General features: G+C 37.6%; 2 protein-coding genes and 1 long non-coding RNA gene across 5 annotated transcripts; all 3 read left to right on the top strand.

Moving 5' to 3' along the window:
• The first annotated feature begins 18,951 nt into the window (after positions 1 to 18,951).
• LOC109095961 (myelin basic protein-like) lies at positions 18,952 to 42,065 on the top strand. 3 transcript variants are annotated; one of them, XM_042740318.1, is made up of 9 exons: positions 18,952 to 19,149; positions 21,898 to 21,946; positions 23,209 to 23,382; positions 25,508 to 25,571; positions 34,377 to 34,873; positions 40,561 to 40,662; positions 40,775 to 40,801; positions 41,194 to 41,268; positions 41,352 to 42,065. In XM_042740318.1, the coding sequence occupies exons 3-5, from the start codon at positions 23,326 to 23,328 to the stop codon at positions 34,661 to 34,663; spliced, it is 408 nt and encodes a 135-aa protein (XP_042596252.1). In that variant the 5' UTR covers positions 18,952 to 19,149; positions 21,898 to 21,946; positions 23,209 to 23,325; the 3' UTR covers positions 34,664 to 34,873; positions 40,561 to 40,662; positions 40,775 to 40,801; positions 41,194 to 41,268; positions 41,352 to 42,065. The 3 variants fall into 3 exon arrangements, with proteins under 3 accessions (XP_042596252.1, XP_042596254.1, XP_042596255.1); XM_042740321.1 differs by lacking the exon at positions 23,209 to 23,382 and having other exon boundaries at positions 18,955 to 19,149; XM_042740320.1 differs by lacking the exons at positions 40,561 to 40,662; positions 40,775 to 40,801; positions 41,194 to 41,268; positions 41,352 to 42,065 and having other exon boundaries at positions 34,377 to 36,142.
• Positions 34,654 to 42,065, top strand: LOC109095958 (myelin basic protein-like). Its single transcript, XM_019109625.2, has 5 exons — positions 34,654 to 34,873; positions 40,561 to 40,662; positions 40,775 to 40,801; positions 41,194 to 41,268; positions 41,352 to 42,065. Exons 1-5 carry the CDS (start codon positions 34,757 to 34,759, stop codon positions 41,385 to 41,387), a joined length of 357 nt encoding a protein of 118 aa, XP_018965170.2. The 5' UTR covers positions 34,654 to 34,756; the 3' UTR covers positions 41,388 to 42,065.
• An 8,580-nt stretch (positions 42,066 to 50,645) lies between these two features.
• Positions 50,646 to 54,024, top strand: LOC122140079. Its single transcript, XR_006156800.1, has 2 exons — positions 50,646 to 50,704; positions 53,536 to 54,024. It is a non-coding gene; the product is annotated as an uncharacterized LOC122140079 (long non-coding RNA).
• The last annotated feature ends 18,065 nt before the right edge of the window (positions 54,025 to 72,089 follow it).

Below are 72,089 nucleotides of genomic sequence, written 5' to 3'. Positions count from 1 at the left end.
CTCAGGATGAAAAACAATAGAGTATATAGAAAAACCCAAAACAGTATAACAATAAAATAAACAGTAACTTACAAAAAGTGACATAATGCTCACATGAATCTAAATCCTAAAACCTGAGAACAAATAAATGACAGAAATATTGCTAAACCAACTTGTGGTTTTGCTACACTAATTTAGTTAATGTAATGAGCATCTAGTCCATCTGCCTCCTGAGGTGGATGTGTACTTTGCATCTGACTCCATCTGATCCCGGTCCTATTTCTCTGATCATTCACTGCTTTATTACGAGTTTAAAAGAGTACGAATGCCGCTGACATGCCCAAACGCGACGCTTTGAATTTGCACATACAGTGAATGACATTGTGCCGGAAGCTGACTAGCAAAATAGCTATAAAAGTAAAAACAAATAAATTTGTATTCAAGTTTGTATATGTCAGTGCAAGTTTCTTTCTCTAGACCAAGATGAACCAAGACCAAAAACCAAGATGGTGGCGCGATCGGATGCTCCGGGTCCCAAAAACTGTGTTTTTATGTCTGTTAGTCTCATTTCCTCGTCTTCGAACAGTCTCACCTTATCGCAAAATCATCAGAAAAACACATGGAAACACATCTATGATTGACAGAGTCTTTTGGAAATCGCCATTGTGTACAAACAACAGCTTTCGCTGGAGACTACTGAGAAGCTAAGGGGCCTCTGTCTGCTGCTGAAGCTGATCCCCGAGACTGCGCCCTCGCCTACTGACGCTACCCACGCAAAACGGCGACGCCGGCGGTGTGAGAGGGGACAGAAGCGCAGCAAGCATGGAGGCACACAAGCTAGGCTAAGGGCTAACCCCACTAGACCAGCGATTCCATCACTCATGCTCTCAAACTTTCGCTCTCTGGAAAATAAACTGAACTTAATTCAACTCAGTCATCTACACAGCATGATACAAGGGATTGTTGTGTGTTTGTTTTCACTGAAACATGGCTTTATGACAACTTTTCTGACTCCGCTATTCAGCTACATGGACTTGCCTGCTATCGATCGAACAGGGACAAAGAACTGTCTGGTAAGTCTCGCAGAGGTGGATTGTGTGTGTATGTCAACAAAGAGTGGTGTAGTGGTGAATGCTGTGGTAGTGACAAAACACTGGTCATTGCTGGTGAAGTTTATGTTTGTGAAGTGTCGACCGTTCTATCTGCTGCGGGAGTTCACGGCAATTGTTATTGTCGCAGTTTACATCCCCCGTGTGCTAATGCGAAGAACGCGCTTTGTGAGCTGTACAGCGCCATCAGGGAACAACAAACAAATAACCCCGGTGGCTTTTTTTTTTTTACCCCGCCCCCACCTCCGGTACTTGGATCACATCTCTGTTATGATAATTCCAGCATACAGAGCACTTCTGAAACTCACCAAACCGGTTCAAAAACTCATCATAGTTTGGACAGATGATGCTACCTCAAAACTACAGGACTGCTTTCAGTGCACAGACTGGAACATGTTTAAAGAGGCAGCCACCTACAAAAACCTCACAGACCTGCAGGAGTACACTGAAACTGTGAGTGCTTATATCAAAAAGTGCATTGATGATGTTACAATCACCAAGACCATCACCACACGTGCAAACCAAAAGCCGTGGATGACAGCAGAGGTTTGTGGGCTGCTAAAGACCAGAGATGAAGCATTCAGATCAGGAGATAAAGCAGCCCTAAAAACAGCAAGAGCCAATCTGTCCTGTGGCATAAAAATGCAAAACGGTCATATGCTCAAAAAAATCAACAATCACTTCACAGACAGCAGAGACACATGGAGCCTGTGGCAAGCCATTCAGACCATCACGGACTACAAACCCCCGCCACAGGCCTGTGATAATGACACATCACTCCCGGATGCACTCAACCACTTTTATTCATTTATGTTTGAAATGCAGAATGACACACCTGCACAAAAACTGCCTATACCTCCCAACGACCAGGTGATCTGTCTGTCTCCAGACGATGTAAGGAAGACCCGATCTAGGATTAACCCATGCAAGGCTGCAGGTCCAGATGACAAACCTGGCCGTGTACTGAAAGACTGTGCTGCACAGCTGACAGATGTCCTAACAGTTATCTTCAACACCTCGCTGAGCCAGGCAGTCATTCCCATATGTCTCAAATCCACAACCATCATACCGGTACCAAAGAAATCACCTGTGTCCTGTTTAAATGACTACCGTCCCATAGCACTGACTCCAGTCATGATGAAGTGCTTTGAGAGGTTAGTCATGCACAACATAAAAACCAGCCTCCCCAACACACTCGAGCCGCTGCAGTTTGCATATCGTCCAAACCGATCTACAGACGATGCAATTTCCTCCACCCTCATCCTGGCTCTTACCCACCTAGAAAATAAAGACTCCTATGTCAGAATGCTGTTCATCGACTTCAGCTCAGCATTCAACACAATAATCCCACAACAGCCTTAATAATTCCTTAATAATGGGCCTTAATAATTCCCTCTGTAATTAGATCCTGGACTTTCTAACTGGAAGACCTCAGTCAGCCCGTGTCGGCCACAACACATTGAGCACTACACTGAGCACAGGTGCTTCACAAGGCTGTGTGCTCAGCCCGCTGCTCTTCACGCTGCTGACCCACGACTGCACTGCCAAGTTCAACTCCAACCACATCATCAAGTTCGCAGATGACAAAACGGTGGTAGGTCTCATCAGCAACAGCTATAAAACACACTACAGAGAGGAAGTGGCACAGCTGGCTGAATGGTATGGCAATAACAATCTGTCCCTCAATGTGGAGAAGACAAAGGAGGTTGTGATGGACTTCAGGAGAAACTCTGTTGACCACCTCCTACTGACCATCGACAGCTCGACTGTGGAGAGAGTCAGCAGCGCTAAATTCCTGGGGGTGCACATCGCAGAGGATCTCACCTGGACCACCAACACCATGTCACTCTCCAAGAAGGCACAACAGCACCTACACTTTCTCCGCCGGCTGAAAAAAGCAAGTCTCCCTCCACCCATCCTCACCACATTCTACAGAGGAACCATAGAGAGTCTGCTGACCAGCTGCATCACCGTCTGGTATGGGAACTGTAGTGCAGCAGACCGCAAGACCGTCCAGCGGACAGTGAATACAGCTGCAAAGATCATTGGTGCCCATTTCCCTCCATCCTGGACATTTTCCTTACACGATGCTCCAGCAAAGCCAACAGTATCGTGAAGGACCCCACCCATCCCTCCCACAGGAAGATGGACCAGAGCATCAGAGCCCGCTCTGCCAGACTGCTCAACAGCTTTTTCCCCAAAGCTGTGAGAGCCCTGATCTCAAATCACCCAACCCTCCTCTGAAACCCCCACACAAACCCTCTACCTCCTGAAACACGGACCATCTCCCCTCCTTCACCGAAACAACCCCCCCAACCTTACCACATCACAGAAAAACTGTCTGAAACATTTTTTTTGTGCAATTCTCCTTTATGCGCACTAGACACTTTTCACACACACTGCTGTGTTTACATGCTCGTGCAATACAAATCATCTTGCACTATTCCCCAGCCAGCTGCTTGACTTACGATGTTTCTCTTTGCACATGTACAGTATTATGTGAAGCATTCGTATAGTCTATATATTTTTCCTTTTCAGTCTATGTATAGGTAAACATTTATATATAGTATATTCATATTCAAAATATGTCAGTAGGTTAGTTGTGTATAGGTACAGTGTTTATGTGTAGCATTTGTATAGTTTGTATTTTGTTTTTAGTTTATGTATAGGTAAACATTTATATATAGTATTTAAAGTCAAAATCTATCAGTAGGTTAATTGTGTATAGGTATACCCTTACCAAAAAGTAGTATACTTCAAGTTTATTTTAATTAAGTATACTTAAGTTAAGTTCAAGTATATTTTTAAGTATACTTTATGTAGCAAGTATACAAATATCAGTGTTCTAGTAGTATACTTGTAAGCGCGCTGTTTCAATACTCCTTGGGACTAAATTGGCCCACTTTCTAGTATATAAAAGTATACTTTTAAGTATACTTTAAATATAACAGTAGCAAACTTTGAGTACACTACTAGTTTACCTCTGTGTTTGTAGTTTGTACTGCAATTATACTAAATTGAACTTATAGGTATACTGACAGTTTACTAATTAAATACTTTGTACACGTTGAAGTATAGTCTTAGTAAACTACTAGTTTAGTAGTTTTATAGTGCAAGTATACTCATAAGTTTTCTTTGAGTGAACTTTACATCATATTTTAAGTCTACTACCATGTCCCTATTTAGGTTTTAATTTGTATATGTTTTGTTATATGAATCTGAACATACAAAACATCCAAAGAAAGAACAGGGTATCTGGTTGTTAACAAAAACATTTTATTCTAGCTTCATGCATTCTTTTTTTAAACACTTTAATGTTGGTAAGTTTCATAAAAAATAAATAAATAACATTTTGAACAACAAGCTGAAAAAAGACTATGAATTGGATTCAGAATGATAATCAAAACGTAGATGGAGTCGATCAACACCCCAAAGCTTGACTGTAATTATTACCTCTTCATCGGTCAACATTTTGTTCCATAAAGTTACAGTTTTGATGCTGTTTCATGTCAGATGATCATGTTAGATTACATGTGTTAGTATCTGTTGTTTCTTTTTCTTTTTCACTTGTGTTTTTTTGGAAATTCTGTACAGATGATGTGTACTAGCGCCCTCTACCATATAACAATGAAAACACGGATTATAGGAGCACAAGTATAGCTCAAATTTAGACTTTTGGTAAGTATTAGTCAAGTATACTTAAATGTCATTTTAAGTATATTTCTGAGGAGTACATAAAGCCCATTTCAGAGAAGTACATAAAAAGTTAACTAAAAGCATACTTATTTTTAGTTTAAAAGGAGTATACTAATAGCACACTTGAATAAACTTCTTTTTTGTAAGGGATAGTATTATGTGAAGCATTCGTATAGTCTGTATTTTTTAGCTTATGTATAAGTAAACTTTTATATATAGTATATTTATAGTCAAAATCTGTCAGTATAGGTTTATACTGTTTTACTTCAATATGTATGTCTGTATTTATGTAACACCGTGGTTCTATGAGGCACAATATTTAATTCCACTGTATGTCCACACATGTAGCGGAATGACAATAAAGCTCAAATGAACTTGAACTAGACATGCATTTTAGTCTGCCTTAAGCCTACTGGACGTAAATGTATAAATGTAGCTAGCATTTACACCACGGGAAACGCGCTGGGATTTGCAACAGACTAAGAAAAAGAGCACACAGTCCTCCTCGCCTGAGCATTCTGCTTGCCAGTGTCCAATCTCTGGAGAATAAGATGAACGAACTTAGAGCCAGGTTAAGTTTCCAACGGGACATTAGGGACTGTAACATCCATTGATTTTCTGAAACATGGCTCACGACCTCGGTCCCGGACACTGCTGTAATGCCGTCTCATAACTTCTCTGTTTTACGGATGGACAGGACAGTAGAGGCTGGTAAATCCAAAGGTGGTGGAGTGTGTTTCATGATCAACAAGAAATGGTGTGACCCCAGGAATATCTCCACTCTGTAGCGCTTCTGCTTGCCTCATCTGGAACATTTATCCATTATTTGCCGCCCATTCTATCTGTCCCGGGAGTTTTCATCGATCATCGTTTCTGCTGTCTACATTCCACCACAGGCAGACACAAGCTTGGCTTTGTCTAAGCTTCACGATGTGCTCAGCGGTTACATTAACAAACATCCTGACGCTGCTTCTATCATTGCGGGGGATTTTAACAAAGCCAACCTCAGGCAGGTTATGCGTAACTTTTATCAACATGTATCCTGTCCAACAAGAGGACTGAATACACTGGATCATTGCTACTCTCAGTTTAAGAATGCCTACAAAGCTCGCTCACTACCGGCTTTTGGCAAATTGGACCATGCCGTCATTTTCCTCAAACCGGAATATAAACAAAGGCTCGTTCAAGAACCCCCGGTGCAGAAGGTGGTGACGCACTGGTCCACCCATTCTGAAGCCATGCTACAGTCAGCTCTTGATGACGTAGACTGGGACATGTTCTGAACGAGTTCCTCTGACGTCAGCGAGTTCACGGATGTAGCATTAAGCTTTGTGAACATGCTAACCGAACAAGCCACGGATACAATTTATTTTAAGTCTGGCCCAGATCTAACACCTTGATCTGGCCCACATACTATGTAGAATGATGGCATTTGCGTGGTCCTCGCCTGTTTGCCAAATTTGGGCCACTAGCAAGCCATAGGAAGTCATGTCAACCATGACAATAAATAAATAAATTGGCCAAATATGGGCAACATTTATTTTAATTCTGACCCAGATCCAACACCCTGCTCCGACCCACATACCGTTTGGAATAATGGCATGTCAGCAGTCTGGTCCTGTTTGCCAGATTTGGACCTTAAGTAAACATTAACATTGCTGCATGTAAGCAAAACAAATAAACCAAAACAGGCCCTAATGTGGAAAACGATGATTTTTATTCTAACCCTGGTCTTCCCCACATTCTTCATGTGGCCCACATGCTGCATGGAATGGTGGCATTTTGGCAGTGGTCCACAAGCAGACCAGTACACCGCCACATTTTAGCTAATAATTACCCAAATAAACCATAAATATATATTATTTGGGACAAGCCTGTCACGAATCCTGTCCATGAACTTCAGACTGTTACACAACACCCTGGACTACATTTCCTATGCTCCATTGCACTAATCACAAGTGAATGAACTTCCCCTGTTTTCTGTTGGTACCACTGTAGAACTTCCAGAGGTAGTGACATCTGCTGCAGAACCTCCAGAGGTGTAAGTGGTATCAACCTGTGAGTTCTCGTCTTGTCCTGTCACGGCTATGGAGGCCATCTGTGAACCCTCTTCCTGTCCTGACACGGCTACGGAAGCCGCTTCTGAACTTTTGTCTGGCTCTGAACCAACTGAGGAGGCAATAACTGAACTCTCAGCCTTGTCTACCACCCCTAAGGATATGGCCTGTAAACTCCCTGACTATCCTGTTGCAGCAACAGGGGCCATTCAGGAACTTTCTGCCTGTTCTGTTCCGGTCAAGGAGGCCGTCTGTGAACTCTCTGCCTGTTCTGTCCCAGCCAAGGAGGCGGTCTGTGAACTCTCTGCCTGTCCTGTAACGGCTATGGAGGCCATCTGTGAACTCCTTGCCTGTTCTGTCAAGGCTACGGAGGCCACTTATGAACTTTTATCCTGCTCTGAACCGGCCAAGAAGGCCATCTCTGAACTCTTATCCTGTTCTTAACCAGCCATGGGGGTGGATGGTGAATTGTCTTGAATCTGCCTTTGAACCCTTAACCCTACCTGTCATGAGCCCAGAAACTATAAATGCACCTCATGTCTTTCCTGTTAACCCTGTCATTGCCATAGAGAACATTTATGAACTGTCTGCATGTTCCATTTTCCCAAATGTGTCTGTTGAACCATCTGCCTTGCCAGTCTGCCCATTTAGTGGTCTTCAGGGGGACTATTGACAAACTTTCTGTGTTCTCTACTTTGGTCCTTGAAACTGTATATGCTCTGTCTGTCTCTCTTATCTCAGTTTACCCTAGGCCCCAGTTCATGCCATTGGTTCCTGATCACTCCGGTTCACCGTGGTGGTCTGCCAACAAGCTATGGTGGGCCATAGCTCTGTCTGCTCTGTCGTGGTGGTCTTCGGCCACGTGCTGCTGGCCTTCTGCTCTAGCCTGGTGGGCTTCCGCTCTGCCTGCTCTGCCCTGGTGGGCTGTTGTCCTGTATGCTCTGTTGTGGAGGTCTTTTGCTCTGTCTGCTCCGGCCTGGTTGTCTTCTGCACCTCCGTGGTGGTCTTCTGCTCTGTCTGGTCTGGTGATCTTCTGCTCCTCCATGGTGGTATTCTGCTCAGTCTGCTCTGGCCTGGTGGTCTTATGTTCTGCTCTGGTGGTCTTCTGCTCCACCGTGGGGATCTTCGGACCTGTCTGCCCAGCTGTGGTGGTCTTCAGCTCCATCTGCTTTGCTGGCTCCACACTGGCTTCCTGTCCACCGGTTCTGCTTTGGTGCTCTGATCTGCCAACTCTGCCTCAGTCTCGGGTCTCTCCACTTCCATATGGACCTGGACCTCCATCCTTCCCCCGTTTCGCCTCCGCTCCACCACCCTCCTGTCTTAGGAGCATGTGGAAGCTGCTCCTTGGGGGTGGGGGGCTATGTCACGAATCCTGTCCATGAACTTCAGACTGTTACACATCATCCTGGACTACATTTCCCATGCTCCATTGCACTAATCACAAGTTCACCTGAAACCAATCACACACAGCTGCTACCAACAACACAGTATATAAATCAGTCTCACACCACCATTCACTGCCAAGTATTGTTTCCATATATCGCTTTTCTAGTGATAGCACCTTACAGAGCCAGTTTTCTGCCCTAGCTTCCAGTCCTTAGTTCTTAGTCATAGTCTTGCCTTGCCTGCTTTTCTGTGTTACCTGATTCTTACCTGTTTATATTGGATTAACCCTTTGCCTTTCTGTTTCAGACTTTGTTTGCACCTCGCCTGGACAATTGCTCATGTTACTGGATTTCCCCCCTTGTCAATCCCTCTGGATACTGTTAGCCGCCGATCAACCACGCCCGCTTTGGATTACCATTGTCTTGCCCTCGATATACCTGTGTGCCATTGTCTGACCCTTGCCTGTTTTGACCATGTTTAAGAATAAAGCTTTGCACATGGATCCTCATGTCTCATGTCTCATCAGCCCCGTTACAAAGCCTTAACTGAGTTATGCATCAAATGTGTCCTACTTGGTAAAATCATCCTGACCCAGGTTTTGCATGAGCAGAAATTCAAATGTCACAGATAAATATTCAAAGACATTCCAATACTTTAAAAACAGTTCTTCACAAGTTTGAACCTAAATGCTTCTCACTCAGACTTTACCTACACAGTAAGTCTGTAAGTGCCACTGCTACGCTGTGTTAAAGAGCACACAACGAAGATGAAAGATTACATATCATGGCCCAGATCCGGCCCACATCTGGCCTGCATGGATTTCTTAACTGGTTGCTGTCTGGGATGTCTTTAATCCAATAAGGGTAAATCCAAACACAACATAGCACAGCAACATTTAAGACCTGTAGACGTAAGACCAGACAAACTCAAAGTGAACATACAGGAACTTACAGGCACACTGAATAATATAATCAACACAACAAGGGAAACGATGCAAAAGGAAAACAAAGTCCAGATTAACAGAAACCATGACAGTAAAGCCTGTTTCACACATACTCCGTCTGCATTGCATATTTTTGTCCGCACATGTTAACGGATTAGAGCATTCACACTGCACGCGGTTGCGGTCCGTCAGTGCGTTCCAGGAGCAGTGCGTCTGCAGCATTGCAGCGATCGTTCACACAACGAGTTTATTTTTGCTGTGCTGCACACACTGAATTAAAGTGATAGCGCATTGTTCGTGGTAAAAATGAACATGGATTGACAGGGAAATGTAGTCATTTCAATTAAAGTCTACTGTGTTTCACAGTAAACACGTTTTTTTAGTTTGTTTGGTGTGTTCTACTCGTTGGCTCTCGTCAGGCTCACGTTGGTGGCAGTTTGCCTGATTCAACATGTTGAATCGCCGTCAGTACCGTCGGCGAGAATGAGAACTCCAATTGGATGTTCAGTTTAGCGAATGAGTCAGTGCCCGAGAATTAAAGCAAAAGTAAACACTTCATTTAAATCACCAAAAATAAATCAGCACATAAAAAAGACTAAATAAATCAAAAATGTAACGTGTCGTTTTTTACAAAGCTCATCGGTCTGAAAAGCGAGGTGTGCTCTGATTGGCCAGCTATCCAGTGCTTTGTGATTAGCCGAATGCCTCAAGCGTGTGACAGAAATGTTATGCCCCTTGTCATACTGTGTCAATAAGACAAAATCAATAAAACGCATTACAAACGAGCCATTTGTTAAATCCAGTGGGGGCATAATTACTGATTAAAATTACTTATACTGTATTTTTACGTTGCATCACGCCACATAAACATAAAACCATTTCTGCATTTGTGATCGGAGAAACGACAAACAACAAGCGCTACTCTACACTGCTCAAAACTTGCGTTTGAATCATCAGTGGCAAATCCTTTAAATATGTAAATGTGCTTACAGACTGTGAGTCAGAACAGCTGGCATTGTAGTCTTCTCTCCCAGGATCAGGAAACAGTCCTCCATAAAATGTGCTGCACACATCTGAATATTTGTTAATATTATATTACTGTTCTGGAACAGTGTTGAAAATACAACTTAACCACTTATTTCTAGTTGTGTCCTCTTTTGGAAGGCAAAACAAAGTATTTTCACTTTCACAACGATACAGCGTCTCCACAACATTGCACCGGCAGCAACAGCGAGAATCAAAGTTACGCCTTCTTTCATTGCGTTAACATTTGGGCAGCATTATGCAAATCTTCCCACATCGATTAGTGAAGTAGACATGTGGGGGCGTGTTTAAATGAGGTGTTTTAGGAGGGTGTGGACGAGTCTTTTATAAAGAATATCTCTTTTGCAACTTTAGAGACCTTATCTATTCACAAACAGCTTGTTACACTCCAAAGAGAAAGGAAAACTTGAAATTGCATTATATGACCTCTTTAAAATGTTTGTGATAGCTTCAACGTAAGAAAAGTAGGTTGTGTGCTGTTTAAATATGTTGCCACTTGCTTGAGCAATACAAACCTAGAAGTCAAATGCATGAATAATATGTTGTTTATATTTATTGAGTTTAAACTAATGTCTATGAAAGATTGTTACTGTACTGTGATAAAAGAGTATCACAAAGCTGAAAAAGTTAAACAGCCGTGGAAAATGGTGGAAGACATAACTTTGGGGAGAAGAATGATTGAGTAAATTATGTTATTTTTGTTTTCTTTGTGCAAAAAAAGTATTCTCGTAGCATCGCAAAACTGAAGTTGAGTCGCTGATGTCACATGGACTGTTTTACCGATGTATTTACATCCTTTCTGGAACTGGGAACATTTCAGTTGTGTTGCTGTCTATTGGAGGGTCAGATAGCTCTCCGATGTCATCAAAAATATCTTAATTTGCATTCCGAAGATGAAACAGTCAGCGGCCACACCGCACGCTAATGGTACAGCCCACAGCGCAAATTGTAAGATAAAAAAAGAAAAATTGTTTAGATTTTATTTATTCAAATGATCATTTCTGAATTTAGCAAAAGTCACAATTTAGCAAAAGTAAAATTTAAAAAAAGAAAGAAAAATGGCAATTGTTCATTTATGAAGCAGTTGAAAAAATGGAAAAATTAATGTTTGGCTAAATTTTTTTCATTTTTGCATTACTCCACATGGTCTGAAAATTGAACTGTGAAGCCTTATGATTGGCAGATTAATAAACTCACATCTGATTGGCTAAAGAGAATGCCCATAAAAATGTAATTGTAAATGGTAACAAGAAAGGAAGTCACAATGTGCAAATGCAGATTCATTAAAAAAAAAAAAAATGAAAAAAATTTGTGAATACTAATTTTTTGAGTTATCACATTATCTGAATTTAGTTGCACATTTGCAAGCTGTATTTTGTGGAAATATTTGTTGTCAATGTACATACATTTTTGATTCATATTTTGTAAATATATATATACTTACATTGAGACTATCCTGACTCCATAACTGTGGATACCGAGCTCAAGAATATGTTTTCATAGGTTTATATGCACAAGCTTTATGTCACAGCAGATCCAGGGCAGCAGTATTTGTGTCCGTATCCTGCTCTAGCAGCCCCCTCCTTATTGTCTTCGTTTCATGTCCCTATTTATTTGTCTTGTACTTGAGCACATGGCTTTGTCTTTATTTGTGTTGGCCATCTGCTCATCTTTTTGCACCTTATTTTCTCCCTTACCACGCCCTTGTGTTTAACATTCTGTCTATTCTCATTTTGTTAATTTTTTTTCCTGCTCTTTGTGTGCTTTCTTTCCTATTTATTTTGTACTCTTTCATCCTGTTCTTGACCTATTTTGTGCCAAATTTTGTTGTTCCAGAGTGTTCTGTGTTTCCAACTGTAATAGAGTTTATCCTGTATTTAGGTCTTGCTTTGGCAGTACTTACTTGCTTTGATTCTGCTCCAGCCATCAGACTTAGTGAATTTTCTGCTCCCCTGCCTGTTGCTGACCTTGGTCCTGATCTTCCCCTTTGATTGGTTGGTGGCCTGTGGTTTTTCCTATTAGCTGTCTTTTTAGCAAAGTTTTTGTTTGTTACTAGCTCTGCTTTTGGATTCTCCATGAACAGAACCTAACATCACAATCATCCACAAATTAGGACCAGCAGACCAACAACCCTGCGTCCCTTTGTACATACTATCCATCCTAAATAGTATACAAGATTTGAATAAGTGTCCCAAAGCATAGTATGTTAAAAAGAGTATGTCAAAAGTTCCCTGGATAATCTACTAACTCCGGTAAATTTTCGAAGTGTGGATCCATGCACACTTTAAAGGCTAATACTGCCCACAACCTATTGCGCTTTGTAGAAGGATCCAGTTCAGAACTACAAACACAACTAAAAATGTGTTAAAAAAACTACAAACATGATGACTTGGTTAAAGGAGTGTCTAATGCTATTTCATGCATGTTGAGTTATTTATACTGTTAAAGAGTTGGATTCTTATGCTAAACATGGCCAATGTTTCAAAAAACTATTTGGATGTAGAACAGAGTATTTTTGTGCCAAATGCACTCTGTATGGTTTTGTACAATTTCTGAAAAGTTTTTCTTCAGCATGGATCTTCATGACGTAATGAAGTGTGAAACTCCTTTTATGGGCATTTCTCCTGGAAGAGCACATACGTGCATACATCGACCAGGGTTGCGTTTCCCAAAAGCATTATTGGTTACTATGGTTATTATTTCCATTAAACTCTATTGGTAACGACAGAACTTGCAACCATAGTTGTTTTTGGGAAACACACTCCAGAGCGAGAGCAAAAGCGCACCCATCAACACACTTCATTTGGCAGCACTGCGCGGGACTTGCTTGAGAAGAATGTCTCCAAAGAAGTTTGTTTTTGGATGTAAGGGAAAGATAACCTTGTTCAGCTTCCCAAAAGAACCCAGCGTTACGTAAACAGTGGATGCAGTTTTTTTTTCTGGGGCAGCAACAGAGTTTTTGACAAACGTTTTATAAACAAGGCCCAGTTCGATGCTGGATTTGCACATCGTTTGATACTGAAAGATGTAATAGATGGAGTGGTCCCATCGATAAAAGATCATGGTCATGATTCAGAACTGCAAACGGTAAGTGAAACAGCATCACATGTCTGTTTTTTGTTTTTAATTGGCGCTTAAGTGCTTGTCACACTTTAGACCCGCCGGTGTGCATCCAGGAGCTAGGCTGTTTTTGGAGAGAATCGTAAATGCTATATCTTTCTTTTATAAATATGATAAAACTAAAGACTATTAGGAGATATGAAGAATGCAATACTACTTTATAGGTACTCAGGATAAACATGAGATTGGGTGAAACTGTGTGTTATGTCCCTTTAAGTAGACAAGTTTAGATACAGGGGTCTGAGTTAATCAACATTTAACTTTGCTAATATATATATATATATATATATATATATATATATATATATATAATGTTATCTGTGTTATATTTTATCTGCAACAACGTGGACTTTTATAAACCAGTAACTTTTAAATGCATCATTATACAAAAAGTTCACCGCATGAAACACTCACGACTGACAGATCAAAATGTTAAGACTATTTTTTTCTCTCCGATAGGGTAGTAAATTAAATGAAATGAAAGTTGCAGGATGTCTGACAAGATGATTGACAGGCCAGTTTACAGTAACTGTGTCACAGAGCATTCGTAAAGACTTAATTATATGACGCGATAGTATGTCCCAACGCTCGGCAACTTTTCTGCTATACACTCAAAAGTGTGTACTTTTTCTTCACAAAACAATACATACTTAAAGGGCATAGTATAAGTAGGCAAATTGGGATGCAGCACAATTATTATTATTATTATCTCTAGGGGTGCACGATAAATAACGGCTGATAATTAAAGTGCATCTCGTCAGTAAAGCCGGTTCTCTAATCAGCGGGAAATTCCATCAGGTGCGTGATTTCACATATAGCAGCTGTTACTACACAGAGCTGTTGTTAACTGATAAGCTGCAAAAATCCACGTTCAGAATTATCGTGCACCCCAACTATCTCTGTGTTTTTGTTGTCTCTGTGTACTTGAAGCTTGTGACACTAAAACAAATTCCTTGTATGTGCAAACATGGCAATAAAGCTTTTTTTTTTTTGGCAATAAAGCTCTTTCTGACATCTGACTTCTGACATGAGTGCGTTGCAGCTCCCCCAAAAGGCAGCCGAGTTACCTGCAGCTTCCCCTGAGGTGGCCGATCCATAGACCAAGTGTGCCCACACTCTTATGTTATGATTTACTTTTCAAATGATCATCTCATTGAGATCTCATTTTAAGATTTTATTTTATAAAATAAAATCTTAAAAAATAGATTAAAAATGCTAACTGGGACTACTGCATACATCTTTGTGTTGAATTAATCAAATAACTAATAAGATTTTCATATAAACAAACTCAAAATACCCCTGGTACAATAGATCTAAAATCCCAGGAGTTTACCTTTTTCTGATGACCTGTGCTGAATGAAATCAGACAGTTTTGCAATCTGGGTTGCAGCTAGTCTGAAAAAGATAGGCCAAATATTGCAGTCAATATGTCTAATTTTTGTCAGAATGACTCAGATCTGATTACAGATTCTGAAAGTTCTGTTTATATGAATCGTAAACATTGCAATCCATTTCACATACTTGTTTACGTGTATGTGCACTTAACCTAAGTGCACACACACAGTAGCTCAAGAGTCTCACCTCAGTTATGGTATTGAAGGTGGAGAGAGTGCTGGTTATTCACTTCCCACACCGACAATTCCTGTGACTCGAACCCACAATCTTCGGGTTACAAGTTCGACTCTCTATCAATTGGGCCACGACGGCCACCAATGTGCATTATATGTATTCTGAACAAAACTTTACTGCATTCAGAACTAGAGAAAAAAAAGCTAAGACTAACTACTGATAACTAATAATTTAACAAGTTATTAAAGTTTTGTTTCTTATTATTGTCACATGCTTTAACATGCTGATATAAACTGAATAAACTAAAATAATAATGGAAGGAAAGTTACAGATTAAAAGGCACTCTGGAATCACATAAACACATTTTTAAATTCTTACTAATTAACACCTGATTCAGCTCATTAGTAAAGACTTCAAGACCAGAAATACATGGGCCATGCTTCATCTATTTGAAAATGCATTTTTTTTCTGTATGTTTTGACCTTCTCTCCCACTTAGATGGTGTTTTTACCTGCAAAACCAGCTTTTTGAAGATGCTTTCCCAAGTGGATAAATTTGAAAATGTGTTTAGTGTGAAAACGGATGTAATTGAAAAAGATGATACATTTAGTCATGTGACACATATTGTCAAGATAGATACCGTTATGTATAACACTGCCTGCTATGTGCTATTCATTCTTTCTTGTGAAGATAAATGCTACTGCCTTGTGGCAACATGAGGGCAATCGTGTTTTAGACCATACATGGAGTGGGGACTGAGTGCTATGAACAAATCTGTGAGTGGTGGGATATTTTGCTAATAAAATAACTGTGCCAGAAGAATAGTGTGAGATCTTTATTATGTCTTGTCTCTTTGTATTATCTCTTTGAGCTTTTATTACATTTTACAAATGCAGCAAGGTGATTTTAATGTTTTCCAATGTTTCTGTGGACACCGCTTGAAAATGCTAGACAGAAAGTGTTTTGAAACTAAAAAAACATTTTTGAATGTATCCGGATTAGATGTAGCTTCAGTTAAAGGACACATCCGAAATGTATACTGTTGGCCTCTTATTGCAACAAAACGTGGACAACAGAGGATTCAGTAAAACTCACATTTTTGGGGACTTTTCACACTTGAAATAGTAAACCCTGGATCATTTCAAAACCTGGCTAAATAGAATCCATTTTGCTTTATGTTTCACACTGTTCACAATTTAATTTACTTGGGGTTAACAATTAATCCTGCATATTCACAAGATGTCATTTCACACTCCTAAACACTGTGTTAATGTTCTTATTTGCATATTTGCAGGGTCAGTGTCATAAATTGGGCAAATACAGCAAGTGACCTGTATTTTGACCTTACATTAAGGCTCTAGCATTGCTTCCTTAAATTACAATGTATAATACAGAGTCAGTAATGCCGACTACTACCAAGTTTTTCCTATATGGACTTTTCAGACCTTAAGGGTAAGAATGAAACAGTCTCTTCTGTACTCCCATTGTCTGTTGCTATCTAGCCATAACATTCTAACACTGCATCGTTTCACACTGTACACTGCAATGTGGAACAGGTTTTCATAACCCCGGGTGTAAAATGTTTTTCTACAAGCAGGGTATGAAACAACAATAATGCAGGGTTAAGTGCAGTGTGAAAATACCCTTTGAGTGCAACTGGTGTATGAAATGGCCTCCAAAAGCCACCCCTCTGGTTGGCCCCTATCTCCTTTACCATCCCTACACATAACTCTAACTATAGCCTACTCTCCTGAATGGCTTGCTGTTTCACAAATCAGGTGGAGGTTTCATCATGATTATCAATATGAATTCCCATCCTACGGAATTTCCTCAGAAATTCTTCCCACGGGCAGCTGTTTTCAGACATGCAAGTACAGCTCCTAGCTACTTTAGTGGGATCAAGAGACAAGATTACATTCCAAGAAATAATATCTGACAACGATGGTGGAATCAAATGTACTTTAGATGAAATTACAAATTTTTCAGGCCGACTGAGCTAATGCACATGAACATTCTACAGTAGACAAACACAGGACTGGCTCTTTTAACATTAAAGCAGGAATCTCCTATATTCAGAGTTGTTAAGAAAACGTTTGTTACATAACTTGATGTTTTTTTTTATTTTTACGTAAATGTCTTTTAATGTAATGCATTCTACACAATTTAGAGGGATGCATGTAATTTATATGGAAAAAAAAACTTTTTCATGATATTCACATTTTTTTAGATGCACCTAAATGTATGTATGTGTATGTATGTATGTGTATGTATGTATGTATGTATATATATAATTTTATTTGTAATGTGCCTTTCTTACACTCAAGGTGCTACAACAGTATAAAACAAAAGTAAAAGAACAACACTAATACATAATAGCAAGCACAATGACAACACAATAACAACAATGACAACAACAACTGTAAGATTATAACTTAAAAGCTTCACTAAAGAGATATGTTTTGAGTAATTTCTTAAAACAATCAAAAGACTCCCACCCATAGTTTTTGAGTTTACAACAGCTCAGCGGAGAGACCGAGATGGTGTGGACTCTGTGACCAAATTACTTAAACACACACAAACACACACACACCTTTATATATACACACACACACACACACACACACACACACACACACACTGAACAAAATTAAAAATGCAACTCTTTTTTTTTTGCCCCCATTTTTCGTGAGCTGAACTCAAAGATCTAAGACTTTTTCTATGTACACAAAAAGGCCTATTTCTCTCAAATATTGTTCACAAATCTGTCTAAATCTGTGTTAGTGAGCACTTCTCCTTTGCCGAGATAATCCATCCACCTCACAGGTGTGGCATATCAAGACGCTGATTAGACAGCATGATTATTGCACAGTTGTGCCTTAGGCTGGCCACAATAAAAGGCCACTCTAAAATGTGCAGTTTTATCACACAGCACAATGCCACAGATGTCGCAAGTTTTGAGGGAGTGCAATTGGCATACTGACTGCAAGAATGTCCACCAGAGCTGTTGCCCGTGAATTGAATGTTCATTTCTCTACCATAAGCCGTCTCCAAAGGCATTTAAGTGAAATTGCAGGTGAATGTTATGAACAACGCAGGTGTATGTTATGGACAACGAACACAGGTGCATTTTATCGATGGCATTTTGAATGCACAGCGATACCGTGACGAGATCCTGAGGCCCATTGTTGTGCCATTCATCCATGACCATCACCTCATGTTGCAGCTTGATAATGCACGGCCCCATGTTGCAAGGATCTGTACACAATTCCTGGAAGATGAAAACATCCCAGTTCTTGAATGGCCAGCATACTCACCGGACATGTCATCCATTGAGCATGTTTGGGGTGCTCTGGATTGGTGTATGTGACAGCGTGTTCCAGTTCCTGCCAATATCCATCAACTTCGCACAGCCATTGAAGAGGAGTAGACCAACGTTCCACAGGCCACAGTCAACAACCTGATCAGCTCTATGCAAAGGAGATGTGTTGCACTGCGTGAGGCAAATGGTGGCCACACCAGATACTGACTGGGTTTTCAGACCCCCCCGGACCCCCCAATACAGTAAAACTGCACATTTTAGAGTGGCGTTTTATTGTGACCAGCCTAAGGCTCACCTGTACAATAATCATGCTGTCTAATCAGCATCTTGATATGTCACACCTGTGAGGTGGATGGATTATCTCGGCAAAGGAGAAGCGCTCACAAACTCAGATTTAGACAGATTTGTGAACAATATTTGAGAGAAATAGGCCTTTTGTATTCATAGAAAAAGTCTTAGATCTTTGAGTTCAGCTCATGAAAAATGGGGGCAAAAACAAAAGTGTTGCGTTTATAATTTTTGTTCAGTGTTTGTGTGTGTGTATATATATATATATATATATATATATATATATATATATACATATATACATACACACATATGCTATTAAGTTGTAAACTACTAAAGGTTTTCTGTTAGGTTCATTCCATCTATAGGTTTATTCCATCTATAATTAAATACTATAAGTAATTTAGAACGCTAGACGTACGTTAGTAAACGTGTTCATAGCCCCACCCCACAGCACTACCTAAAAGCAGGAAGTAGCAACGTTGAGTGGATCATCCATCAAAACCACATGCAGCTGAAACAGAAAAACAAAGCCTACAAAAATATAATTTGGGCAGATGTGGATTTATTGACGTACTGCTGAGGCAAGCAGCCGAAACTTGTAATCTACATATCGCTTGGACGCGTTTGGGCAAACAAGTACGTCTATGTGTGTGTTTGTGTGCCTGTTCGTCAAATCACGACATCTTATACGGTGCCGTCGCCTTTGCGTAAAATATGCTCTATTTCCGCTCAATTTGTTTTCTAGCTGAGCAGATGTTGTAGTCAGTGGTTCTGTTTCTGTAATGACTGGACTTACTTGTATTGTGTCGCGGTTCGGCTTCATATTGCGGCCACCTTTTCAACTTCTGTGCCAGATGTTATGGACGCATGCTAGCCGCTCTTTCTGTCACTGTTACTCACTCATTAAAGCAGATTGCAAGGTTTTCAGGACAGTTCAGCACGACGTTCATGTTAACATGAGCATTTGTTTTTCCGTGTAGCCAGAGGCCCCGATATGTCACAGTTTTATTTGCGTATACTACACTAAACAAGCGCGTGTCGAGCAGATGTGAGGGGATAACCGTCCAGCGGTTGCAATACTATTGTGCTTTACGTTTTAATTATAATCTTTTTTTTAGTAATTATTTTGTGTTACCAGTAGAACACATTACAGATTACTAACAGGAAGACATACTCTATGGGATTTTTTTTTTTCATCGAGAGTGCCCTCGAAGTGTTAACAGTTGCACAATGTAAATGCTTCAAGCTATACAAGCGTTAAAGCTTTATTATAATCGAATAATGCTGAATATTTTCAGTCTTTCAGGTGAAAACACGACCGTGAACTATCAATTTCCGCGTTTACTTCTCTTGTTCAGATGGAAACTAATGTGGGCAACATACAGTCGTTTTTTCGTCGAGAGTAATAGATGTGTTGAGAAACCAAAGGCGGCGTCTCACTAACCATTCAAAACAGCTCGATTATGATCGAGGGTGTCTCACCTGCCCACTGTTTTAATGAAATCTCGCCCTCTTCTGACGGAGGTCCGCAACACGCTTCCGATGAAATCATTTCTCCGAATCCCCATCACGTGAAAGATCTACGAAATATCACACACACAGCATTACACAATCCTCAGTATTCAACTATAGGTTCCCACAGGAAACGTCACTCTAAAGAAGTGTTGCAGGCACCTGTAATTAGGTACACTCTTAATGTGATGACTGACGCGCCCCGCTGAAAAAAACAGTAGAACCATCACAGAAAATTCAAATAGTTTCCACTACAAATACCATTACAAACCATTAAAAAATGTTTTTTTGCATTGTGTTTTGGGGAACATTCCATTAAGATTTATTGGTTTTAACAAGCCAAAAATAGAAGGTGACCAATTACCAGTAGAAACCCACTGGGTCCATTACAGTCCATTACATCGGCTATATCGTCTTCCCTGCTTTCCAAGATATCAGCATCGGCTCTTAAAAAAACAATATCGGTCGACCACTAATTATAACCAGCAAAACCATTACAAATTTTGTGATGGTGTCTATTGTTTTTTTCAGCAGAGGCCACACAGCGTTAGCTGAAAATCAGCTGCAATCACAAATTAAATCTCATATCTCTGTTATTGATAAGTTTAGCTCTATTTAATAATTATACTTAAAAGGTTACTCCACTGCAAAATGAAAATTTTGTAATTAATCACTTACCCCAATGTCGTTGCAAAACAGTAAAAGCTTTGTTCATCTTTGGAACACAATTTAAAATATTTTGGATGAAAACAGGGAGGCTTGAGACTGTCCCATAGACTGCCAAATAAATAACAGTGTCAAGATCCAGGAAAGTATGAAAAGCATCGTCAGAATTAGTCCATCTGCCATCAGTGATTCAACCGTAACGTTGTGAAGCAACGAGAATACTTTTTGTAATCAACGTAGTGCCATTTTGGCCTATGTTATTCAACAATTCCTCTCCTCTGTGTCTCTCCAAATCAGCATAGCGCCATTTTGTTTTCTTCATGTACAAAAAGTATTCTCGTCGCTTCACAACGTTACGGTTGAACCACTGATGGCAGATGGACTATTCTGACGATGCTTTTCATACTTTCCTGGACCTTGACAGTAACTAGAGACTCCAGAAAAATTAAGGAAAAAAATGTTGTATACCTTTGCATCCTGTGCCTTGATAACCACCACTGGCTCATTTGAAACAACAGAGTGTCTCAATGGAAGTGTCTGTTTTTGATGAATTCTTGCCTTTAAAAATGTCATTCCAAACCATTATGATTTTCTTTCTTACTTGGAGCTCTTAATCCTTGATTCATCTAATGTCATACATGTCATTCTTGGATTATTATTTTTGATGAATTTCTAAGGCTAAGGAGCCGTCCGAAGATATTAAGGAAATATTTCACAGCAAAAGGATACAAGAGTTTGGATTTCCAAGAGGGCACTGTTGTTTCAACTATGAAGTGGAAGCTATATCTGAGTGGACAGATGCTTTGAGTGATCAACGTTTCTTGCCAAACAAGAATGGGACAAAATACAGAGATACCCAGGTTAACTTTGAAAGAGCTGCTGTCTTGAGTATCTAAGAACAGAGAAAAGTGAACCGGATGCCTGTATAGGAGGGTGGCATTATGGTATAAGATTATCCATAGTACATTATTCCAAGAACAAATATTCATTTTATCTCAACTGGCTAGACCTGAACCTCATTGTAAGCTATTAAAATTGTTTAACAAAGTGTGTTTGATTAATCAAGTAGTTAATCTGAATTAAAATGCAACATTTTTTTTAGGGTTTGTTTTTTGTAGCACAAACAAATATCAGTTTGATTATATAAAGTAACTTTTTTTGCCCTTCTAATTATTAATAAACATTGCTTTTTCCATTTTTTCTCAGGAGCATGGGGCAGCATCTTGGAAAACATGAGCCACTTTCTGTTCCCAAGGTATGTATATCTGTCTGTCTGTCTATATGTATATATTAGGGCTGTAACGGTTCGAATTACTCACGGTTCAGTTTGTATCATCAGTACAGTTCAGGATATGCTATGTCAAGGGAAAAGGGAATATAAAAAATAAAGAAAATAAGAACAAGTAATACAACTACAAGCAACAGCACAAATAAATACAATATAGCAAAGATAGAAACAAAAAAATAAACCGTGCTGCTCAGGATTTTAATAATAAAAAACTACTACTGCTACTAAAAAATATATCTAAAGAGTGACTGTTTTGTCCACATTTTAATCTGAGCCACCCTATGACTCTTAAAAGATTTTAATAATAAAAAACTACTACTGCTACTAAAAATTATAGCTGTAAATAGATCACTTATTTGGCCTATTTTTAAATATTAGCTGATAAATAAATAAATTCATGCATACATACTAGCGGTGTAACGTTTCTCTGTAAAAGAAAAAAACTTGCACCGCAGTTCAATTTAAATCTGACAAGGTACCTGTAATATGGTTTGTTACAAATAACACGTAAAACAGACAGCTTATGTATGTTTCTGTGGATGGATACGTATTCTGGCTTCCCAATACATTACAACAACAGTGATGAGAGGAAAAAAATAAAAATAATCGAGTGCCTTGCATTATGTTGCAGTAATTTAACCTTCATCCTGGGGGAGAAGTAAGTACACCATTTATGATCGTCACCTCTTCACGTTAGATTAAGTAACTGCAGACAGGTTGACAAAATCAAGCCATTCACCATCCTGGATGCAAAGACTGCTCTCACATGTGTCTCGGTGAGAAATTATAAAAGCTGCTTCAGATATCCATGCTGATAAATGTCCTATAGTGTTTCAAAAACGCATGAAGCAGCTAATCAAAGGACAGCCATTCAATACTGTTTGGGAATATATCCATTAAGGCAAGACATTAGCATCTTCAAATATGAAGAGATTAGCTACAAACCCTAAAATCAAGCCAAGATATCATTATATAGTCTCTAAGGTGCTATAGTATGTGTCTCAGTGTACAGTGAGTGTTACATTAGATCCCAGTACAGCAGAAGCTACATGCTGCCCTCTTGTTGATAATCATGGATTACACAAATTACTTGAAATTACCAACTACTTGGTAGTAAATGTCCTGTTACAGTGAGATAATCACTCCCTGTATATCAGCTGATAAGACAGGATGGAGAATGATGCTTAGATAAATGTTGCATTTACATTTAAAGCTATGCTGTGTTTCAGAACTGCTGCTTGCCCTCATGTGTTTATCACATATTCCATCAATGCCATGATGCAGCACTTGGCATTAGCATGTCTTGAGTGACCAATACCAAGTGATCATATCCAAATGATGCATAAATGGCATCTGAAACTTTTTGTGATCTGTTCATTCAAACCACCTACAAAGGTAGTCAGGTATGCAGTGCTTAAATTGAATATTTTATGGGGGTGGGCAAAATGTTTTTTTTTTTTTTTTTTTTTTTTTTTATACTTAACAATTGCACCATTTTTTTTAGTAATATTTCACACTGTTAATAAAAGGTTTTGCAATAAAATCCAAGAAGAATACATTTTCTTAGCCACATTTTTATGATTTCACTATCCAGGTTTGGACATATTTTTATGCAGATTTTTACATTAAAACTACAAGATGCGAATAGATCTGGAAACTTCAACTATCAAATGAAATTTCAAAAATGCGTATATTTGTGTATACATTCACTTATTTTATTTTTATATTTTATATATAAATATTTTTTATATGGTATATTTTTTTTATTTGGTAAGCAGACGTGCATAAAATACAATGGAAGCACATCCAATTACTAGAAGCACGTAAAAATAAACGTATAAATAAAAAATGGTTTTGCCTCAAGAAGTCATGCAACTAATTAATATGCTCAGAGGAGAAAAGAACGGTTGCTCTAGTGATTCTGAAATGCTGGAGTCAAAGCCTATCATCCAAATAATTGGCTACTATTACAGTACATCTCAGAATGCTGTCGCCCACAGACATAAAACATCTGTCACCGATCACTATCAAAAGGTTTTTTTATTATTATTAAAGTGCAACAGTGGTTTCCCCATTCGCTGCTTTTTGTATTCTGTTTCATGTAGGTTTTTCCAGAAGGGGATGCTTTAGTTCTCTTGAACACACAGGCACTAGGAATAAATTCATTTTCAACAAGTAGGCAAATTACAAAAAAAAAAAAATTCTATAATAATTTTAATAATAACTACCACTTTTAACTACCCTTCTCAATTCTTAAAACACTTCTATAAAACTCTCTCTCTCTCTCTCTCTCTCTCTCTCTCTCTCTCTATATATATATATATACAACCACCAGTAGCACCACTCCCTATATGCGGAGTACTCATCCACTTCCCTAGGGGGCACCAGTCATTGCTAGATAGCACAGATAATTAGTCATACTGGAGGCAAGCTTTTTTTCAAATGGTCTTAAACCGTGAGATTTTTGCTTAAGGTTATCATACCGTCAAAATCTTATACCGGCCCATGCCTAGTTGACAGTGTGTTTTGAATGCCTTTACTGTGCATTTTAGAGTGTGTTGTGAAAACAAGTGTTCGCATGCAGTTTAACATTTGGATCAAGTGTAGTGCAGTGTAGTTATAAAAAAAAAAAGAAAGAGAAAGGACAACCCAGGCAAAAGACCCACTTGTACCAGGATTACAAAAATATCCCAGTGTTAATAGATATCTTATTTGTTGCACATTTGCATAGATTTATGAGTACTAGTTAAACACATTTTTAGTCTCCTATGCAGACAGAGCTACACTAGCATAATATCATTTTTATTTATTAATTTTTTTTTCAAGTGAAATGCAGCATTTGTATTCCAAGCTGTTTGATTTTCTGTGAAACACCTGACTTTGTATTCTGGACACATTTTTAAAGGACCTGTTAAACTTTTGCACTGGTCCTGTGCCGTAGCCTTTGCACAGTGGTCTACACGGATCATAGTTCATAGAGCTGCATTGATGTCAAGACATCTGTTTATTTCTCAAATTATGATTGGTATTACCATTATATTGTTTATTTTTAGATAATTTTGAAAATTTTTAGATCTGTAGATTCCTTTACCTTTCACGTAATGTATGTTATCATCTTTCATTTGATTCTTTAAGCAATCAAGCTTTATAACATTCATAGCAGATGCAGATATCTTTTTATTATTATGTTGTGATCTACACTAAGGCTACAGTGTAGGTCTGACACAGAAGTTTAAATTGCCCTTAACCTGTTTATTGGATTATACCACTGGAAAATACCAGTTTTAGGTTTTAGTCAGTTTTATGATTAAATATCTGGTCTCATTTCACTTCAGAAAGCTACAGAAGGAAAAGGAAACTTGTGTACACATGTACAGTGCTTGAATATTTAGGTTTTGTTGATATAACATTACTTTAAAAAAAGGAGAAATCATTGATTATTTCATGTTTCAGTGCAATCACAATTTGTGTATTATTTAAGCATTATTTGGTTGTAAATGTAAAACTTTGTATTTGTATTTTTTTTAAGGATCATCAACAGTATCTGAACACATCCCAACAGACTCACCGGAGTCACAGGATGAGGTATTTGGTAAGAACATTTTTAGTGTTATTTATTTATTTGCGCATATATTTTTTTTGTCTGTATATCTACTAATCAGAGATTAATGTCTTACCCATTATTGTCCAGCTTCTTTTGATCTGATGGCAGATCAGTATAGCAAGGTCACTCTAATGTTTATCTTCACTCTAAATTAGGCTGCTTAAAAAGATTTTTGTTACAAGCTTTTTGTGGCAATAACCACACATACAAAAACAATAATAGCTATGTTTTTCTCTGCATGTGTGTTCTGGAGTGAGTAAGCAGATGACACAGTGGTGTTTCTACTGCATGTTTAAGGTTGTTGGAGCTAACACCAGCTGGCACAGGCTCCAGGGAGACTACAGGCTTCTGCGCCCATATTCAAAAGCTCATATTGTTCAGAAAGCTAGTCTGTCACTGCCTTCACTGTTCACTGCCCAAACGTCATTGTTCTCTTTCTCTCTCTGTGTGTGTGGAAATGATGTTATTATCTACTACTAGTCCAGTGGTTCTAAATACAAACTATGTTAAACAGCATTTTTCTTATATGATCATTAAACATGCAATATGTTTATTTATTTATTTTTAATGCGATTACTTTAACTGACAAACTGCATGGAAACTACATCAGAACCATTTGTGAGTTAACTGGGAAAAAAATAAAAAATAAAAGATTCATGTTAAGACTACTGAACATCAAACTTATCAAAATTATCAAGGGCAAATATTAACTTTATTAATTTTAACAAATAATAACTTAAAATATTGAGCTATTTTGTACATAGTCAAGTATGTACACTAGAGCTCAATTTATTTTTGCTGTAGAAATGACTGAAACTGTACTTCTGTATACTTTGCATGGGTCTTAATGGAGAGAGCAAAGAGGGAGACTTAATAGTATTTAATGTTCAGTTATGAAGAGAACCATTTCAGTTACACATGGTTATCATTGTGGTGTTTTTACATAAAGGGGATGTTTTGGCAGATTTATTCAATGAGCATTTAATACTAAGCATTTAAAGGGATAGTTCACCCAAAAATTCTGTCATTAATTACTCACGCTCATGTAATTCCAAACCCGTAAGACCTCAGTTCACCTTCGAAACACAAATTAAGATATTTTTGATGAAATCCGAAAGCTTTCTGACTAGGGCTGAGCAATTAACTGCATGCGATTGTCATGCGCATCTCGTCAGTAAAGCCGGTCCCGTGATTAGTAGTAAATCACTATCACCTGCTTTCAGATTGAGCTGCATTCAATATATAGAGCCGTATTTCACTGAAAAGCTAGGCGATATTGCGTTTGAAATCAAAGTAAACTACTGCTCTGTGTAGTGAATGCCGCTCAATCTGAAAGCAGCTGATGGGGATTTACTACTAATCATGGAACTGGCTTTACTGAGGTGATGCGCATGTTAATCGAATGTGATTAATTGTGCAGCCCTAATTCTGACCCTTCCATAGACAGCAAGGATCCTAACATGATCAACACACAGAAACATAGTAAAGACATCATTAAAACAGTCCATGTGCCTTTAGTGGTTCAACCGTAAAATTAATTTAACTGTAATTGTTGAATAAAGTTGTTATTTTGGTTTTCTTTGTGCACAAAGTATTCTCGTAGCTTCATAAAATTATGGTTTAACCACTGATGTCACATGTACCGTTTTAAGAATGTCCTTACTACGTTTATGGACATTGATTGTGGTTCATATTCAGGCTCATAATTCCTGTCATTTTTAAATTTTTGAAATAAATAAATAAATAACTGGCGTGACAAATTTATTAAAAGTATTTCAAAATTTGACATAAGCTATAGATTTTTAAGGGTCTGTCATTTCGACTAATTGCTCTATATCTGGCAAAAAGTCTTATCACAATAAAAATTGATACACAGGCAACAGGGCATTCTAAAAAATATATAGAAATATTTTTTCACTTTGCCCATGAGGGGCACAACAACTAAAAAGCTCTGCAATAGTCTGATCAAACAAAAAATAAATGTATATCTACTTTCACAGTTATCAAGCCATAAAAATATTTACAGAAAGACATCAGAAACATTTTGCCCACTTTTATGAAACTCTTGGCAGTGAGCTCTCACTGATGCTTTTTATTCTTACATTTAATAAAAAAACAGGATCCAAATTAAAATATTGAAACAGTGAGTCTAGTGTGACCACCGTGTAATACATTATTATATTCTGAATGTATCTCATTTGAGAAAACGTCCTCCAATTAATTTCTGTCCAAACACTGTGCTGCCATAATAAATGAGATTAGTAGTTAGTAAGGTAGTTAAGTTTAGGTATTGGGTGGGATTCGGGATGTAGAATATGGTCATGCAGAATGTAATAAACAGACAATATGTTAATAATAGACATGCTAATAAGCAACTAGTTAACAGTGAGAATTGGTCCCTATACTTTTTTTCTCTGGCCAAAATATTTTGGCAGTCAAGGTTTTCTAAATATATCAGCTGTAGCTTATTTTTGTACTTGTTACAGTTGTCTATAGCACTAAGAGAGTATTCTGCTGCGGTTAACATGTAGAGAATGAGATGAGGAATAGCTGGTGAATGCTCAGTGACAGTCGAACAGATGAGGGACTGTCTTTGGGGCCTGTGGGCGCCCTCGGGTTCTAGTGAATGCTGCTATAGAGAGGATTTCATGCAGGGGTGGGAGGCCTGGACACAGACCGCATGCCTATAGCCCCTCTCACAGACATGCTTCCCGTGCCTCAGTCCCACTGCTTCATACTGTGTGGGTCTGTTTGTTGCAGCAGGGCTTTAGCTGAGTTGGGTTAACTTTTCTCTGAAATCTGGTCAATCTTAGAAGTATCTTTTACATGTTTTATAGTGTAGTGATATGTGAAATCTTTGGTGCATGATCCAGACACGGCAACCATATGCATATAGCAGAATATACACACTATCAGAATAACAATATATCCAAAATAAACAATTATTAAAAAAAATATATACAGATTAAACAAATGCATGAAATTGAAATATTTGCCCTATATATATGCCACTTTTGAGACCAAATTGGAATATTCTGTTTGAAATGTCTGAAAACACTGAGCCATGACTCAACAAGGACATTTTGTGTTCTGTTAATGGGCAAAATTCAAGTATATTGAAGTATATTGTCATTTGTTATTCAAAACTATGCCATCTAAATGCCAGATGATGAAATGCACTTCTAGGTGTTCGTACTATATCGTTTTCTATTAAATAAGCAAAATAAGTGAAAACATAGATATTTATTGATACACAGACAACTGTTATAGTATTGTACATTGAACATTCATACATTACATGTAGCAAAATACATAAAAGTGTATTTTTAAATTCCACATTCCACCAGCTGTCTATGCTTATTGGTCACTGCCATCTTGGAAATTAGATGAAGCTCAGTGCTGCCACAATACCGAGGGAAATCTCATGTTATAATCATTGAAGTGAACAACACTGCAAAATGACTGTCTTATTTGCATTGTTGTTGTTTTTTTATAATGAAAGGATTTGCAAATGTACTTTAGTAATTTCAGTGTATACAGTGCAACCATAGCCCTGAGACTCTTATTTAAAAAAAAATCCCATGGTTTGTGTTCTGTCATTGTTGTTATATTCTCACTTCTTGTGATGATGTCTGGTTTTCTAGTTACGAAGCAATATTGTCATCTTTACCTGTTTCTAGTTTTGCACCTCTTTTTTTCTTTGGGGCATATGCTGGGAACTTCTCAATTAGAAGTCTGCATCCTAGTAAGTTTATGTCCTTCTTATGCACCTTATTTTTTAATACAAGAGTGGGGGCAGCTTTTTGTAACTAAATAGCTTCATGGCTTGGCTATGTCATTAATGTTTCTGCCCACACGGTCACAGCATAAAAATACTATTAACATTTAAATGTGAAAAAAAAACTGTTTACTGACTTTAATGAAATTCACTTAATGACCAACTGCCTGTGGTCTCCCAGTAGTTTACATTACACAAAGTTTAGCATTATGTGATTAATTTACAAAAAATTGGCCTTATCTCGATAATATATATATATTTTTTTGTATTGCATTGCATAATGAAACTGGATGTTCTCATTTATTTTCCTATAATTCTTTGAATTTGAATTTCTTGAATGTGTGGAAAGGAATGTGGGTTATCAAAGGATAAGCTTGCTGTATCTTTCAAAATAGGCTGAATGAAAGACATAAAATTAAGGCTTCTTTCCAAGGATCCTTCAAATTGACATGGCCTTCGATGCAGCTTGATGTGGCAGCATTTGCAGCCTTACTAGAATGCAGCCTTTGAATTTAACAGAATTTGAACCCATAGCTTTCAGTTTCCTCTGTTCATTGTCAGCTTGTTGAAACTGTTGTCTTTGCTTAAACCTTCCTCAGTTTTGTTCCACTGGATTAGAAAAAGAAAAGAACTATATAACTAATTTTTTGTTTTGTATTGCATGATCATGTCTGAGGTTGGGGACCGTTTACCTCGTTATTGCAGTTTACATAGTTATGGCCATTTAATGTGGTTCAACTAGCTTCAACAAGGAGCTTTTAGCTTCTTGTATTATGCTAGTGTGCAGCAGAGAATTCAGTGTTGAATTCAAATGGCTCAAGCAATCACTCACTGTGTTTATTCACTGCATAGAGTAGCTGGCTTTGTTGATTGACCCACTACTTGACCTGCCTACCGGGTAGGTCCTAGTGCTCTCGATGCCCAGTCCATACCGTTCATTCTAACCAGCATGCAACTTTGTTCAAGTTTACATGTACTTGCATTTGCTTAATTGTCTAAATAAGTATTCAAAAAAACAAACAGCATTATTGACCCTTTTCCTCTCAGTAATAACATTACTGAACAATAATGTTTTACCAAGGCATGAACCAACACTACATTTCAATGATCTCTTTGTGGAGACGGAAGGCACAGAGAATTCACCAATGATGCAGTACACAGTATGTTGATGTTTGGAATAAGAATATAGTAATATACACCTCACTAGTGTAACCAATCCAAAGAGCCTTCAGGGTGAAACAAGAGTGGTTCCCCGATCCAGAAACTCAGCACAGCAGATGAATAAAAAAAGAAGCAAAACTCAAAATGCTTCAGTGAAGTCATTCAACTTTTCATAAACAAAGTCCATACAACTTAGATTGATGTACATACTATAATATTCATCAAAGTAGGGCAAAAAAAAGCAAGTGAGATGTACTCACAGAGTTTTTCTGGGTGCTTTCCATTTAGATACACGCTTCCCTAAGCACTTGCCCTTAACACCTTAACAGCCCAAATGTTTGTTTTAAGAACAACAGCATTTTTGATTGTGACTGAATACATGCAGCATGGCAAGACTTCGTCAGACCTTTGCATCGTCAGACTTGTATCCAAACAACACAGAATTACTGTGTAGCAAAAGTAGCAGCAAACTTCATGTTGAGCTTGAAGACCCTGTTTTTACAAAATCCAACATCACTGACTTGCCCTGGCCATCTCAGTCACCTGGCTTAAATATTATCAAACCACTGTGGGTAGTGGTTTGGAGATAAGAGTAAGAAGACGATTCACTTTTCCAACATCTCTGGTGTTTTGATATAAAACCTTAAACTGGAGACAATTGACAAGTTTTATGAATCTATTCAAAAAGGTTGGAAGCGTCATTAAAGGCAAATGGTGGTAAAATACCTTAAGAAATACTGCATATTTCTCAGGTGTTCACATTATTTTGTCCAACCCTTGTATGCATACTTCAGGCAGGACCGTATACCACAACACAATATTATCACCGTATAGCAAATCATGCTTAGTCTAAACCCACCCTAGTGTATGATATACAAATGATTTTGAGATTTTGCACAGATGTCTTGTCACTGTCTGTGATAAGACCTGGTACTATCAAATCGTGAGCAGATGTGTTGTCAAACTTTGAGCTATGTGTGGCCACACATGCAGGGGTTGAACCAGTGTACATATTTTCAAACCCTTCCTAATCAAACATCTAATTTGCTCGTTATTAGTGTCTCCAAGACCTAAAAAGAATGGGTCAGAATAGGGAGACATCCAAAATGTGTGCTGTTTTTGTGCCTCCAGGAATAGGGTTGTAAAACGATGGTGTAGAAGGAAGTACTCTGCAAGAAGTGGGCTGGGAACACAGGAGGCTGAACTCTGGATGGTAGCGTTCCAGGAGCAGGTCTGCCCATGGCCTGGAATACCTTCTGGAATCATGGCCTTGTGCATATTCAACAACTGTTTGAAGAATTAGGTTATGTCCGGTACAGAGAAATGGAATATACTAAGATCTGCAGCATCTGCCACACAAAGATGGTGTTGTTTTCCTCGAAACAAGCATACAAATGATTGAGCTTGCCCAAAAATAAAAGATGTCTGTGTGAAAAAACTGGCCAATAATTCATGGTGTCTTGTTGAGGTAGATGCATATCGTTTTGGTTGGCACTAAATGGTCTGTGCCAATAATCAAAATGGAGAAATAGCACAGACACTGGAAAAGGATAAATCACTAGCACACACTAACAAATGGAGTAAGCCTTTGAAAGGCTATAATTTTGTGCATAAAAACCGAAGTATACTTTGAGCTTACGGTGTCATTGAGAGAACAGTGGGGTTGATGGCTAAATCCTCAGCAGATTGTAACCTGCATTTGTAAGGGATTAAATGGCATTTAAATAGCAGAAAGGTGGTAAAAGGAGTGACAAGGGTGCACTCTAGGGTGCAGTATCGAGGGGCACCAAAGAGGTTTATTCATATTCTAGCTATAAATCTGGTTGTACTTGAGAGTTACATGGAAGATCATTCATAATACCATTCTATACCACATTTTGTGGAGGTACTATTCTTGTATGGGTTTACATAAAGTTCCTGGGCCCAGCTCAGTATGTATTTGTTTTTAGTTGATCAACTTGCTAATTACTGCTAATATGACTGTTTAGCCTAAATGCTTTAATTATCTATTTACTTTCTATTAATTTTACTGCATGCATTTACTTTTTTCTCCATTATCCAAGAATAATCTACTGGAGTTTTTTGTTCTTTGCCACAGTTGCCTTTGATATTTTGTATTATGTATTATCTATTAGGTATAAACTTTCCACTAACATTAGATCCATGACTTTCAAAGTTGTAGGATTGCTGTTTCTTTCACACAACATGACTGTTTGGGGTATCATGAAGTTCTTAAACAACTTGTTTTACCTGCATCATTTAATTGTGGCAGTGACACCAAATAGTAATTAGGATTGCCACTACACTAAATTGTTCTGAATTGTACAAAACCTTACAGATTCATAATACTCTGTATCAATGCATAACACTCACATTATATACATGCTATAAAAGAAAATCCCATCCGCTTGATTTTTTTATATCATCAACAAATGTAAACTATACTGTCACCCAGCTCTAAATTGCTAAATGTGAACAATTAGGCATTATAACGTCATGAAACGTTATAAAGCTGCTTTTAAACAAACAAAATGTATTCTGAAAAGTGCAACGCTAATAAATTGACTTGACTAAAAGGGCAATAATTTGTCTCAACTGGGAATTTTTAACTTTTTCAAGATTTTGAACAACATTATAAAGCGTACATCCAGTCTGCTTAGGACTGTTTAAGGCCACTAATATTCATCATCTGATAGCTGAATAAGCAAGCTTTCCCTTGATGTATGGTTTGTTAGGATAGGACAATATTTGGCAGAGATACAACTATTTGAATATCTGGAATCTGAGGGTACAAAAAATCAAAATATTGAGAATCACCTTTAAAGTTGTCCAAATGAAGTTCTTAGCAATGCATATTACTAAATAAAAATTAGGTTTTGATATACTTATGGTAGGAAATTTACAAAACATCTGCATGGAACATGATCTCTACTTAATATCCTAATGATTTTTGGCATAAAAGAAAAATCGATAATTTTGACCCATACAAGGTTTTTTTTTTTTTTTTTTTTTTTTTTTTTTTTTTGGCTGTTGCTAAAAATATACCCCAGCGACTTAAGACTGGTTCTGTGGTCCAGGGTCACATTTTTATAGAAGGTGTAGTTTGTTTGCTTCCACTAAAGCACACAAGATGTCTCTGAAATTCCACTCCTGACAAATAAATTTAGGCTTATAATATAATGTGTGTAGAAAACAGAAGCATTTTTCAGTAGTTGCCTCAACTTTTTGTCTCTTTTTGGACCTTCCTTAATGATTCATTTGGACCAGCCACACCTCACGAAATGGACTTCAGAAATGAGATGAGTTTCACTTTGCAGAGAATTCGCAAAATCCAGCCTGGGGAAGTTATTACAGTAACACTGTTTCCTTTGTCCTTCTACAATAACGTTGTGATGGCACAAAGAAGCTCTGTAAGAAACACTAGAATTCAGATTCTCTTGTGTTGTGTGGTATAGTAGCGGCTTTGTCTCGCTGCACTGGGTTCAAACCTAACGACCTCCTGAGGAAGCACTGCTCTGAAATCTATGAATCTCTAGATCTGTTAACATTTTTATGAAAAATATAGAGAATCATAAAAACTACTCTATGAATTTATTACAAATGGTAAAGTTTCCATAATTTCTCATGTTTATTAAAGTGCTTCTGGATCTTTTGTCAAAGAAAAGTGATTGGTAATGCAATTATTTTTTTTTTGGGGGGGGGGGGGGGGGGGGGGGGGGGGGGGGACTTTGTGAGAGAATCTGGAGCACTTGTTGCCTGCGCAGCAGGGGCTGGGGGTTGGGGGTGTTGGGGTAGGTGATGATGACAATGTTCTTACTGTGAAATATCAGATAACTCCCGATGTTTCTGTGCAGGACTGGGGGAGGCGGACCTCAACCAGAACAATGGGTGCTCCAGCAAGAGTCCAGTGGTGACTGACTCCATGAACGCTGCAGTAGATCACAGCAGCTGGAACCATCCGAGCACAGCCGACCCTAATGCCTCAGGGCCCCGCCCCCACTTGGTCCGCCTCTTTTCTCGAGATGCACCAGGTCGCGAGGACAACACCTTCAAACACCGCCCCTCGGAGTCTGATGAGCTGCAGACCATTCAGGAGCACGGCGGATCTGGCTCAGAGTGCGGTTCTGAGTGTGCAGAGTAGGACCTAAAGTAGATTTCCTCTTTGCCCTCTCTTTCCTCACTCCTATTTTGGGAAAAAAACACACCACTGCAGAGATTAAAGCTAACACTCAGCATGGCATCTGCAAGCTCTTCGCAGTCAACATTCAGGCTGGGCCGCAGTAAGAAGAGCCCAACTGTTATGGATCAGATCGGAAAGTTCTTTGGAGGGGATAAAAAGAAGAAGGGAAAGGTGAGGATTGAGCAGGCATTCAGAGTTCTCCACATGAGCCTTTACTACTGTTCTATTTGCGTAAATTTATCTTGACTTGCAAGTATTGTTTGTTTCCGATATCACCACCAGTAAATGAGTTGCGTGTGATTTTTCTTTTTTTTTTATTGACTTTTATCTCTTTATCTCTAAGTTTATTACACATTGCTGTCATATAGTATCCAGTATTTAATAAAGCTGCAATTTGTTATAGGATTTTACTGTGATTCAGGGATTTAGCATACAGTGTGATGTTTATAAACAACATGACTTTTAGCTTTAAAATTTTTTCAAATGTATTCAAAATGCCTGTGTAACAAAATTAAGTGTTTTTATGACTTTTCACTGACAGCAGCTGCAACGTTGAAAAGTTCTGTAGTAATCAGAAAAGATGGTACATATAGCATATTGTACAATGAGTGGTACTATGTCTCAACCAGGATGTTTATGTTGGCGAAGAGAATTTTCACATATCTAAGACATTTTCTTACAGTATGTGACCGATAAATATTTTATATTTTATAGCCATTTTCGAATCCATTTATCTTATAACATCTTGGTGTTAAGGGAGCACCTCAGGGTTTTTCATGGTACAACAGAGGCCATTACTGATCAGTTTGGTTTCTAAAACGAATTTGCATAGTTCTGGAAATTATATTTAACATGTTTTATGCTTGTGAAATTATGCAATTTCTAGAGCCTTAACTTTTAAGAAAAAGTTTCTCAAAGATATTTAAGTGGTTAGGTGACAAACACCAAAGTTGGGAAACGCTTTTGCTTTGTGGGAAAATGTTAAATGAGATCTTGATGATGTAAGTTTATATTTGTGACCTTATTTTTAAAGTGCCATACGATGGTTAAAATGTAACGTTGCAGAATTACTGACTTGTGCAGTGTGTAACATTTTGATTAACTAGTTTTAATATAGCTAAAATGTTTGTGGGGAAAACAATGTGACAAAGAGTTTGAGATGTCATAGTTCCAGTTGTATAATAGTTTTTTCTCAGACCTACATGTTGCTGCTTTAACCAGATTTCTCAAACATGCCTCAGGTTAACTCATCTCTCTTATGTAACAATGTGATCTTTAAGTGTTAATGCCTCACTAGTAACCCCTATAGATTGTGTCCCATTTTTAACAACAAAAGCTTGTGTAACCTACATATTCTGGAACAACCCTGAAGATGTTCTTTAGCCTGATCCTGTCCTGGTCTTTTTGACATTTGCTTGATTAAAATGTATGTAACATGAACATTGGCCTTTTTGTTTATTTGTTTTGAAATAGTGAGGCAAATTTGCTCTTTAAAAAAAAAAAAGTTTGTTGCTATGCTTATTTTTGTTTCTTCTTTTTAACTGGTGTGGTCACAATGTGAATTTGAAATTGCCTAAGTAAACGGTTGACAGGTCAGGTCAAATTCATATGCATAAGCAAGATTAAGCAGTTTTTGAAAAGTATTAATGGAAATACAGTTGGTTTTAAATATCCGTTGTCAAAAAGTAAATTAAAGAAAAATCCTCGTAATATTAAAAAATCCTATGATTATTTTGTACTGACGAGAATCTGTTAATATTTAAATACAGAACATAAATTTTAACATCAGTTAATAAACCACACAGATATGAAAACAACACCTATAGGTTCAGTTTATTATTCACAGGCAGCCTTTCCTTGCTGCAAGTGTTGTGCAATATAGTTAAAAAATTATTATTATTAATTATTGCTATTAATTATTACTAATTATTACTATTTGATGGAAATTTATAATTATATAAATATTTAGATTATGAATTTGCTCTGATGTGGTTTAAAAGGTGGTTTCTTCAGAAAATCCTTAATTTTGAAACTTCCAGTGTAGCCAGATAGATTCAAAATTGTTAATGCAAGAAGTGAAATACAGTGGAAATAAAATGTTATGCAATGCCTAACCTTGCTAACAAGCAAAACAAATAACAGTATACTTTCTGCCGTCTGCCAGGAACAATATGTGGTTGCTGCTCAGCAATACAGTGAAGGAAGGGGATTTTTAGTTTATGGATTGACCCGATGACCCAGCGAGGCAACCGTTTCATCTTAATAGTAAGATGAAACAGAATGCAAGGGGGAAGATGTGTTGATGTATCTGTGAGAGGAAACTGGGCCACTGAGGTACAAGGCTTCATAAAACACAAAACAGGATGGCTCCAAAACAGAACATTTGTTCACAGTGGCAACCTTCTGTTCCTAAACATGCTAGTACACTTAGTACACACTTAAAATGTGAAATCCCAGGACCATTTCTCACTGAGTCACAGATGGTGATGTGTCCAGCCCCTTTAGATGGTTCCCATGGTGTTCCTCCCATCTCTCCTTGGCCATCATCCTTCACTAACCCAAAGACCAAACCCGGTGTCAGATCTGCAAGATAGGAAGTTGTCAAGTTAAAATCATTTTTTGCTTAGCATATGTGTACAAGAACAACACTATAAGAAATGCATATTCACAGAGGCATTTTTTTTTTAAATCAAGCAGATAATTCAAATAGTTCTACAGTAATATCTCAAAATTCTAAAGACTGCAAGCCTATGCATTATTTGTAATTTGCTGATACAGTACCTCATATTTTATAATACAGGAAGCCCCCCTCCCTAGACTGCAGTAAAGCCAGCAATAGAGGTCAGGCTTATTGGTGAGTGTCTGCATAACTATCTTACTGGTTGTTTAGGTCTCTGTTGCAGTTTTAGCTTGTCCTGGAATGATGTGTTTGTGGCCTTTGCTGACCACCTGCAATGAGTGATTGTCTGGTCGTAGAGATTCAGGTCTGTGTTATGGTGTTTGCTGTATGCGAGTTAACCATCTGTCCTGTGGCCTGTAGCATGTAGCGAGATGAACAAACTCAGAGTTTCAGAGTAGGTTTGGAGTTGACAAAACCAAACAAATCCAACCTGGTTTAGATCAGGATCAGCAGGCTCACAAAGCTCGATATAAACATTCTCTGTCAACTGGTTTGTGATTAACTCTGAAGCACGTGCACCTAGAAGTGTGATGTGTGCAGCAAACAAAGTGGAGAGCATCAGCTAAGCGTCAGTTAGATTCACTTCTTGTGAGAATCAGCACAATTCACTTTTTTTTTTTCTTTTTTTTTTGAAGATTACGAGATGTAGTTATTAACAATTTAAATGTATTTACAAGGCAGGAATAAACATTTATCCTGAAGCAAAAGTTTGAGAAGGCAGCAGAAAGAAACTATATGCAAAATGATAAACTTAAATTATTTACATTGTTTCACACAGAGCTCAAAAGGAAAACATGTAAGTTTAGTTGGATACATTAAAGCTCATCTATATGTATATTTTTTATTTAATTTAATTTAATTTAAATGCAATGCTTAAAATTAACAGCCACTTCTTGCCACTTTATAAAATAATTATATGAATTAATTATATTAATTGAAACCAATTATAATTAATATAATATAAATATAATAAACAAGTAGCCACAAAAACAAAACAAAAAAGGTGCAAAAGCTGCCACTGGGGCGGTACCTTTTCAAAAGGCACACCTTTGTACCTAAACAGTCTATATTGGTACCTTAAAGATACATATAAATACCTAAAGTGAACATATTAGTACCTAAAAGGTACAAAAGTGTACCTTTTGTAAAGGTACCACCCCAGTGACAGCTTTTGTACCTTTTTTCTGAGAGTGTACAGAGGATAAGCATTTTGGGGCATGGATGGATACAAAGGCCTGTTCACACCAATGTCTATTAATGCATCTGTTCAGACCAACATGAGCATCGGTCATTGTTGGGTACTTCTTACCTACTGTTTTACTATGCGGGGTTGGTGTTTGGTGTCGTTTGTGAGTACAAAACAGTGAATACAAAAATCTCTGACTTTCTTTCTTCTCCATGAAAAGCAGGTGTCAAAAATAAAAAGTTATATGGCATTTTTTGTTCCAGAGTAACCAGGGTGTTTCTGCTTTTCTGAAAGTACCATATACAGTCAAAGAGTGAATCTACATGTTCATTCAGCTCTTCTGCTGTTTTTTTATGCATTGGTCTGAACAGAAAAATTGCATGCAAAAGTCTATGTTTTTGAGCCAAACACTTGTGTTGGTTTGAACAGGCCTTAATAATATAGTACACAATTACTTGGCTTAAACGTATATTATAGCATTTGCTAGAAGTATAAAACCAGACAAATGTCTTTATTGAAGAACTTGCAGCAGTGCCTGCAGGTGACCTAAGACTGACCCGAGAAACGTTTTCAGCAATTGCCAATCATTCATGAATTAACCATCCTTGAGTCAGTTCTTTCTTTTCAGTGAATAGACTGTACAGTTGAAAAGCCATCTGAATCAGTTTGCACTCATTCGAACCGCTTTCTCACCAAATCATCTGAACTGTTTTTATATTATTAAGTTATACTGAAGTTATATTGCTTCATAATTCTTCATTCTTCACACACATTACCCGTGCTTTTCCGGATAAAGTATGGGTAATTTTTCAATTTTGGTAAACGAGAGGCAGGTTTTGTAAAAATGCTTGTTCTTTTTTTTTTTTAGATAAAATTACCTTTTTACATTAAAAAAAACCTCTTTACACATAGTATACTTTTCTATATTCTGTAAAGGTTTAGGACATTTTGATTTGAATTCCTTTTAATCAAATACCTGTGCGTTACTTGCCACTATTTCCCCCCAGTGGAGACAGTAACACCACAGCCAAATTAGCAGATTTTAAATAAAATCTATAGGCCTTTTTGCAACATAATTTTTATTTGTATTAAAAATGTTGCTGCAACTACATCCTTTTTTTACCTTTTTGATCTATAGTGGGAACATGCAGATTTTGTTACACATTAAACCTCTTAAACTCAAATATGTATTTTAAAACAGCATTGTCACTATTAATAATGCACAAACAGTTTTTACCCACAGAATACAAATATGCAAACATTTGATGATTTATTGGTATTTAAAGATTATTTCAAGTAGGGGGACATCCCTTGCCACCATGACCCATTTGGCCTTGGGCACATCCATATTTCCAAGATTTATATTGCCACTTGTCGCCCAACTTCTTTCAGGATCAAATGTAGCAAATCAATAGAGAATGGTAGAATTTCATTTTAAGATTGTTCTGGGAACCAAAAATTGTTAGCTGGGTTATCCATAAAAAAAAAAAAAAATATATATATATATATATATATATAAAAATATATATATATATATATATATATATTGACGACATGTCAGGTTTTTGTCCTTAAAACACTCTTATGTGTAGAACCAATTTTTTACGCTTCTTATCCCAAGCCTCTGTTGTGTAATGGAAGAGCTAGTAATGGAAGCTTGAACAACTGATATATGCAGACTAATACAGTTATGAAATAAAGAGGGAGGGCCGTGAAGGATGTATTTGAATAGGCAATCTTCCCTACTACTAGTACAAAAAATAAATAAATAAATAAAAACCATTGGTGAAATGTGAAAGTATGTCAAAAAAAAATGTACAGTATTCATTAATACAGTAGGCACACTTTTTTTTCATCAGCTTTGGAAGAATTTTCCCTATTCATTGTTCCCACTTTCCTACCGTCTTTGAAAGTTTGGACCAAAGATTTTAGTCTGAAGATACTGTTGTGATGGAATGCTTAATGATCAAAAATGTAATCTCTTCAACACAGGGATCTTTTCGTGGTGGCTTGTCTGCATCACCTCAAAGATCGAGCGCATCTCCTCGTCGCCGTCCAGATGAGAATGCTGTTGTGCACTTTTTCAGAACCATTGTTCGTATCTCTCTTACCTCCTTTTCCCGTCTCTCACACCACACCATTAAAAGATAGAATAATTATTCTTTTATGGATGATTTTCATTGCATTTTGCTTTACCCCCAATTAGGTTTCTCCCTCTACCCCCAAATCTAGGGTAAGTCTCAATTTTCTGAGGTTGACACCTGTTCCCTTTCAAGAAGTTTGTTAACATTATGCTTTAGGTGATATAGATTTGATTTGAATTCACATTTTTATTTTACTATTATCATGGAAACAGCAAATTCCCACTACCCCAGTCTCATACATAGTAGGCTATGTATTTTAGTATTTTATTAGAAATCAGTAGCTTTGTTTCTTTGAATTCATCTGTAATTTTTCATTATCATCAATTCGCTTTATGTCAGGAGCTGTTGTTTTGTTTTCTTTTATAATTCACTCAATAACTCTATTTCTCACTTCTTCTATACTGGCAATATGATTTTCTTCAAATTCTGGAGAAATGAAAAACCCCAGTATCTATGACAACACTATCTGGTTTATTAACAGAGAGACCAGAAATCACAGAGCTCCACCAAAGGCCAAAAGAGACGTGGAGACACTTTAACCCGGATCTTCAAAATGGTAACAAGATTTTTTTTTTCATCATTAATAAACATGTAACATCATCAGTCAATTTAAGTTTGTGTTTATTGTCTCTTTTTCAGGGAGGAAGCCAGTCTGCTTCATCTACCAAGCGTTGAAACCTTATTACCTTTGTGGAAAGCGGAAAAGGATGGAAAACGAATGCAAAAAAAAAAAAAGTTTTTTTTAAATTTTGTTTTCTAATACAGTAACATTGACTTGAAAAAGCTTTTGCATTGATGTTACAACACAATTTGTGTCTTCTGAATTATTCCTGTTCAGTATTGTCAAACTTGTACTGACATAGTTGTGTATAATCTTTGATCTTTGAAATGGTTTTGTCTTGTCTCTGTAGTGTCAATACTCACCTTTACACAGCTTAAGTGTAACCAGCATATTGTGTACTAGACCTCAAATGTGTTTTCTACACCTTTTACATGTTGATGAACAGTCTTCTCTGTACAGTTTGATGGGGTCTGCAAGGAGGTGGTCTGCATGCCAAAATCTATAACATATGTTCTGACATCCACAATGTATATTTTACTTCCAACCACAAACTGTTTTTTTAAATGTGTGTTTGGTTCCGGAGATTTCTAATGAATTTGGTAACCATAGATTACTGCACATAGTTTGAATATGACTGATTCTGTGCCCTTTGCACATCATAGTTTGAGACTTCATTTTCTATTCATACAAAAACAACTGGAAAAAGGGTTCTTATTTAAACTAAATAATATTTGATGTCTTCTGTGTTTGTTACACCTAATTAATGGTGACAATTAAAAGTGTGAAACTTTTTTAGTGGTTCTTTTTATGCCTATTTAGCATTTTAGCTATTTAGAATCAGTATAACAAATGTTACAAAATGAGATGCAAGTAAGAGTCCACTTATGGCATACAGTGGACTTCTTAAAGTGCCCCTATTATGGATTTTTGAAAATTACCTTTCATGCAGTGTGAAACACAGCTCTAAGTGAATGAAAACATCTTGCAAAGTTTTAAATGCACCGTGTATACAGTTATTGTCTCTCAAAAGAAAAGAGTCGAATCTAAATCATTGAAACGAGTCGTTTTTAAAACGAATCCCAAACCATTTCATGTTGACATCAGCATGAAACATTAACATAACCTGCCCACTTTTTGGTCTTTTCGCGTTGGTCTGAATAAAAAAATGCAAATAAGTTCTTTGCCACTAGGTGCCGCTTTTGGAGCGGTAAAAATAGCGGTGACCCTGGCAATGCTATACACCAAGCAAACTGCGCTCACAAAGGGGAAGTAGTGGCCTAATGGTTAGAGAGTTTGACTCCTAACCCTAAGGTTGTAAGTTCGAGTCTCGGGCCAGCAATACCACGACTGAGGTGCCCTTGAGCAAGGCACCGAACCCCCAACTGCTCCCCGGGCGCTGCAGCATAAATGGCTGCCCACTGCTTTAATCAAAATATCTTCCAGTGAAAACGACAGAATTCTCTTTGGTGACATAAGTTGTCAAAACACATCCCTTATTAGGCCCCCTTCACCCTCCTCCACTATTGAGTGCAGCACCCCCATCTCAACAACCAACCAAGCAACATCTGAAACGTAGAAACAAGACCACCCATTTTTTTCGTTTTTTGTTCGAATGTACAGAAGATCTGCCACTACTTCCTCGTGACTATGGCTAGTCTACATCCCCTATGAGTGGCTGACCCCATAAACTCTGTAGTTATCACAGGCATTCCTTGATCTGTGAACAAGGGTTTGACAGCATGGTCGACAGAGATACTGCAACATCTTGTTGATCAAAACATTATCTACGTGGACCGACAGAATCAGCTTCAACAATCAAATTTGTCTGAGGCTGATGCACTCTCTAATTTTTCAGTTAATAAGGCTTTGATGGATCTGAACCATAAACTAGAAATTGAAACTGAAATTGCACAAGGCCTGGACCGTCGTGGATTAATAGATTAATAATGGAGTGCAACTGGAGTTCTGGCGCCGCTACGGATGATCAGCTGAAGTGCGACTGTTCCCCCCGGGGAAAGCATGTCATGTAATAGACTACATAGACACTATGTTTAAACCGCATTACCGAGGACAAATGTTCAAACTGATGCATATGGTCATCAAGCATATGTGTATAATTTATTACAGCTTTGGAAAACTTAATCCAATAGCCATTTATTAAACATTCAGCCAGGAACACATAGATGGGTGAGTAAACGCTGAAAAAGAAACATTACAATATTATTGTTCAGGTTTGTTATACCGAATACACTATTATCAGACAGATCATTCGGTTTTAAAATACATTTAAATTGACTGAAATGGCTTGTTTATCATTGAAAAAATTGTGTTTAACATGGGTATGTCACATTGCTCGAAATATAGACTCGTTTTGCAGCATTCGAAAGGGTTGACCTCAGGAAGAGGCCAGTCACGATCATACTCATCAGAGTCAAAGTTTGTTTCAAAGTCCTCCTGACGTTTATTTACCAGCATTAGATAATTCTGGTCATGAAGCGTTTTGTTCCAACAGGATGCTATGGATAAGTAGTCTGGTGGCTTGCTCGCATGGTACCGCATACCAGGCGTTGTACCATCCCATTGGAAAATGTACCAAATGTGTTCATCCATATTAAAGTTTCTCCAAATTTGATTGTAGAAGTATGCCCAGTCTACGGCGGTCAAAAGCAGGTAGGTGCATTCAGATGTATATTCTTCGTAAGATTCCAAAAACAAAATACCCAAAATCTTCAACTCTTTGTCAAACACAAATCTCCCCACACGATCATAAGAAACAGTGAAATCTTGTTTCACAATATCATCATCTTCACTGAGAACCTTTCTTAGGCTCTTCCCTTGATTTTTCCTTGGTGCAAAAGTAAGCTCCTCTCTTATTTCAACAGAACTTCTTGGCGGTGTTACACACATCATTCTTCTAGATGTTTCAGGACTGTTTGGAGCAGCAGCAGCCATTGTAAAAGGACAATGCAGAAAGTCTTCTATATGCCCATAAAACCTTATTTAAATATCACACTGGGGATGTAGGTAGGACCCCGCAGGTGTGAAACAAACAAGGATGTGACACCTTCAATAGTCATAAAACATTGGATGCTTTGGCACATTCAGTAAGATTATTCTCTCTTAAACAACATACGTTTTTCTTGCGAACAAGGCATTAAAATTATCTTGCTAGTAAATCTAAAGTACACTGTCTAAAATACGCAGTATTTTGTTTACACCTTAAGTTTGTGACGACCTCTAATATATTTTTTTTATTTAATAATGTACAAATCAGAACACAAATCAAAATCACATCTAAAATTAAAATTTAATAATTAAATTATAATATTAAAATAAAAAATCACCACTCTCCGTTCCGAGTGCTACATGGATATTTCAGGATAAAATATTTTCAAAGATCCTTGTGCTGCATTCTATATTCATACACACACACATTACCCAAAATTGTGTTAAATACTTAATTTAATCGAGCAAATTCAAGGAATACTGATGTATATGAACAAAGCGAAGCCGAGAACACAAAGAGCTCGCTAACATTATAGCAGTACTGTTTGCAAAAAAACAAACAAACAAACAAACAGACACTCACATACACAGCAAAAATATGTTGGGAGATTTATCACCATGGGTGTTAAAATTATCACTTTCCGGGTGAACATACAGGTCCATCTTTGCTAGTGTTAAAACAACACTGACGAAAGTGTTTATTATTCAAACACTGCGTTAGTGTATCATTTAACACTCAAGGTGTTGAGAAATTATCACTCTTAAGTATACAAATTTTACACTTTATGGTGATTAATCACACAACCAAATAATATTAATACTAATTTTAAAAAATTAAAACAAATTAAATACAAAAAATAAAACTGTAAATAATATTAAAAAAAAAAAATAAACATGAATTTATTTGAATATAAAACAATAAAATGCACTACAAATTTGAAATATTTTATATAACATATATATATAGAGAGAGAGCGAGAGAGAGAGAGAAAAATGAATCCACAAAACAATGCATGTTTACACATTTATTTATTTTAATTGAAACATTGTAACTCTTTTTCCCTGCACCAAAATGTCTTCACCTTCAGTGTTTTCAATACATATAAAGAACATTCTTTCCAACAATTAAAACAATGTCAAAGCAAATCAGTGCAAAGGCACAAAAAATGTATTTGGTCCATATGTATTCTCAATTTAATCAGGTTTATAGTGCTTACATTTATCTCCTTAAACCACAGCATCTCATTCACTAATCATCAACCATGAATGCAGGGCTGTACTTAGCTGATTCGGGGCCCAGTGCGAAGTAGGGAGCGTTCCCGGGTTGGCGGAGGGGGGGCTTATTCAGTCTGTTTACCCCTCAAGTGCGGGGCCGGTGCGACTGCACCAGTTGCACCCCTCTAAGGACGGCCCTGGCTGAATGTAGTTTACTGATCACTGAACAAAGTCTGTGCCAATGGCGTTTGGACCTCCTTGGAGAAAGTAGTCTCTTTCTTTTTTTCAGGACGACAAGACGTGGTTCTCTGCAGTTTCCAGCTAAGCAAGAAATCCACTCCCACTTGCAGCATCACAAAAGTGCTTCTGTAAAATTGGGGAGAAAAAACAGAATCATTTCAGATCCATTTATCAAAAATATTATTAACAGGTGAAATATCATCAAAATTAAAAGAAATAAACATTTGAAATAAATCAGTCTGTGTGTAATGAATGAATATAATATACAAGTTTGACTTTTTGTATGGAATTAGTGACATAAATCAACTTTTTGATGATATTCTAATTATATGACCAGCACCTGTATGGGCAAGCACATTCGGAACATTTTATTTAAATCTCCTTTTGTGATATGACATAAGACAAAATTCAAGGGTGAGTAGATGATTATTTAAATTTTTGGGTAAACTATAACCCTTTAAGGAATAATATATAGATCAGTGGGTAAAACGCTTACTTCTGCTCTCTCCCTTCTTTAAGTAATCCGCGTCTCCACCCTGGTCCGCGCTGCACATCAATTCAAATCTGTGAGAGACGGTTAGGCTCGTTTAGGCGCGCACAGCATTTAAATATCATCATAAAGTAAAATCATCTTATAAAATACAAGTAAACGAGGTAAAACACTTACTTACCCATTTTTACTTTAATAAAAAACACACTCCAGAAATAAACCCATCGAGAAAATAACAAAATATCTCCCTCTATAAAAAAACTATATATTAAAAAACACATTCTACTGTTCCGCATCGTGAGTGAAAGGAAATGTCCTTGAGAAACGTTTATGTGCACACAGCAAATAAATGTCGTTATAAAACGATATGATATTACAAAACACATTTTTTGAGTAAGATTATACAATTTATTTCGCCGTATTCCGTCCTCATATGAGCCGCATCGCGAGCAAAGAAAATGGCGTCTGTGAAAAAATATTTCAGAAGGGTCAGGCGCGCACCTGACCGAAGCACGAGCAAATGTCCCGGATGTGACTATTAACACTCAACAGTGTTAATAAAGGTAACTCTGCGTATTAACACCGGCCAGAGGGGGCTGTTTACAGTAGTTAGTGTTAATCCTTTAAAATTCAACACCACAACTTTAACACTTTACTCTAAAATTCCCCAACACTAGGATTTCAACACTGGATAATTTGCTGTGTACAAATTTTTTTACAATCACACATGACAATCAGGGCTGGACTGGGACAAAAAATCAGCCCTGGACTTCATCCAGACCGGCCCACTATGCATGTAAACATACATACATTAATCTGCATGTAAAATTACTGATTAGAATTTATTTACTATCAAAACCAAGTTCAAACATTACTGAAGACAAGTGAACAGTCAGTAATAAAATAAGAAGAAAATATCATAAAAAGCACCGTTTTCAGGTACAGATATTGCATAATCAAATGTAAAATACTTCACTTAACATACATACATATATATATATATATATATATGTACATATGTGTGTATGTATATATAAAGATATCCTTGTTAAAGCTGTTAGTCAAGAGCAGTGAGTTATTTCTCTTTATCTTTTGTTCACATTAATGACACAGACCGACGGTAGGTTTAAGGCTTCTGCCTGGCACTTAAAGGGATTTTTTTTTTCTCAATTGATTACAAATTGAGAAAATATATCTCACACATAAATGCTGTAAACATACAGAGACAGAGCATCAGCTGGTATTATTAAAGGTTTCAAATAATTAGTTTAAATTAAATATAATGCAGTTTTCATTATAATAACAATTATTTAATGACACAAGTGAAAATATAATAAATATGTAATGTAGTGCACATGTTTAGCAAAATACTCCTTTCTATGGCTATTTTTCTCAACTAACCCTGCTATGGTCTTTAAATTGCTTTCTTGAGGTAAATGTAACGTTCTGTTACATAATTGTTCTCCTGCTGTTTTATTGACTGATTGATCGATATTATTTAAGAGGCATATATACCTTTCGGTAAGTTGTATACTGTATCTTTAAACAAAAAGTAGATCGGTTTACTTGAACTGAGGCGCTAAAGCGATGTCACGTCACATTTTCTAGCGCCAAAACGGTATTGTCTGAATTTCGTAATAAAATGGACAGAAACTGAGAGCTGAGAATTTTAAATGTCATTTAACTTGAGTCTGGAGGTGGCCTATTACAGCTGGAATATCATAACTGTTTGAAACAAAACAAAACAATGCAGTAGCCTACGTGTATCATTAAATGTCTGTCTCACCCCATACGGAAAGGTAATATATTCACATATATGTGAAGCACTGTTAAATATATTGAAATATATTTTGAAAATCTATTTTAAAAATACATATGTTGCAAGTGTGTGTTACATTATATTCATGCCTCAAATAACTTTTAATCAATGCGTTTTTGCAGTGCAGCAATGCATTTTGTTTCTACACTATGTTTACCATTTTTAAAGCTATTATTATATTATATTATATTATATAGATCCTATATTCTAATTCTATTTAGGCCTACTATCAACTTAATATGTTATCAAGTGTCAGAACAAGTTTATAATTTTATGTACTATGTAAACGCTGTGTAATGTGTTTGATGGGCGCGCACGTTGAACATTCGAGGCGCATTTAAACTGTGGCGGGAGTTACCATGGAAATGGGGCGGCAGCTCAGCTGAGAAGTAGCAAATCTCTCCGTCTCTCACTGTTGTTTTTACTGCTTTCAGGTAAGTTTAGTCCCTAAAATTACACAAATAATAGATACAAGTTTTCCTGACACTTTCTTACATGTAATTGACACGCTTCTGTTGAATATTTACTTTACAGAAATGGTTCAGTGTCATGGGAATAAGTCCGTTAGCATCACAACCGTGAGCTAACAGAGGCTAACTATAAGAGGTAAGCTAGCTATAGATTTGAGCTCTTATTTATGAAAGTTTGGGATTTTAGTCACATATTTTGTGTAGAAGATTTTTTTTTATAGCTTTGTAAATGTTTTGTTGGCAAATTGTTAATGGATGAATTAAAAAAAAGCTAATTAATTTAACCTAAAAGTATGCACTGTTAGAGTTGCCAACCGTTCTGTATAATATGGTATCATCCTGTATTTAACGCTTTAAAGAAGCATTATGAAAGCTGTATGGAACGCAGTTTGTCCCGTATTTAAGGCATAACGTTATGCCGTATGACCGCGTAGACCTACGAATACCAAACTCAAAACTCATAATCAGTTTTTTTCTTTTTTTGACCAGTGTTTGATTTGTGAGCATAGCTGTTCGAGGGAGGCTTTAAGACTAAGTGGAATCCTCTGTCGGCTGCTCGCTCCCGCTTCACAGCGAGCGGGTCTCGCGCTAACCAAGATAGGTTTTTTAACGCTCGCGTTTCGACTTCAGCTAATGTTAATCAGTTTGGGAGAATGCAAACAACGTGATTCCAACATCCAGCCATGCAAGAACACGTGCATTTTACCTGAGGGAAGACAGAATCAATAAGGAAAGTCGTCTTTCTTTAATGTAGGTAATGTTGTTAAATACCTAACGTTAGATGAAACTATTTATATTTAAATAACTTACAGCGTACTCTTAACCTTGAATATCATTCTTAAACAACAAAACGACCAATGAAGTGTCAAGCACCCAAAGCAGTCCATTAATTATATAAGTTATCTTTAATTGAAAAATAAGCATTTCCATTTGTACTGTAGTAGACCTACTGTATAGCTATTACACACACGCAAGTCAGAGTCAGAAAGAGCTTTATTGTCAAGTATGTTTGCACATAGAAGGAATTTGTTTTAGTGTCACAAGCTTCCAGAACACAGAGACAACAACAACACACAGATAATAAAAAATAAGATGTGAACAGATAATTAAAAATGTGATAAAATACAGAAAAAACTGTAATTTTGTGAAATAGACTATCATTGCAATTTAACATAACAGTTTTATATTTTAATATACTTTAAAATATAATTGATTCCTGTAAAGCCATGCTAAATTTTCAGCATCATTATGATCCATCAGAAATCATTAAATTATGCTGATTTATTATCAGTGTTGGAAACAGTTGTGCTGCTTAATATTTTTTGGGACCTGTGATATTATTTAAGGATTCTTTGATAAATAAAAAGTATAAATAACAGTATTTATTCAAAATATATTTTGGTGTGTGTGTGTTAAATATACACTACTGTTTGGTCAGTATATTTCTTTTTTTTAAAGAAACTTTTAGAATACTTTTATTCAGCAAGGATTAAGGTGTTAAATGGATAAAAAGTGATACTGTTAGAATATTATCAATTTCTATTTTGAATAAATTCTGTTGTTTTTAACTTTTTATTTTATTTATGGAACACAGGTTCCAAAAAAATATTAAGCAGCACAACAGTTGATAATATTATCAACACTGATAATAACTCAGCTTATTAGAATGATGTTCTGAGTAATGATGCTGAAAATACAGTGCTGTGTCACAGAAATAAATTAATAAAAATGATATTTAAAAGTATAATAAGATAGGAATCCAATATTAGAAATTGCAATAATATTTCACAATATTACTAATACAACCTATATTAGAACAACAAAATACAACAAAAAACATCACAAATCTTAACAATAAAAAAACATTACAAATCTAAACGATATATACCCGTTTATATGTATGTATACAATATATTTCACCTATATCATCAAGCATCTTTAAAACCTAAAAACGTAAATTCTCTTTTCTTAAGATTTTTTGTATGTTCTGTACATTATTCTTTCTCTTTTCTGCATTTCACCTCTGCTGTAGTTTATTTCTAATAAATCTGACATTCTATACTAAGAACTTCTCCAGGCACTATGACATTGTTTATTTTCCTATATTCTTCCATGCTGATGACCGTGCAGCAGAGTTGGAGTGGACCTCTTGTTGAAGAACTTCTCCAGGCACTATGAACCATCTGACTAGTAAGAAAAACCCCCAAACATTCAGAAGTTTATCAGATATTAAAAATATATGTCAAATAAATATCAAATATTTTTTGAGTCCTGTATGTCTTACAAGGCCATCCTGTTTAACACTGCACTGCGGACACTACAACCAGAGAGGTACAACATAATTCAAAATGAGACACAGATGATAATAAAAAAAGGGCTTTGAAATGAAAATTAATCCTGGTAAGACAGAACCGAGTACTGTGACTGCGCCTCACTTCAAAGTGAAACAGTCTGTAAAGGTCATCTGCCATGCCAGATCGATGGTGAAGGTGGGAATTATAAGTAAGATTTTCTAAACTTTAAATGTAGTAAAGTGTTTCTTCAAGTAGACTTTGTTGCTTGTGGAAACCTCACACAAGCCTGAAAGGTGCTTTAAACTTAAATCTTATTTTCACTCTTGAAAACTGTTCACCAAAGACTAAATTTCAGTCCAGCAGAATTTTCTGCACACTTCACCACCAAGATCAAAATGAGCATTGTGAATGTAAAAGCTTCACATTACATTTATAACCACCATTGTTTATATTTGAATTTTATTATGCCAGGAAAGTGGACAATACCGGATTTTTTGACCAAACATATTTAGGGTTCAGATCGTGCTATACGTGCTATACACATTTTTTTTAAAAATGGCATTTATCAGTTTTTGCAAATGAACTTTTCACACTTGCCATACTCCAACAGGGTGAACGCACTGACCAAACAAAACAAAATTGGTGGCAGTGTGAAATGACCATAATGCTGTATGTTAGGTGTGAGATTCATTAAACCCGGTTTGCTATAATACATCTATTCAGAAGTGCACCAGTGTGAACCATAATTTCCCCCACATTTGCTGTGTATCCATAAAGTCATATCTATTGCCGCGTTTCCACCGAAATTACCCGGAACAATTGTACCAGGAACTTTTTTGCCCAGGAACTATTTTTCCCCAACAGACCTGTTGCTTTCAGCGTTTCCACCGCGGTCTAAAGTACCGTGAAGATTAGGCAAATAGTCTGGTGACGTAAGCCTGCGCGTGTTTCTCAATACAGAGTACGCATATTTCGGACTTGCATCCTCGGTAGTTCGGACTTTGCAAGTTCGACTCGGGAGTGTGATCTCCCGCGGACAAAACAACGCAAGTCTGGTAATTCTGCAAACAACAGCGTACTTAACATCAGTCAGCTCGCCTTGGCTACTGCAATTTTCCTCACTGTATATTTACAATAAGACGAAAAGGGCTATGATATCAAATACCACTGCCTCCTTTTGTTTTCATTTAAACATAATAATAATAGCCGCAGAAATGTACTTCGTTCAGGGAAATGTGTATATATACAGCCTACAATACAATGAAATGAAATATTATATCAATTTCCTTTTTATTTTCATTTTAAAGGGTTAGTTCATCTAAAAATGTAAATTATGTCATTAATGACTCGTTCCATGTTGTTCCAAACCCATAAGACCTCAGTTCATCTTCGGAACACAGTTTAAGAGATTTTAGATTTAGTCCGAGAGCTTTCTGACCCTCCATTGAGAATGTATGTACGGTATACTCTCCATGTCCAGAAAGGTAATAAAAACATCTTCAAAGTAGTCCATGTGACATCAGAGGGTCAGTTAGAATTTGTTGAAGCATCGAAAATACATTTTGGTCCAAAAATAATAAAAATTATGACTTTATTCAGCATTGTCTTCTCTTCCAGGTCTGTTGTGAACGCGACTGCTGTGACTGTTGAAGTATGATGCTGCTGACGTGTTTTCTGGTGCACCCAATAACAAAGATAACACGTCAGCAGCGTCGTACGTCAATAGTCACAGCAGTCAGTCGCACTCACAACAGACCGGGAAGAGAAGACAATGCTGAATAAAGTTGTAATTTTTGTTGTTTTTGGAGCAAAATGTATTTTCAATGCTTCAATAAATTCTAACGGAGCCTCTGATGTCACATGGACTACTTTGAAGATGTTTTTATTACCTTTCTGGACATGGAGGGTATACCGTACATACATTTTCAATGGAGGGTCAGAAAGCTATCAGACTAAGGCTACGTCCACACGAAGCTGGAGCTTATCCCAATCCGATCCTTTTTTTTTTTCTTGTCTCAAGAAATATCCGCGTCCACACGAAACCATAAAACGATGTAGTATACATGCCAGACCAGCATGTGGCGCTGTAATTCTTCCACAGAGATACACTAAAAATGGAGAAGACATGGACTATGCGCATAAACCTTGAGCTTGGCACACAAACTAACATGGAACAATACATTTATTAATCTGTGTTAATGTTAGTTAATAAAAAGACAATCATTCAGTGTGTGTTCATGTTTTTGTTGCTGTAACATGACGTAGAGGTGTCTGACTAGGGGGGAGACGTGGGCTGATGACGTCATCGTTTCAGAAAATATACAGATTCGCCGTCCAGACGAAAACGCAAAGACGGTGTTTTCAGATTTATCTACCTGGAACTTTATTTAGATCCTGGTTCCTGCGGTGGAAACACAACGAGTACCAGCCCAAAGTCCCTAGTTCCTGGGTAAAGTTCCAGCGGTGGAAACGCGGCTAATGTCCTAGTCTTCTTTCAGTGGTTAAGATCCAATATTTTTTTTATGGCGGACACAAGTTTCGGAGGCATTGTGTAAATGTGATTGACACAACATGAGGTCGTATTTATTTTTTAATGTGTGAAAATAACTGACTATAGTGTGCAGTGACCTTAAAAGGTTAAGGGTACAAACACTTGACCAGAATCATGTCAAGTAACAACTGACTAATCCAAATGTTTTTTATCTTCTTTCTTGTTTTGTTTTGCAGATGCTGTCATGAAACGCCATGAAAAGGCAACTGCTGGACACCTGGGACAGGCCATCAATTCCAAGTTGGCGTCAATTCCCTGTTAGAGTTTAGAGTCGTCTAATAGAGATGTTGAAGGAAGAACATCCAAACCCTGCCCCTGCTTCCTTCAAGATTTTTTATGGATTTATATAATGGTGTTTTTTCGTAAAGTAAAGACAGTGGCAAAATTAGCATGACACTACTGGTTTGGATGTTCTTCTTTCACCCTCTCTATTAGACAACTCATTGTTTTTTTTTTTTGTTTTGTTTTTTTTAACACAGACTTTATTTCATTAATTTTAAAAAAAAAACTTCTCTTCAAGAATTACTTTTCAGGTTTTAGCATCATCCTTTAGTATTCATAATAGCAATTTCAGTAAAGTTGCTGGTTTGATTTATGTTTTAATTGTGCAGTTTATGTGCACTCTGTTCTTTTATCAATGTCAATAAAATTCTTATTTTTCTATAGTAGGTGTTATGTCATCTGAATATACTGCTCATTTTTGCAAGTGAATTTATACTGTCACAGTTTTTAAGTTGCATTGTCTGGGGATTTTTACATTTTTCAGTCTCCAATTTCTGTTCAGTATTTGAATGTTTTAAAATATATATATATATATATATATATATATATATATATATATATATATATATATATATATATATATATATATGTATGTGTGTATGTACTGGAATGTAATATGTTAACAAATATTAGAAATTAATACATATATTGCAAATTAATATATTTACATAGTCTGATATCTAAATGTATTTACATATATGGGAAATAAATATATGTAAATATTTACAATATAAAATATATTTACACATATATATATATATAAATGTAATATATTTACATGTACTGAAATGTAATATGTTAACAAATATTAGAAATTAATACATAGACATATATTCCAAATGAATATATTTACATAGTCTGATATCTAAATGTATTTACATATATGGGAAATAAATATATGTAAATATTTCCAATAAAAATATATTTACATATGTTTAATATATGTGGAAAATATTAAAAAGCGGCCAAAATCGAATATTTACATATATTTTTGTAATATATTTTAAAATATATTTACATATATTTTATAAAACATATTTTCTTCTATTTAAATTTAAGATATTTCAATATATAAAAATGTATTTATTTTAAATATATTTCGATCTATGTGACTTCTGTATGGGACCTCAGCAGTCAGGCCCGCCCAGGGGCGCGGGAAGATGTTTTAGGTTGGGGGTGCTGTACGCGTGGGGCGGGGGGGGGGGGGGGGGGGTCGATTTGGTTAGTCAAACTTTTAAATACATTTTAGCATTTCTGTAGTAAACGTACAAAGTCACAATCCATGTACCATTTAAAGCGGTTTTACTATGATTAGCGCAGCAGCAAGCGCGTGAGGTTGTCATGTCAACCAGATACATTGCGCAAATTACTTGTAAAGGCCGCGCTGTCTATTTATGCTTCACTAGCAATAAAACGGGTTGAATAGAATGCACCATAAACATGTTCGCCAACAGAATCGCAAAGTAGATTTTAAGCAAATCAGCAGTGAATTACCCACTGCTTTAAAACAGATATCTGTTGGACATTATTCCAGTTAAACGCACAGGCATACAAACATTTAGTAACGTTAAATCTTACTGAAAATGGCCGATTAAGCAGTTTATATTCTGAAATATATTTCTAGGTTGTGTTCTGTGTGCATCAAATTACATTTGGATGTAAATGGTCCTTTTCCTGACATAAATGTTCAACACTAGCTAGAGGAATTGAAATCAACTTTTGCAGATGCAGACCCTGAGTGTATACAAGGTAATTTTAAAATGTTTGTTTAACAAATTTTAATGTCCATAATTTTAGTCTCTTATATTTTGTCCATCTTATGATTTCAATAGTGTAGTCTCTGTCACTTATCTGAATTTTCTTTAATTCAGCGTGTTGCAAGACATACTTTGAAACACTTCGGAGAAAGTACAATTTGTCTCAGCCAGAAAAGTCCCAGCTAAGAGATGCCATTTAAAAACAGGAGCTAAAAAAACCGACAAAGGAAAAGACGGGTAAGTGTAGAAATTCATCAACTTGTCTTTAAAGGGATAGTTCACCCCAAATTGAAAATTCTGTTATTTTCTTCTGATAACCACAAAAGAAAATATTTAGGAATGTTTGAAATCAAACTGATCATGAGCTCCAAATCACTTCCATAGTATTTTTTTTTCTACTTTAAAGTCAATGGGGGCTCATGATTGGTTGGATTATAAACATTCCATCTTTTGTGGTTATCAGAACAAAGACATTTACAGGTTTGTAACAACATGAGAGTGAGTACATTGACAGAATTTTCATTTCCGAGTGAACTATTCCTTTAAGTTTGATACATTTCTGGGTGTTTTTTAGTGGTTAACACATTGTGTGTTTTGCAGTTGCTGGATTCCAGGTCCAAGGTTGTTCAAACCGATGCAGAGAGAGAGATCTTTGGCAGACTGCAACAGTGGAGCTGATGTCTGACGAGGAGGATGCCATTGTTGATGGAAGGCCAGTGTGGATTGTGAGGTCTCCATCTCACAGGAACCCACAATTGTCAGAACTTTGTGAGGAGCTTCAGCGCAGATTGGAGGCAGACATGCGCTACACTAATTTTGCATCATCAGCGTGTCAAGGCTGATGGAAATGGACATGATGGACCTTCCTTTATTCAACTTTAACTAAACTGCACTGGTTTTGCAATTTTAATAATTGCACCACAAACTGCACATTTTCACTTATTCTCTTCTATTTTATCTTATTCTTTGTATACTTATTAGGTTAGATTTATTTAGTTTCATATTCTGCAACTTATTTTCTTTTAATATTGCTTGTGTTTGCTGTGTTTGGTTACATTTTAAATACTTTGTGCTGTGTGTACATATTAAGTAGTTTATTTAGTTTTATATTCTGTAACAGTATAATATTGCTTGTGTTTAGTAAAATTTTATAAAAGTACTTTGCTTTGTGTACATATTATTTAGTTTTATATTCTCTAACTGTTATAATATTGCTTGTGTTTGGTTAAATTTTATAAAAGTACTTTTTCCCCTGTACAGTTCCTATAGTTTTATTTATATATTTAATGCTTTATTTATATATTTAATGCTTTAAGTGTTTTGATTTAATTTTAATAAAAAGAAATTCTGAATCCATTCTGTTTTCCATTTTTGAGGGGGTTGGTTTGTATAGTGGGTGGGGGGGTTATGGTTTATTAACATAGCTGGCCAAAAACCAATCAAGTCACTATGCTATGAGGGCTTGGGTTGGGCTAACTGGAAAACCGTGACCAATCAAATACTAGTATCAGGAAATTGACAGGTCACTGTCCCAATAGTTGTCAGGGTTGGGGTGTGTGTGTTTTTTAAAACAACCAATCAATGTTGAGAAAAAAAAAAGCAATAAGGACAGCAGAGGTGTGTCAAGGTGTGAAGTGAAAGGGCTCTTGAGGTGTGAAAATGTCTCCTGACAACATTCTTCAGGGGATTACTTGCCATGGCAACAAATGGCTGCATATACCACGGGGATATCCCTTCAGCAAGATACATCCGAATTGGTATCATTACGGGAGTTTCCTAACTTGGTGGAATTAGAAGTTTACCCTCAGTGGAACTAGTAGATACTTCCGAAAATCAGTGGAGTATACAGGAGTTTCCTAGTACGGATACACCTCTTTTCATGCAGTGCATGTATTAGTGACCTGGTGTGAGAGATTCTTTTTTACACAGTTTCACAGTTTTGTTAATCAACTGCAGTCTGCAGCAGTTTTTAGGGATTGGGGCTATTGTGAATGATTTTAGGTTATGTTGGCAATGGGCACATTCGTGACAGTGACGGAGATGTGGTAGTTTTACTGTGTGTGTGTCTTACATTGTGTTCTACAGTTTATTTTTCAATAGTTCAAAGAAAAGAAGATTGAAGTTACCTGAATATTGAGTCTGGCTCTGTCTGTTAGTTAGGCTACTAGGCCTGCTGACTTTTGCCCAGGCCCGCCCAAAAATAAAATTCTGCCGATAAAGAGAAGATGTAAGCATCGTATGTCTGTTATTAATACAATTCTGCTTCATTCATTCCATGATCAGAATCCATGCTGATGTTTGTAAACTGTGTTTTAAGCAGTTTACAAACTATTTTCATCATGAACAAACATATATGATTACAGTATAACCATTAATTTCCACTCAATTTAATACACATTAAACTAATATTGTTACGTGTTGAGGTGTGTAAAGCAAGGCGCATGACGAAGGAGATATCAAAATAGTTATTTTAATAATCCACAGGAGAGAACAGGGCACAACCAAACACAAATCCAAATGATCAAACATCAATAGTGGACAAAGGAATTGGGAGAACACAGGACTTATAAACAGTGAAAGTAATTAAGCAGAACAGAAACAGGTGTGGAGCTAATTAATCAAAAATCATGGAAACTAACTAGACAGGATAATGGAGACACAGAAAACTAAACCAAAACAAATCATAACCGTGATTGTTCGCCCCCTCCCGGAACGGTGCGTCCTCGCACTGACATAAATAGTCCAGAGGAGGGAGGGTGGGGGTTCAGGAGGCGGGCGGGGATGGAAGGAAAAGGGCAGACAAAGGAGAGGGAGCATAGACCATAGTGCCAGGGTGGAGTGGATGGAGGGAGGAGCCTGGATCAGGAGGAGCCAGATGGAACTCCAGAGGCCAGCCAGGATAGCGGTCCACGGTGGAGTCGACGGAGGGAGGAGCCATGGTGGAGAAGGAGCTGACAACACCAGGGGGCCAACTGATGGAGACTGAGCCGATGGATGAGGAGCCCAGAATAGAGCAGAGCAGCCGCAGAGCCAGTGTGACACCGAGGATTGAGAGGGCCAAGGCGGAGCAGAAGGCTCAGGTGACCGAGGTGGCAGCGGGGTTCCGGAAGACCACGGTGGAGCAGGAGCGACAGGTGAAGCCAGAGGAGTGGAGTCCCAAGGCAGTGGATGGTCGACGACTGACCAAGGTGGAGCCAGAGGGACGAGGGAGCCCGGTGGAGCTGGTGGGATGACAGGCCATGGTGGAGACCAGGGAGCTAAGAGCCAAGGCGGAGCCAATGAGTCGAAGGACTGAGGTGGAGTCCAGGGCTCGGAGGCTGGAGGTGGAGACAGGAGATCCTCATGCCTAGGTGGAGCTGGAGACTGGAAGTCCCGAGGCAGATCAGAGCGCCCAGATGGCGCTGATTGTGGGTGAGCTGAGGGACTGACAGGCACCAGCGGAGATAGGGTTGAGGAACTGGGCGGAACCAGCAGAGACGCAGGAGATACAGGACTGGGCGGAACCAGCGGAGACACAGGAAAACTGGGTAATGCCTCCCCAAACCAATCTATTGAATCCATCTGGAAAATGTCCATAAGTTCCTCATAGTATAGTCCAGTGACCAGTTGCAGCTCACCCTCAGCGAGTGTGGGTGGGGATTCCCTCCAAGCCCTCGATCTCCACCAGTATTCCCACGGCGCACGATGTTGCCGGCTCACACACCTGGTCAGTCATGCTCTCGAGTCCTAGATCCAGGGCGATGATTGGCTCTGTTGCTTTAAATGGCACTGGCTCTTTAATCACGGCCGGCTCAGACTCTGCGTTTGCATGGGCTCTGGCCTTTGCTCCGTGCAGCAGGATGACAGCTGGCTGGTCTCTGGTTCGGGAGTGATGCTGGAGAAATCCTCCTCAGTGGGGCAAACGGTGAATGGAGATCCATAATTCACCAGCACCCACTCCACGAAACCAGTGAAATCCTCCTTGGGACTGTTTGCTGGTAGGTGTGCTTTACACCCGGTCTGGGAAGTGGGTGAGACACGCCAAATTGAGAAAGTCCTTGGTGTGGTCCTCCAGCGAATGGTCCAACTGCTCCAGGCATAGGAACTGGACTGCTAGTAGGTACATTCTGGAAGAGGGGAGGAAAACGAAACAAAAAAGAAAGAAAAACGCTGCTTAGCTACTCACTTTTGGTCCACTATTCTTTTACGTGTTGAGGTGTGTAAAGCAAAGCGCACGACGAAAGAGATAATATCAAAATAGTTATTAAAAAAACACACAAGAGAAAAAGCACAAAAAAAAACAAAAACAAAAAAAAAAACAACAAAATCAAAAAAAACAAAAAAAGGAGAACACAACACTAATAAAAAACAGTGAACGTAATCAAGCAGAACAGAAACAAGTGTGGAGATAATTAATCAAAAACCATGGAAACTAACTAGACAGGATAATGGAGACAGAAAACTAAACCACAACAGATCATAATTATATATATATATATATATATATATATATATATATATATATATATATATATATATATATATATATATATATATATATATAAATAGTGGTCATTTGATGTCATCTATGTTGTATTCTGAATAAAATATTGAAATTTGAAAATTCCACATCATTGCATTCTGTTTTTATTGACAATTTGTACAGTGTCCCAACTTTTTTGGAATCAGGTTTGTATATACAATGGGTACGGAAAGTATTCAGACCCCCTTAAATTTTTCACTCTTTGTTATATTGCAGCCATTTGCTAAAATCATTTAAGTTAAGTTTTTCCTCATTAATGTACACACAGCACCCCATATTAACAGAAAAACACAGAATTGTTGACATTTTTGCAGATTTATTAAAAAAGAAAAACTGAAATATCACATGGTCCTAAGTATTCAGACCCTTTGCTGTGACACTCATGTATTTTCCGTATATATATAGCCTATAATATAGGATTGTAGGTTCACACAGTGTGCCTCTGTAGTCTTATAGTCCTCTGTAACGACATCCAGAATTTATTATTTTTTTATATGACAGGGTATCATGGAGTTAAATTTAATACCTTTTAAGACCTTTTTTAATACTTTTTCCATACATTTTAAGACCTCATCACCACTCCAAATTTTAACTGGTTACATCAGCGACACTTTAACTTACATTTACTATAGGCCTTTATTGATTGTAAGATAGCACAACTAAACAGACCTACTTTGTGATAACTCCTTATCAACACAACATAATTCAGAAGGGTGGGAACGAAGCACAAGATAATTAACTGAGTGACTAATCAATGCAACCCAAGAAACAAGAATTAGACCAATAAACAAAACAACTGACAAAACTTATTGAGGAGGGAAAATAAAGCTCTCTGAGCTAACGGGACAATGAGTTCACACAGTATATTCAAAAGATGTATTTGTCACATCAACTCTTATACATCTCTGCAAACCATAGCTGTTATATGGAACACTTCTCACGACAAACACCTGACTGATCAGACAGTTTACCTGTGATTACAGAGTGCTTGATTTGATGCAGACTTGATAGAGTGATCATGATCGCACCTGATCATGTCAGATAAAATAATGTTCACAACTATTACATCACAACAATTACACACCCCAAACACAACACACCAAAAAAAACAAACAAAAAAAAACAAAACAAAAAAAACAAAAAAAACAAAACAACAACAAAAAAAAAACAACCAAAGCAGCGCAATTACCATGTCCCAAATATAAAAATGACATTTCCATTCTTAAATTACATTTTTACAGTCACTGTTATGCACATTTATCATAAACACAGCTCAAATGCTTCCTGCTAGTGTGGCCCAAAAGATTTAGCAGTTTTATTACAGGTAGAATGTAAAATGTTTCAGTGCAAGCATTTCAACCAAATGTAATTTATGCAATATTTCAAACCTTTAACCCACTGGGGAAAATCAACCGATGGCAACAGTTTAAAAGCAGCCCAATTTTGTTGGGAAAAAAACAACAACAACAACCCTGCATCCAACACTATATTGATAGCGGCGCCCTAATACAATATTAGAATGTCTGCGGGAGCGGATACAAAAATCGCAGGAGTGGATGGAACTGGGAGCATGCGGTAATGGTCAGAAATTCTGCGAGAACAGGATCATCAAGCCCCGCATTATCATGCAGCAGCACATTCAGTCAGTGAGCGCCATAACAGATGATGTCAATTCTTGCGGGATTCCATAAATAAACTACACAGAACGCCACTATTCGGACAAATATACATAATGAAAAGATGATACAAAATTTAATACTTTGGTAAATGGCATTTAAGATTTTTTAAAAAAATTTAAGGGCCTTAATTTTCTCTAAATTGATTTATCAACTTTTAATACTTTTTAAGACCCTGAGGACACACTGTATGAATAATAAAATCGCTATATAGGCTCATTTCAGGTGTTTAGGAGTTTGGGAGTATTTTCACGTTTCCTGTATGACAGGGACAGTTAGACTGTGCGGAGCCATGTGCGAGTATAACCGAGCATTACGAGACAGGCTGTGTGTGTGTGGCAAGTGTAAACGGCTCCTCCGTGAGACGCGGCAGAGAGAGACACAGGCTGTGTGTGCGGTCTTCTGAATTGGGAATAGCGAACATGCATTATAAACTTAGCTCAAATTAGAATCTGTTGGGGAGATAGAATGTACAAGATAACGTTCATGTACTAACAAAAACATCTAAAAATATATATTTTATTCTCCAGTACTGAAAACAGAACCAATAAGGGAGCTCTTGATATGTGTTGTGACACAGCTCTTGCAAATTAACATTACTTTTTTTTGTTTGCCGTCTGTCATTTCTAAGCCGAAGTAATCTCATATTACATAAGTTTTTGTTTAGTATTAATTTGCCTAACTATTGATCTGACCCTGTAGACGCCATAATCACACACACTCTGTCTCCCACTCTGTTTTTTTTTTTTTTTTTTTACGCAGTTGTCTAGAGCAGTGCTGATTGGGGAGAATGGAGGTGCGCTCACTCTACTGGTTTCACACTTTTTTCAAAGATAGTTGTGTCATTTTATTATGCTTTGAAGCAGTGGCATAGTCAGAATATTATTTTTGGGCAGGCCTGGGCAAAAGTGAGTGGGCATTAGACTAACTAACGGACAGATTCCAGTGGCTTAGCGCAAATCCGTAGCCCCCAGCCGCAAACTCAAGGGTGTGTGGGTTGTTGGATGAGTTGGGGGCCTGGTTATATGTCGCAATAATGTAAATATTTGTTTTAAACATCAAATCCGACACAATAAAAAACACACAATCAACATTCAAACTAATAAAAACAAATGTACCAAACCACAAAATAACAACCGAACAAAAAGTTATAATAACAACTCATAATGTAATAACTGCACATAATGTGATAAGTATTACATTATTATTATAATAAAATGTTCATAATGTAATAATTTTCTCAAAATGTAATAAAATCTTGAGCTCATAATGTAATAACTATTATATTATGAGAAATGTATTACATTATAAACTGACCAAAAATATCATAATATTGTCAATTATATATAATCATACTTATAATAAAGTATAAGCAGCCCAGTATAAGGGACAGTCAAAATATTTGTGCTATTATTTAGCCTATGTGTATAATATGGAGATAAATGACAAAATGAATCTCAGACGTGGACATATTATAATTTTTTTTTTTTAATAGATTCATGTACAAATTAATTTTTTTTTAGAATTAATTTGCACATGAATGGATTAAGCAAAGCAAATATGTTCACGTCTGAGATTCATTTAAGCATTTATATATTATAACTAAACTATAGCTGAACTTTAGTGAGGGGACATTGTGTTAGCGTCATGAAAAAAACCCCTTTAATTAAAATTCTGAATGCATTACAGATAGTCTAATATGTGTGCAAAGAGTGCTCCCTTTATAATATCAAATGCAATGAGACTGTCACTCAGTTCATCTGTTCAGTGGACATGTCTGTGATTAGCTACACTGCACGATGTTGTAAACATTGTAAATAGAAACATCTGATGCTCTCCAAAGTGCAAATGTAAATATGCACAGAAGAGTTATCCAAATATGTTATTATTAGTTTCAACTAAGGGTGCTCATTTTTTTGTTTTATTGTGAGAGTGATTAGCTCCCTAAACTAGATGTGACATGATAAACTGTTTTCTGTATGGATTTAATATGGAATGTTGCTTAAATACGGGAACAGTTGGCAATCATACTTTGCATGTTTTGAACACTTAGATTATGTTCTTAGTTTGGCCATGCATTAAATGCACATCCTTGAAAGAGCGCAGTTTCCTGACATATTTACTTTAAAGTCTGCATGAACCGGAAGTAGCTGCCGACTGGATTTCAGTGTGGTGCCCTATTTCCAACTGAAGGGAAATATTGAGTAGAGGACAGGGTTTCATTTTCGCACTCCTCCTCTCATCTCTCACTTACAGCAGACTAATGGTTGAAGGGGCAGGGTTAAGCATATTCTGCCCGAGCGGTCAAACTCACGTCATTAGAGAAGGCATGCCATTCCAGAGCAAAAATTTTTTATCAGATTTTGATTAAAGATTAAAGATTTTTTTTTTCCAGAGGATTAACTTATTAGTTGTTGACCTTAAGGCTAGCAATGTGCACTAACAAAATAAATATTGTAAATTTTATGTAGACTTTAACATCTCAGGTAATGTCCATGTTATGATGACAATGAAAGTGGTTACATATAAATATATTTTAATTGATCAAAATTATTGCTAGGAACAATTCAGTTGCACCCGACTAAATTCTATGTCCTTGAACTGAAGGCATTCCCTTTCAAGGGAACTTCGAACTGCGTCCTCTAGGGGTCGCTATGGTGAACACCTCGTCGTGACCCGTGTCTGAAGCATACATTGAAAAACACCAAAGAGTTGGCCGGCTACAGCCTCTGAAGTCACTACCGGCGCGACTATAAATAAGCGCCAGGAGAATACGTCATTCTCTTCTTCGTCTTCATTGACTGTTTTGTTTGAAGCGTGCATCTGAGAAACGACCACGGTAAGAGCGATCTTTCTCTGTTTATCATGGCATCCACTAGGAAGGCGTTTAGACACTGTACATCCGTGTCGGCGTTATTTGACACCTGATGACACACACAGTCTTTGCGTCTCTTGTTTGGGCGAAGAGCACGTATGCGATGTACTTGAGGGGGCGATCTGCATGCCAAGGGCAGGAGATGTCTGAGGGTGAAGAAGCTGAGGCTGAGCCTTCTCAATCCTCCTGCCCTGTGTATGCGGAGCTGTTAGAGGTTATGGATCACATCACGGCAAAGTTGGACTTGCCATGGAAGCGTGCCAGCAAAGTGACGCTGCGTGGTTGCTTCGATGAGCGTTATTTGTCTGACCATATCCCTCCAGCCCAGGTGAGCCTTCCATTCTTGCCTGATTTACATACAGAAGTCGAAAAAGAATGGAAGAGGCCGTTTTCTTCTCGCATCCATCAGTTTCAGCATACGAGTTATGCCAACATCGAGGGGATGCGTGAAAACGGCTATGAGAGGATGCCCCCTGTAGAAGAGAAGCTGGCTAGCTATCTCTCTGTGGGGGAAACATCCTCTCTTAAATCTCCCTCTTTGCCATCTAAGCCCCTACAGCATACATCCCGCTTAAATGGCAGAGCATACGCAGCAGCAGGTCAGGCTGTGGCTTCGTTGCACACAATGGCATTGCTTCAGGCTTATCAGGCTGATCTGCTGAATGACCTGGATAAAGGCGAGGGCCTTTCAGCTGACCAGGTAGCCGAGTTGCGCCGAACCACAGACGTCTCTCTCCGTGCTACCAAGCAGGCCGCCTCCACCATGGGTAGGTCTATGGCGGCCATGGTGGTAACAGAGAGACATCTGTGGCTGAACCTGGCAGACATTGGGAGGAAAGAAAGGGGCTTTCTTCTCGATACTCCGGTCTCGCCTTCCAAACTTTTTGGTACCTCCGTCGAGACGGTGGTCGAGAAGTTCAGGGAGGCAAGGATGCGCTCAGCTGCCTTTAAATCCTTCATTCCAAGAAGGTCCAGGTCCGAGCCCGAACAACATAGGGGTCCTTGCCTGTCTTAGCCTGAGGATCAAAGACGGGCGCAGAAGGCTAGTGTCGCGGCTTGCGCTCCTCCCCCACTTGCGGGCAGGGGTAAGAGGAATCGTGGGTCATGAGGAGATAAGTAGGACCTGAGGGATGTGATTCAGACGAGGCAGCTTTCTCATCCGAATCGGAGTGATACCTAGGTATCTACTCATTATCTTTGGGTGGTTTTTAACTTCTGCTTTTATCCTCCCCTGCCTAATTCCCCTGTAACCACCAGCTCTCCACCTGATTGAGGTTAGGTAGAAAATTCTCGCATAACAGTCTCCTATGCTGGACCTATGATGTTTGTGGCTGGTTCTATGTTCATAGCAACCCCCTTACTGATGGTCCAGACTAAAAGGAGGCGCCCCTTGAGCGGGGCTCCAGTGCGGGAGGGTGGGTGAGTATGTAATCCTTGATGTATATATTTATGTGTATTAAATTGCTGGTGGTTATGTGTCTACTAATAAACTCTGTGAGTTTCCTTTGCAGTGCTCAGTTACGACGTTTACTAAACACTCGTCAGCAGCGGCCGTCCGACCTCGTGCTCTGGTATTAGGCGACCGAGATCAGAGGCTTCTGCAGGAGCCTCGCTGATCATCAGACACAGCACTGCAGGGAATTTCATGGATGTCCGGCCAGGTCACCCTGAGGGGCCTCCTGGCCTCTTAGTTGTGCTGTCACATCCAGCGGGAAGTGGAGGTGGTAGTTACGGAAGTCTTCCTGTATATACTGCCTCAGGTGATGCTCCCCTCGCCAGAGGTGTGCAAAATTTGAGCTTGCCTCTCCCGTGCAGTTCAGCGCCTCTGTGATGCTTAGGAACCTATAAGTACACACGCTAAGCTCTGTACACTTTCTAAAATCCACGTTAGTGGTAGATGTGCATGCAAGACTATTTTCTGAAATCCTGTACGGTAAGGGTTACGCGCTCAGCTTCATTCCCCTTTTGAGATTGTTAGACCGTTTTTCCTTGGGCTCCATTCAGCCAGCGTGTATTTGTTTATACAATTCAAGCATCGCTTCTCTCAATGCTATCTGGGTGATTCTCGTGGTAGTTTAGCAGCACTCACCTTTCCAGGAAGGGTCGCCTATGAGTGCGCTACTCTGAATCCGGAGTTCTCCTCTCATATGAGACTGAGACTTTGTTTTTTCCCAGAACACTCCAGCATTATTTCCACAGATCGAGTTGATGACTCTCAAACATATTGTTTGAGATGCACCATTCCATCTATGAGCTGCTCGATCAGAGTGCCACGAGAGCCCCTCTTTAGAACAGTATTTGAAAATCCATGTTATGGTAAGTGTGCACATGAAGTCTTTGCGCACTTTCTGAAATCCACACTGTGGTAAGTTCGCACGCTAGTGCTCTGCGTTCTTTCTAAAATCCTATATGGTGAGGGCTTCGCGCAGTTGCTTCGTGCCCTTTCTTGAGTTGGTAAGAGCCCCGTTCATCTTGGGCGCCACTCCATTTATGTATCCTCGGATACCTATCTAAACAGGGTGTTGCTACTGGGGATCTGTTGAGACAGCTCCTTCAGCAAGCTTATGTGAGAGCAAGCGGTAGCCCCTGTGTGACAGGCAACACCTTGTATAAATACTGGGTTCTTAGCCGTATCCCTTTAAAGGAATCCTTCCTGATTCCAAGCCTTTAGCTCTATCCCGGGCCGAGGCCCTAACAAATAACTGAGTATGTAGCTTAGGCCTTTGGCCATAAGGGATAATGTCATGGACAGCCGTCTAAACGTCCCAGGGGCAACTCCCATGGAAATGGTAAAGTTGGTACTTAATGTTTGCCATGACTCTGGCCTGCACTCCCCTCAGCATGGCGGCATGGGTATACTGTTCCCCATAGCGACCCCTAGAGGACGCAGTTCGAAGTTCCCTTGAAAGGGAACGTCTCAGGTTACAAATGTAACCATGGTTCCCTGAGTAGGGAATGAGAAACTGCGTCCTCTAGCTCCCTGCCATGCTTCGGACACAAGCTTCAGACGAAGAAGTGAATGACGTATTCTCCTGGCGCTTATTTATAGTCGCGCCGGTAGTGACGTCAGAGGCTGTAGCCGGCCAACTCGTTGGTGTTTTTCAATGTATGCTTCAGACACGGGTCACAACGAGGTGTTCCCCATAGCGACCCCTAGAGGACGCAGTGTCTCGTTCCCTACTCAGGGAACTATGGTTACATTCGTAACCTGAGACGTTTTTTATGAACAAATAAAAAAAAAAAAAAAAAAGTTTCCAAAGTCTAGTCTGGGATAGATCTGCCTCAGGCAACGGCAGCATGGAGCACAAGTTAAATTAACAATTCTTCACTTATAATATAATACAAGTTATAACCTGTATAACATCAGAGGATATGTTGAAAAATTAAGTACAACTTACAATCACACATCATTTTTGTGCCTATAATTGGTTTTCCCCTAACCAGGGAAATCATCAGTATAACATCCTGTGAAGAATGTGTCAGTTACATGACATTTACCTCAGGAAGATAAAACCGACTAATTAAAAATTCAAAAAAAAAAATACATTAACATCAAAAACAAAGCGTTACTTCTACCGCCGCTCGTACCGCCGCCGCGGCGTCTGCAAAGTGCATTTGCAGCTTTTGACCGCTGAGTGGTGCTTTAATCACAAGTTTTCAAACAAGCGCATTAAAGCACATTTTCGTGAATAGATGTCAGCTTTGCCTCACCGTTTTGTTATATTTGACTGCAGTCGGGAAAAATGAAAGGAAAACACTTTAGGCTAGTTAAAATATTTAATATTCACAGATGAAAGTTTAGTCCTTATGAAGATATGTGCGTTTCTTAGAACGAATTCAAGCAGGATAAATGTCAAGCCTATGAGATTGTGCTTATATTTTCTCTACACCATATTTTAGATTTGACACATTTAAATAGTGTGCAGTATTATTTATATAATACGAATTGTGTGTTATATTATTCAAAAGAAATTGTGGTTTACTTCATAGACGTTGGAACAGGGGGGGCGGGGAGGGCGGCCGCCCCCCCTCTCTCTTCCCCACCCCACCCCTCTAGGGGTCAGCCAGCTGTTTTTTTTTTTTCGTTGTTTTTTGTTTTCCGTATATATATATATATATATATATATATATATATATATATATATATATATATATATATATATATATATATACGGAATATATATATATACAGAATCTGAATTAAAATGTGTTTGATTTAAGCCTACATTTCAAAATTTTGTCATAAAATTATATCGCGCATACAGCTCAACTAACGCGATCGTTATAAAGGGGTTTCAACAACAATACACTTCCACTTGCATGTATTTGACAATCGGAATATCAGATATTTCATGCCATAGCTAACACATTTGTGAATATTCTGAATAAAAAAGGAAAAAAATTTACATAAAAGCAGATCATCATTCATTCGTTCATTTCAGGGGTACTATTTAATTACCATTTGTGCATTTCATTCATTGCGCCTTGACACCAGTTCAAAACTGAGTCCCAAAAGTCCGCGTAAGAAGCATAACACGTACAGACTCCATGTAGGCATATGACTCGCTCTTTTTGTTGTTCTGTTTTCTTTCAGGATCAAAAATACAACAAATGAAAGCGTTTATCTGTATTTCCGACTGATGAGAACTATGCATATACATTCATAAATCAGTCGATTTTGTATTTTATTATGAGATATTTTATTCTAATGTGATCAGTGATTCAAGCACTGATGGACCAAAGAGCGCGAATTTCGACATTTGCAGTAAAAACTTGAAATATAAATTCTCAGAAAATGCATTTAATACCAATATATTGAAACGTCTGTTTATATACTCTATTAATAAAGGAGTCCAGACATTGGAAAAATATCAGTCCACATGCGTTTTATATTTAATATGAGGGAAATAGACATGCATGCATGCGTGACACAAAAAATCTTTAGCTTTTAGGTAGCAAAATATTTTTTAGTAATTCTGTCAATTACACTAAGGTTATTACATTGTCTGCTATATATTTGCTTCTTATTTATTAAATATGGGCAATTGATTGATAAAACATTGATCAAAATTAAGATACAATTTATACAAAACGAATATCTTTTAAAAAGAGTTTTCTATAAAACAAAACTTAATGAAGTCGTCAAAATCATGTTTTACCAAAAAAAGCGCCGTTGCTAGGAGGGCGCCAGCGCCTCTGCCTTTCAGCGCCTATGCCTCGCGAGTGGATGATACCCCTGAAGACGCCTAGCAATGGTATACCTTTAGTGGTAGTATACCTTTAGTTAAGTTATACCTGAAGAGTCTTCGTAGCGCGCTAAGAGACAATGTTATCGGGAAACGCAGCCCAGGTATGATGCGTTTCATGCGTAATGGAGATTCCAAAGCGCTCTTCTTTGGTCAGAACCTTGGAGAGCGATCGCGGATAGGTCTGTCCTATGCACCGAAACTTTTAACAATGCAACAAAATATTTAAAGAGCATCAAGCTATTAAAATCTATATTATGTATACGCACAGATAATATAACAGAAAAAAATAGCCTGTTATAAACTATAACAGGCTATTTATTAGGTTAAGCAGTGATTTGATAAAGGTTTTTTTTTTTTTTTTATTTAAACATTTTTAATTTAAGGCCCACCCACGATTGGTCTGGCCCATCCAAAACCGGAATCCTGGCGCCGTGCCTGGGCCACACTGAGCTGTGCGTAACGGCCACAGACGTGAAGTGAACGAGACAGAGGCTGTCCTGTACTGTCTGAAATGGTTAACTCTGTGGCGATGCATGTGCAAAACAGATTTAACTAATCATAAAGTCAATCAGGATACATAACACAGCCTACTATAGGCCTACACTAACACCCCCCCCCCCCCACCCCCAAGAATCCCGCCCCCCCTCTCACAATATAGTTCCCACGTCCCCCGCTTACTTTGCATCGGAGCATTAAGAGTGGTATTGTGAGCTAGGCTTGCGTGTTTTATAAATTATTTTCTTTATTTTAGTAAAACGTGAGGGACTGTATAATTTCGCTCCCATTATTTAGGCCTAATTAAAACAAGAAACGAATAAATTAAACCTGCACGATTTAGCTAAATCACTGAAACTCTAAAGAATGGACTGATTAAAAAAAAGGTCCTCATGATTAAACTCAAGTCATTATAATCAACAAAAAACACACGATGTAAAAAAGAGCTTCATTAATTGACAACTTCAGTGATTTTAAATGGAGACTTCTTTACTTGCTTTCATATAATTTAAGTAAAGTAAAAATAAATAAATAAATGAAATAAATAAATTGCAGCCGCATTTAAATGCAGGTTTGTACAATATTCTGTAAAATGTAAGAGTGCAAGATTTGCTCGGCGCGCATGATGCTGAGTGCACGTGCAGCATTTATTCTTATTTGTCTACATTTTATCTTAATTACAAATCTTGTTTGGTTTTATTTTGGATAATTGCATGTAAAAAAAAAAATATTTACTTTGTAACGCATATGCAAAATGTGAATTATTATTCATATTCAAGTGTTTGTGCGAAAATTATTAATGCGCTTGACAGGGAGGCGCCTCTCGATCACGTGATTTTTTCCCTAATAATGAAATAACTGAAAATCTGGGTGTCTCACATACATGAGAAATATATCTACTGAAAGCTTGAAATGTCTTTTAAACGAATCAATTCAAAACGCAAGCATTATGTAATCTGTGAAGGTTTAATTTCTCTCTAAAGCCGCGTTCATGTGGAGAGAGCCAGCACTGTGAATTTCATCTTGCAGCCGACAAGAAAACATTTGTTTATTAATAAATAATTAAAATGTCTCCTTTTTCACAATTATGAGGCTACTTCTGGCATGTTCTTGAACGTGGAATATATTAAGGCTCATTATGGATTATAGATGTACATAAACCTGCGATTAGTTGAATAATGACAAATGAACGACTAGTAACTAGAAAAATCTTACGTGGGAGGCAGATCTATTAAATACCCTCTAGACATCTCTGTTAAAGTTTTTAAAGCATTATATACGCGTTTGTATAAATTCTTCTTTCAGAACGGTCTGTAACGGAGAGATGCCTTAACACTGATTTTCCCTCTGAAACACAAAAACGAAAATTTAAATAAAATTGATATTTTATGTTTTGAGAATGGCCAACCCTTCTCTGCAGATATCTGTGCTTCTGGTTTGTCCATTTTAAATCACATAAAGTCTACAAAATATAATGTCTCCCAAAACTCTGGTGTTTTTTTGTCACCTATAAAACATGTTCATGGACGGATACTTTACTGATGTCTGGACTCTTTTTGGGATTTAGAAAAACTTAAAGAGATGGTTTAATATAGGCCTATTGTTTATGAATAGGCTACATTCTGTGAAAATTTATATTTCATACTCTAAAAAAATATTGTATGGACGCACCAAAATAAAACGGCCGACGCTCCACTCAGGGCTCGTAGTTCTGACTGGGCTCAACCCTCCCCGCGCGTCTGAGACACGCTGCCGAGCAGAGTATGAGCGGAGCAGTGATATTCTGACTGAAGAGGAGCGGATTTTTTAAAAGTTGGAACGTCGTGGTTTTCACTCGCTCCAGCACCGCTCCATCACGAGTACAATTCATGCCA

The sequence above is a fragment of the Cyprinus carpio genome, chromosome B16 (genome assembly GCF_018340385.1).
Source record: "Cyprinus carpio isolate SPL01 chromosome B16, ASM1834038v1, whole genome shotgun sequence".
Taxonomy (NCBI): Eukaryota; Metazoa; Chordata; class Actinopteri; order Cypriniformes; family Cyprinidae; genus Cyprinus; species Cyprinus carpio.
Note: the sequence above shows the minus strand (reverse complement) of the source record. Positions and strands in the feature narration are given on the sequence as shown.

Coding starts and splice junctions, on each gene's coding strand:
- LOC109095958 (XM_019109625.2), top strand. CDS start 34,757: ATGGCATCTGCAAGCTCTTCGCAGTCAACATTCAGGCTGGGCCGCAGT. Junction 40,663..40,774: donor TGCACTTTTTCAGAACCATT/GTTCGTATCTCT, acceptor ACCCCCAATTAG/GTTTCTCCCTCTACCCCCAA. Junction 41,269..41,351: donor TAACCCGGATCTTCAAAATG/GTAACAAGATTT, acceptor TCTCTTTTTCAG/GGAGGAAGCCAGTCTGCTTC.
- LOC109095961 (XM_042740318.1), top strand. CDS start 23,326: ATGGCATCTGAAACTTTTTGTGATCTGTTCATTCAAACCACCTACAAA. Junction 23,383..25,507: donor CCACCTACAAAGGTAGTCAG/GTATGCAGTGCT, acceptor TATTTTTTTTAA/GGATCATCAACAGTATCTGA. Junction 25,572..34,376: donor GTCACAGGATGAGGTATTTG/GTAAGAACATTT, acceptor GTTTCTGTGCAG/GACTGGGGGAGGCGGACCTC.